General features: G+C 46.6%; 1 protein-coding gene across 1 annotated transcript; it reads right to left on the reverse strand.

The window, feature by feature from the left end:
* Window positions 1–3,036: 3,036 nt before the first annotated feature.
* On the reverse strand, window positions 3,037–46,683 carry PTP4A3 (protein tyrosine phosphatase 4A3). The gene is made up of 6 exons (XM_052704291.1): window positions 46,543–46,683; window positions 12,734–13,474; window positions 11,083–11,175; window positions 7,745–7,875; window positions 7,136–7,210; window positions 3,037–6,749 (listed from the first exon to the last, which is right to left on the reverse strand). The coding sequence occupies exons 2-6, from the start codon at window positions 12,836–12,838 to the stop codon at window positions 6,632–6,634; spliced, it is 522 nt and encodes a 173-aa protein (XP_052560251.1). The 5' UTR covers window positions 12,839–13,474; window positions 46,543–46,683; the 3' UTR covers window positions 3,037–6,631.
* Between the last annotated feature and the right edge of the window lie 25,406 nt (window positions 46,684–72,089).

A 72,089-nucleotide genomic window follows, 5' to 3' on the forward strand; every position in this document is an offset into this window, starting at 1 on the left:
GCTGCTTAGGTTGTTCCTTTATCTGCTGTTGTCTTCAGCCTTGTAGGAATGTGATGGTGTTGGGAGCTTTTGGGATTATAATCAGTCATCAGATTCAGAGTCTTGGGGTAGAAAGATGGACAAATGGGCTCTGCATCATTAAGTTTAATGTTGAACCATCAGTGTAGCAGGGGAAGTGTAAGGAAAACTGATTACACTCTTAAGTAATCTCTTGGGAACTCTAAGAGTCCAGCGGAGGGCCACAAAGATGGTGAAGGGCCTGGAGCATCTCTCCTATGAAGAAAGGCTGAGTGAACTGGGTCTGTTCAGCCTTGAGAAAAGAAGACTGAGAGGGGACCTGATCCAGGTCTATAATATCAAAGGTGTGGGGGGCGGAATGGCGAGGCCAGACTCTTTTCAGTGGTGAGTGGAGACAGGACAAGGGGAAATGGCCGGAAACTGCAGCATAGGAAGTTCCGCACAAATATGCGCAAGAACTTCTTTACAGTGAGGTGACGGAGCACTGGAACAGGCTGCCCAGGGAGGTGGTGGAGTCTCCTTCTCTGGAGATGTTCAAGACCTGCCTGGATGCCGACCTGTGCGACCTGCTGTAGGGAACCTGCTTTGGCAGGGGGGTTGGACTCGATGATCTCTGGAGGTCCCTTCCAACCCCTACAATTCTGTGATTCTGTGTAATCCAAATACCTACCCTGCAGAAATCTTGTAGCATCTTCCCATGCACCAGTCTGTTGGCCTGTGCTCTCTGCCCTAACCCAGCATCTAGTCAGTTGAATATTTTCCCTTCAAAGACCTTTGCAGAACACAACATTTATTGAAAAGGGTCAAAACTATTCCCAGATGTGTTGGCTCTGATGAGCTGTGATGATTCCCCAAATCCCACCTATCAGGCAGCTCAGCTGATACATTACAGTGATTGGTTCTTCAGAGAATTCTGGCTATATGGGCCAATCCTGCAGAAAACATTATGAGTTCTGGCCATTTCAGCCTTACCCCTCTCCCACGCAAGGGAAGATATTTTCCCATAGAAAACACATTCCAGTTCCTGCAGAAAGGCTAGGGTATCCATCATGTCTCAGAGTGCCCTATATCTCGCCTGGCTCAGCTGTCTCAGCAGTTTACGTTTGTTATGTTGGTCCTAAGCTTGGAGAGGAGTTGGGCTGAACCACAGCTGACCCCAGAGCATTGATGTGGTTTGGGATAAAATTCACACTGCAGAGGTCATACTCCCATCCTGAACTTGGATGGGACAAAACAGTCCTGTTCTTGAAGTTCTCCAAAAGCTGGGAGACCACATCCTCCCTGCAGAAATCCACCTCTTGCCAACAGACAAGACTTCCTGTCCAAAAATCCAGCCTGTCTCCTTGCTGGTGTGCTGACCAGTCCACCCAGTAGGTACACCAGTCCACTTCGTAGGTAGACTGAGGTCAACTTGCTGCCCCAAGACCTCAGTTGCAATGGCTGCTCTCCACCCAGTAGCCTTAGCTGTCCTTCTATTCTATAATAGGAGAAACAGCAAGGGAGGGTAAAGCAACTCCAGCCACAGACCCCACCCAGGTTCCTAACCCAGGCATCCCAGGTGTATTCATACTGGTGGATAATAGTTATTTAGGAGCTGGTTCCTCCCACTGATGCTTCATGCCAGAGCTCAGAGAGGCCAGTCACACTTGATCCAGGTATTTCTGCTACAAGGGCTGCCCACTGCACAGATGAACTCAAGAGCAAGTAGGATTTTGATTTAGTAGCCATGGTCCTTTGGGGTCTCAGCCAGTGTGCTCAGCTCATCAGACTGACCAACAGCAGCCCACAGCCTTGTCATAAGGCCAACTCTTTCCACATGGGCTAGAGGCATCTCTGAACCTTACAACATATGTAGCAGAATCACCTGTCCAACTCCATCAGTCGAAATATGCTAGACACAGAATAAGGGTGTGCATGTGGGCTTTGATGACAGTGGATATCTAAAAGCTGTGACACACTTTAGCAACTGGAGGAGATGGGATAGCTGGACTCTCTGGTAAGGCTGCCACCTCCTAATTGTGCTGTGGTGGGACACTGAGATCACAACTTCTATGTGAGGCTTCCTGGCTTGGTTGTCAACACAGAAGAACTGCGTAACATCTTCCAAAGTGAGGCTTGATGATGGACCATGCAGTGACAGTGCTGGATGGGACAGAGATTAGTCCAGGGGACTGCAGTGTGCCCTCCCTGGGCACCTCTCCATTAACCCTTGCCTTTGCCTCCTCCCATTTTGCTGCCTTCCCCATTAGCAGCACTGCAGCACACAGGGATGTACAAAAGAGTGAACACTTTTTATTTCGCTGCTGCCGGAGTGAAACCACTGTAATTTCATAAAACTCAAAAAAAAAGGGGAAAAAAAAGAAAAAAAAAAAAGAAAAAAAAAAGAAAAAAAAAAGGGAAAAAAAAGTGATTACTAAAAGGCATACATTTTTTTTTCCTTTTTACATGAGACATAAGTAAACAGACAAGTTTCTTTTTAAAAAGGTTATAAAGTGTCAAGATCCTATACCTCATCTGCGTATTCAAAGTGATACTGTCTGATACAAAAAGCAACGGGCATAATAACTTAAGCAATGGCTCAGACCAAAAAAAAAAAAAAAAAAAAGTCATCTGGGCTTAATCTACATTCTGCTATGATTGCCCACAGAGTTAAAAAGGAAAATATGCAGCTCTTTGTTGCACAGAACGAAACAGCTGGGAAGTCGAGAGTTCATCTGGAGATCATCATCTGAAGAGAAGCTGAGCGTGGAGAAATGTCCCCCTCCCCACCAATGTCTGATACAGTCTGCGAAGGGGACTGCAGCCCCCCTATGACCCGCATTATGCAAAGAAATTGGCTGCGTTTCTCTCCCACCAGACAGCATCCCATCCAAACCCATCCACCAAACCCTGCCTACCCAGCCTGATGGAAGCAAATGAGATATAAGACCCTGCAAACTGCGTGGAAGTCACGAATCTCCCTGTGCACTTCCCCACTGGGACTAATAACAAAAAGAAACGAACTCAAGAAAAACAAAATAAATCCACTCATTCTATTGTAGACAATCACTATGCATCCTTGGAAAATCTGTTGCTCATAAACATCCTCATCTGAAGCTCTCAGCTCAAGCACCGCAGTGTCAGCCTTACTACAAGACCCATGACAGATATTTGCAAATGCAAAGTCTGCCACCAGACCTTTCTTAAATAAAGAATTTGCAATGGCTGTGGTATTCTCCTTTCAACCACTGCTTCCACCGTGCATTCCATCATCAGACTGGCAAACATGGAGAACGCAAGGGGCATGCAAAGCCAAAATGCAAAGAGAGGCACACCTGTAACACCACAAGAGGACACGATCACAAATTGCTGCTCAGATTTATCTCCCATGTGATGCTCAGCCATGACTTACTGATGGAATGATGGAAGTTTTCCATGGAGGAGGGGAAGGAGATGGATAGGGATAGGAGGGATGAAACCCAGTTTGTGCCTTTGCTTCTGCAGGTAAGGGTGGGATTAGGTGGTTTGTTCACAGCCAAAGTGATGGAGGTGTCCATTCTCTATGACTTCTGCAAGACCCAAGTCTCTATGACTGCTGAAGACAACTGGAGCCATGACAAAATTGGCAAATGTAGGTTTTTTTACATCTCTTTCAACATGTTGTGGCATCTGAGATGAAACAGGAATTAGAATAAAGAAGAGACTGCACAATCAGCCAAGCTACAAGCCTTTGGTCACTCAGGACTTGCTCAGGTGCTCTGTTTCTACTGAGCTCCAGACTTCCCTATTACCATCCCAAGATTTACATTTAGGAATTGGCTTGAGATTTCTAACCCAGTTGGGATACCCTCAATTTCCCCAACCTGTTGTATTTCAGTAACTGACCCATAGGCTTAAACGTTGAGGGACTGATACCCTGGAGAAAGGAGCCCAAGTCTCTGATAAAAAAATTCCAAATATTTGGCAGTCCAACACAAAGAAACCTCAAATTGAGTTAAAACCTTCTGTGCAAGGTTGGCAGCTCCTGAGCTGCTGAGGTGACCTGTCCAGAGCAGCAACTGGGAGGTGACAGAAAGTTCTATGATAGGAGGAAACATCCATCAGAGAAAAAAAAAAAAAAGAAAAAAAAAGAAGGAAAAGAAATAGGGCAATTGAAGCAGCATGGTTTCTTCTGCAGTGACTCACAAAACTGAAAGACACCAAGACACTGCTCCGCCAGCCAGAGGTGCTCAAGATTTGGCCACATGGATTTTTTCAGGTCAAGGACTGCTTTTACATGAGTTCTCTATTTTTAAGGTGGTTGGGTTGATGCTACATGAAGTGCACTGCAAAGCCCGTCCCAAAGTGATCCCCAAACAAGCTTAGACTTACAACATTTCTCCTCTGTTTGTCAGGGCAGAAATAGCCCTATGGTGGTTCCCATCACTTCATCCTAAACCCTCCATAGGTCTCTAAGAGGAATTGGGGCTGCCTCAGTCACAGTTCCAAGCCACTTCCTAAAACCTCTGGGGACAAAGCAGCAGCTACAGCACCTATTTTAGCAGCAGGACATGATGGGGCAGGAAGGGGAGGATGACCCACCCAGAGAGCTTGCTTTAATACAGGATCAGGCCTTTTAATCAGCCCATTTTATCACCCTTCCCAACAGAGCAGACCCTGCAGCCACCACTGCTTTCCCCATGAAACATGGGAATCAACAGCCTAAAATGGGGCACCAGAAACTCAAGGGATCTTGAGCAGCCCCACTATGTGGGGCTTGGTATAATAGGTCCACCTGGCTTGGTACCATAAATTTCCCCTGAGGTGGTCATCTCTAATATACAATGGGTCTAGCTCTTTCAAAGGGTTCCAAGCTCATCCTCAGTCTAACTTCCTCAACATTTACCCCAAGAAATGAGCCCTCCGAACTGTTTCTGGATAGTCAGAAGGCACACAAAGCTCTGGAGATACCCAACACAGGGCACTGAAGGCACCTCAAGTTGGGCGGCCCCAAACCACAGATGCTGGGTGACTAGCTCACCTTGCCCAAACATCTGTGACTCTGCAGCTGAGGGATATGTGACAGTGAGCCCAGAGGATATGAGTGACCCTGCACATAGCAGGGGGGTTGAAACTAGATGATCATTGTGGTGCTTTTCAACCCAGGCCATTCTATGATTCTATGATATATGGGACATTACTTGGGCCACATGAATGTCCTGGTGATAGTGCTGGGGATTAGACAGGAGGGCTGAAAGTCACCTCCTGGGCTCTACAGGGCAGCAATGGGAGAAATAAAGGCCAGAGGACGTGCAGAAGACAAACAGTTTTGTTTTTTTTTTCCTTTAATTAGCAAATTTCTTCTTACCCTCATCAAAAGAAAAAACACACCTGTGCCCCCTACGTGCCCACTGCTCCAAGCATTCAAAGGCAGAAAGTTGAGAGATGTTTGCTGTCCTGGCTCAGGGGCTGCTCTGTATCCACCCCATGGCACATACTGGTGAGGATCTGGGGTGCCAGGTGTCACGTACATTGCAGATGCCAACAGAAAGGGAGGAAAGGCAGGTGCAAAATTTGGTGATATGCTCTTGTCAGGAGCACCCAAAATCCTCTACAAAAGCTCCCAGCCCCATGGACAGCAAACAGTGGTGGAGGACGTGGACATGCCCCAAAATGCACTTTGTGTTCACTGGGCATCACAGTCAGAACTTGGATTTGTGCCGTGGCTTGGGGATGCAATGACAAAGATGCTGAGCATGAGCTCAGTCCCACTGCATCACTGCAAGCTCAGCAGAGGGGACACGGTGGGAAAGAAACCATCACTCCATGAATTGAGTTTGGAAGCCATAAATAAGAGCATCCAGCACTTGGTGGGACCCAGTGTTGACCCTGCACCCCTGAAAGCTGGGTACCTAAAGCCCTGCCATCATCCCCAAATTTTCTGATGCCTTTGCTGTATACCTGCAGGGCCTGGAGGGGCAGTGAGCCCTCTGCAAACCCCATGGGGGATGATGGAGAGGGGGCAGGAGAAAGGGGACAGCACTGGGGCTCAGCCGTTCCCATGACCACCATGCTATGAGCCCCTTTCCTCTCCCTGCCATCACCATCTTTCCTCCCCAAGTCACTGAGCCATCCTCACTTCCAAACCCACTGCTGCAGCCATTTTTTGGGGGGAAAGGGTGGGAAAGGTGGGTACCCCAGCTTTCCTGCTCTCTACCCCTCCATGGCTGGCACAGCTCTACTTGTATCACTCCCAAAAAAACAAGTGCCCCTGTGCGCACTCTCCTTGTGCTGGACTTGATCTCAGTGCAACAGGAAAGGAAGGGGAAGAGGAAGAAGAGAAGAAAGGCGACAAAAGAACCGGCACATGAACTCCTTGCCTGCTAATGTCAATAGTCAAAGGGCAGCACTGCCTTCCCTCTCTGGGGCTGCAGCTAGGCTGAGCATCCTTTCTTGGGGATTCAGCAAGGCAAGTGCGCTCCAGGTGCTGGGACACGCTGGCTGTGCTCCGTGTCCCCCCCCTCTCCAGCCCCCAGCAGTGGGGTCCACGAATGGGGCAGTGCGTGGGGGTGCACGGGGCTGGGAAGAGACAGGGGAGATGTGTGCGAGTGCCCGGGTGTCTGTGTGCACAAATTTTGGCAAGAGGTCATTGAGGTTACATGATGCAGCATTTGTTCTTGTGGTTATGAGGGTCCTTAAACCGGAGTCTCTGCTTTGGTCGGTATTTTTCCAAGTAGGTCAGCTGCTTGCTGTTGATGGCTCCTCTGCGCTTTCTGCAAGGAATGATAACAGAGGGGTTGGTGCAGTCAGCAACACAGCAGGAGAACACCAATCCAAACCTAGCCATTGTGGTGGAAAATCCCCCGCCTGCAGCAAATAACGGATTTTGGAGGCTGAAGCAGTGTGCATCCTCCAAGGACTGTGATGGGCATTGAGCCTTTTACAGCTCTGATTCTCAGGGTTGCTTCCTCCCCACCTTACAGTGTCTTTCCCTGGACATCTTCAGGAGCTGCTGTGATAGGGCTTTGGGCAACCTGCTCTGGGTGTCCCTGCTTGAACAGCGGCTGGACCAGATGGAACCAGAGGTCCCTTCCAACCCCAACCAAACCACTCTGTGATTCTGCCCCTGTGCTGAAACGCTGCTTGCCAGGGCACTTACTGTCGGATGAACTGGATGGCATCTTCATACTTCATCCCACTCTCAATCAAAGCCAGGGCAACGAGGACGGGAGCGCTGAAAGGCAACAACAGCAATATTCAACTCCAAACTATGCCTCCAATTTGGGCACTCACATTCCATCTCAGGTTGGGGACCACAGGGCGGTTGGGCAGACACCAGCACTAGGATTTAATTTTGTTATTTCTTGAGATTAGGCTGTGAGTGTGCCCCAAAGAGTGGCTGATCCCACAGGTAAAACCTACAGGACAGGGCTGGTAGCTGAGCTTTAATGAACAGAAGGATTTTGGAGGCAAATTGTACAAGCAGATACAAATACCCATGCAAAACACAGCCCTCACGTGCTGCAAGGCTAAGCAGCAGCTCCTGATTTCAGTGAGAGGACTGCAATAAGATTACAGAAGTAAATGCACTGCTAGGCACTGAGCATTGCTGGTATACCCCCTGGTACCCAGAATTTAGCAAGTATGTGCTCAGAGAGCAGTACATCAATGCCTATTCCCACTAACACCCTCACTACTGCAAAACCCTGTTAAAAGGGGGAGGGGAAACAAGTGGCTGTTTCCCACTTTGTGCCAGACTGCGACTCACCGCCCCAAGCCAGCCACACAGTGCACGGCCACGCAGCAGCCGGGGTCTTCGCAGAACTTTGTCTTCAGTAAGTTGAGCCAATCTTCCACTATCTTGCTGGGAGGAGGTGCTCCATCATCAAACGGCCAATCCTGCAGGGATGGGAGAGGGATGAGAAGAGAGAGAAACACTCAGCAGATCCCATGCTGAAAACTATAAAGGACAGCTTTTATCCTGAGGTGATGGCTTTTGGTGGGTGCTTATTCTTGGAACTGAGCTCAAAGTGCAGCAAGGTGAGAACAAATCCTTTGGCTCAGGGTTTGGGTTGGGTGATGCCAAGTCCATGATCCTCCTGATCCCTAGAAAGAGGCTCATCTTTTGTAAGTACCTCCATGACCTCCAACATGGTCCTGTGCCCACGTCCTCTTGCCTTTAGAGGCCGTTGTCTACCTCCTCCAGACTCATCTGGAATTTCATTCCAACACACTCAGGTTTGGCAGTGGCCGTTTGGCTGTGCTGAATTTTGGGTAGCCACAAGCCCTATCCTTCCTCTCATCAGCTCCCATCTAAATCCAGTGCCAGGAGCACAAAGCCACTTTGCTGGGGAGAAAAGCATTTCCCTCCTCCTCCGCAGTATTTTGGGGGAGGGACAGTCCCTCCCCTCCCTATGGGCACCACCAGACAGCTGACATTGCACATTTCTCCCAGTATAGGGATTTCTTTTCCAAAATGGGGGATTTGGCAGGAGGAATGTGGCATGTGTGACAACAATGAGCAGGAGAGCATAGCTGGGATGAGATGCAGTGAAATCTGACAGGTGAGAAGCACAGGGCCAGAATCTTTGCGGCTACAGGGTGAGTCACTGAGCTGCTGTGTTTGAGTCCCTGGTGTAAGATGGCAAAAAAGCACTAAGCTTCACTTCACTTTGGGATTTGAACCAGAGATGCAATGTCCATCAGGCTTTGAGAGGAAATGAACACGTTGGGCTTCAAGGCATTCTAATGCTTGAGCCAAGGAGGATGTCCAGGACAGGACCAGTTTGAACCTATTCCTCAAATAAGGTCAGGATACCTAGTCAATATGTGATGGAATGACAGTTGGGTAGGTTTATCTTAGTGGCCTTTTCCAATCTTAATGATTCTATATATATGGATATATTTAGTATATAAATGGATATATTTAGTATATAATGTAGAGATGTCTCTGTATATCTGCACATATCTATCCACAGAAAAATACGATATAGATCTCTATCTGCTGAAAATATACAGAGATATTCACATGCTATAGGTTATCATAGATCTAAGATGTAGGCATCTTTCTATATAGGATATATCTTATAAAGACAGGTAACTATATCCCACACATTGGATGTATAGGTAGGACACAGTTTCTGTGTAGATTGAATTCTGCCTTTTACCCTATTTCTGTCTGGAATCCTCCAGGCTGAGTTTCTGTATCTAAGATACGTATCATAGAATCATAGAATTGTTAAGACTGGAAAGGACCACTAATGTCCTCTAGTTCAACCATCAATCCATCATCATCATGCCCACTAAACCATGCCCCTCAGTGCCACATCTACCCTTTTCTGAAAACCTCTTGGGATGGTAGCTCCACCACCTGCCTATTCAAATGCCTCACTACTCTTTCTGAGAATTTTTTCCTAATATCCAACCTGATCTTGCTCTCTATAAGATATGTCTTTCATCTAGGACTTGTCTATACTAATGGTTAGACTAGATGATCTTAGAAGTTCTTTCCAACTTGAATGATTCTATGATATCTATGATATTCATTACATCCAGGATACATCTCATACAAAGAGAACTCTCAACCATCCCACACCAGGCAGCTCCCCATGTGCTCTCAGCACTGCCAGACTTCCCAGACTCCTCCTTAGAAACTCCCTGTTCCAGCAGTGGAAAGGCTGGAGCCCACCAGAAGCATGCCTGCCCCATACAAGGACTTTTCCAAAAGCTCGCTGCCTTTATCCAATTACTCACTGTCTGCCCCGCGGGGCTCTCAGCTCACCTAGCACCAGTTGTGCCAATTCCCCAGCATGGCAATCACACCTGACATCATCTCCAATTATTTATCACCTGAGATAAAGACCAAGCTGTGCCAGCTCAGCATCCTCGCTTTTTTTTTTTCTTCTCCTCACTGCTCTCTCCCTTTGATTCCCCAGTAAAAGAGCAAAAAAAAAGCCACTCTGCTTTTTTAATACCCCTTAGATAAGATAAAGCTGAAGGTAACGGGAACGATGGATATCTTCCATGTGGGATCAAGGGCTCTCATTCCCTGGGTGCTTCCAAGCCCCAGCGCAGAGCAGCACAGGCAGCTGCGGGCTCAGCTGCATGAGTCACAGTTTCGAGTGCGTGGGCAATGCTTTCTTTTTTTAAAGCACCAGCCCAATTTCAGCCTGACGCCGGGAAGCAGGGAGTTTGCCTGCCTCTGCCTGAGGCCAAAGCTGGCTTTCAAACCCTGCCTTCAAGCTCCCGGGCAAGCATGAGCGATGCTGAACAAGGGATGCTAAGCGGACCCTAGGGATGGTGTTTGCTGCTCAGTTTTGCCCCAGCTTTGGGAAGCATGTGCTGCATGCTGGTTTAAAGCAAGCTGAATTTCTCCTTCTATTTGTAGCTTCTTCCCTCTGTCGACCAAGGAAAGCCTGTGTTATTTCGTTTATTTTGGAAAGAATTCCCCACTTGTTAAAACACTCCCTTTGCTGGCTGCGTGGGAAGGTTTGCTGCAGGAATCCTATTTGAGCAACAGTAGCTAAGTGGGAAGCTCTGGCTGCACGGCAGGGAGCCTGCAGCTCAGACAACACAAAAATCTTCCAAAGGCTTCTGCAGTGCCGTGGAAAGACCGCAACTGCCCCAAACCCACATACATCTCCTCCATCATCTCCTATCTGTCCTGGACAGAGACCAGCCACTTCCAGCTTTCCCAGCAGGAGCCTCGTTATCTTTAAGTCCCTCTGATTGAATCACGTGGGTGCCTGGACATGAAGCAGAGATGCTGCTCACACCACGACAAGAATTTGCTGACTGAGCAGCCTTATGTCTCACAAGGGATTGGGTAGCAGAGAGGTGTCAGGACCTTGGTGCCATCCCCAGTTTTTCCTCTCTGTGCCCTAACACCCATTTGAGCCAAATTGTCCACAGAACATCCATTTTGGGATGTGCAAAAAAGCTGAGTGCTCACCTGGAGCAATACATGTCTGCATAAAACATCATATCCCAGTGCTGCCCTCCAAGAATGTGGGGACCCCAGGCTTGTCTGTGTCCCATCATGGAGCAGCATTTCTTTTTGCATCCATGGGATGGGTAGGAGGCATGGATGGGGTGCCCTCCACTTACCATGACGGTGATGCCATCCTTCTCTAGAGGGGTCTTGTCATAGGTCACTTCACACACTCGCACAACTGTGGTGGCACCATACTTCTTCAGATCCTGGAGAGGGAAGGAGAGGTTTTATGATGAGCAGATATGGGAAAATCCCGCTGGGTTGTACCTTGGTTATCCTCAAAATGGCCCAGCCCTATGTTGACAGGTTGCTTGTGGAGGTGGGCCTTCCCTGGAGGTGTCAAAGAAAAGGAGAGATATGGCACGGAGGGATATGGTTTAGTGGGGCATGGTGGTAATGAGTTGATGGTTGGACTAGATGATCTTAGTGGTCTTTTCCAACCTTAATGATTCTATGATCACATGGACCATACACTCCCAAAAACTGCATCATGCCCAAACCTGGATGCCCAAGCAAAAATCCCCCATAGTCGGTATGGGCTAGGAAGGAAAAATTTCAACTAATTCCCAATGAAATATTAAATCCTAGAGCACCAAACCTCCACATAGGCATGAGCTTTTTTCATCCAGAGCATCATTTCATTTTAAAGCCTTGGAGGTATTCAAAAGCACATCATATTCCCCAGACAAGCAACTAAAGCTTAGAACCATAGAATATCCTGAGTTTGAAGGGACCCATAAAGATTACTGAGCCCATCTCCAGGCTGAAAAAAACCAGCGCCCAGGTGCCCAGTGCCAAGAGCAAAACCAACAGCATGGGGCATGATGCTGAGCTGCAATGGATGTCCCAGAGAAAAATCCCCAAAAAGGAGACAATTCCTCCAAAGCAACAGATTCTCTAAAGGAGAAATTATTGGGTGTACAGTGAGGATTCAACTCCCCTGCAGAAGTGCATGGAGATGAGTGAGTGCTTGGCGCATTCCCCATGAATTCATTGAGCATTTGCTTGAGGCTTTTCTTTGACTGATGAAGGTGTTTTGCTGCTGTACCCCATGAGTTAATTACTTGAACGTGCTGCAGGCACGCCGGGACTTGGGCTTTTTCCAGCTGGGCTTATCACCCGAGGCATGGATTGCCCCTGGATTACGTGCCGGTGTATCAGCCCCGGCCGGGCGCCGAATGAGATCATCCCTGTGCCTGCTTGTGGCAGGCTGGGGGCTTGGATGATCCTGCTGATCCCCTCCCTGCACGAGGCTTCCAAATCACTAAAAATCCCTGTATGCTCAGCCAAAAAAACCTGCAGATCTGGAGGGAAGGTGAATTTTGCCACCAGTGTGGTGTACAGGAACACGGGGTGGTTTTGCCCACCGTCTCTCTGCTGCAACACCATGGTGATTGTGCTTTTTTCTTTATGTCTATAAAGTTTCTTTGCACTCAGAGGTAGCTCTGGGACTATTTGGGGTGAGAAGTCCTTTACTGACATACTGGAAAATGCAGAGGAGGTTGCATTTGTGCAGCGTTTCTAGGGAGCTGGTAGGGGATGCAATGGCGTTGACAAGCCCTATACTCAGAGTCCTCCAAATGTCCTGCCCCAAGAAGCATATACGGAGATATGGACCATGGATGGGATGCCAGCAGGGCTGGGTACCAACAGGATGCTCCATTGCACTGTCCAATGGAACAGGGTCTTCCCATTCCATTCCAATGAACCATTTGCAGCTTAGCTTTTAGCCCCCAAATGTAATCCACGATCCCTGCTTCTTACCTCCAAGAAGGTGCTCAGAGTGGCATTTGTGGGATTGTGGGTGATGAGGAACCTCATGTTTTTGTAGCAGACCTCCACTGGTGCAGGGCGATTCATCCGGGCCATGGTGGGACAAGAGAAGGATGATGCAGAGGTGATGCTGATGATGGAAAAATCCAAGAAAAGAGTGGTGCGGAGGGGAAAAGAAAAACCAACACCCCTCTCTGCACTTAAAAAAAACCGAACAAACAGAAGAGAATGGAGAACTCAATGTACAACTGTTGTGCAAATAACCCCAGCTGCTGGGAGCGCGCTGGCTTCCTCGACACACCGCAAGCCCCCGGGGTGAAAGCCAAACAGTAATAATAATATTAATGATAATAATAATAATAATAATTACGAAAAAAAAAAAAAATCCCTTTGTTGTAGTGTCGGTGTCCTTGGTGTGTGCAATGGCGAGCGGCTGTCGCCTCCGGTGCTGCGCTCTAGAAAGGCCTCTGCATATGGGGATGATGGTGGCACAGTGGTGGCCCCGTCACGTTACCCCATCGGGGTATGTGGAGTACTTGGGGGTGGCAAGGGGGACCGGGAGCCTACGGGGCGGCGGCGGCCGGCAGCGGTGCCTGGCTCGGGCAATCCATGCACGGGAGCCTTGAATGGTTAAATCCAAAGGTCGGGATGCCGGGAGAGGCGAGGCGTCCGGGGACTGCAGAGCTCAAAGCTGCTTCTCAGCACCTCCATAAATCCCGGTGGAGAGCGAGGCTGTAAAGGAAGGAAAAGCAAAACATAGTGGTCAGGGCAGTTCTGATGAGAATACCTCCGAAGAAAGCCCTGGGATGGTGCCTTGGAACTGCCTTGCACATCCCAGTTGATGGGATGCTGAGATGGGGGCTCCTCCTGAAATAAGAACAGGGGTAGAGAGACAAAACTCCACTTCCATCCAAGGGATGACCTACAGCCCTTCACCGCATCCCCATTGAGCATCCCAAGCCTCAGCACTGACATTTGGATGACACACAGGGTGCAAGGAGGAGAATGGGGGGGCTGAGATGGTGAAGCACTGGTGGTCCTGATGTTCCTCTGCCTGGCTGGCACGTGTTCACCCTAATCCTTCTGCATCCATCTGCATTTTTCTAATGCAATTCAGCCCAGCATTTTCGTAATCACCCAGCAGCACCCAAGAGAAGCTCGCAGACACCCCATGGGGATGACTTGTTGGGGCAGCAACCCAATTCTCACCCATCCTGTCTCTCCAGACCTTACCGGAGCGTTCCAGCAATATTTCCACCGTGCGCAACGAGCTGAGCCTGCCCCTAATCAGCCACATGCTCCCGGAGTTACTCGAGCAGCTAATGTCAACCAAATGCATCTCTAATGCTCTTAGGCCACCTAAGCCGCCTGCAAATGAGCTTTTTTCAGGGGAACTGGTGGAGGAGGGGGGTGGCATGCATGTGGTTTTGTAGCTCTTGGGAGTGGATGCTCCCTTGCTCACTCTGACTGCTCATCTGCATCCCCACTGTTGCCAGCATACTGCTCCCCATAAAGTACCCCACAGCAGGGACACATCTTTGCGTTCATCATCATACAATGGCTTAGGTTGGAAAGGATCTGAAAGATCATCTAGTTCCAAACTCCTGACACAGGCACGGCTGCCAACCACCAAATCAGACTGCCCAGGGCCTCATCCAAGCTGGCCCTGAACGTCTCCAAGGATGGAGCACACACAGCTTCTCTGCACTGCTTATTCCTGCGCCTCACCACTTATAAGTAAAGAATTTCTTCCTAACATCTAACATGAATTACCACTCTTCTAGTTTTTAAAGCCATTTCCCCTTTCCTTATCACTGTCAGGCGGCATAACAATGACAGTGATGGGAAGAAGGAAGCCAATGGTTTTGCCCAGGATGCAAGTTCTGGAACATGCTGACCTCCCATTGTGCACAGGTACATCCAAAGGTGGGTATGAACCACATATTCAGAAATGTTCAGCATTAAATTTCATTCTGGCCATGAAGATTAAGACAGAGGGAACAGAGAAAATAAGATTTCCCCCATGGACACGCCTCCAGTCAACACTGAAGAGACACTGGTGAACGTGATAATGCTTTGAGCCCTGCTTTCTGTTGAGGGAAACCTATCATTTCCCATCAGACTCTTGTTTTGAAGCTCGTCCCTTCCCTGGGTCAGTGGCTGCTTAGCACCGCGTGGCCGGAGCCTCAAAATAGAACATAAGTACATAAGTAACCTGAGCTGGGAGAATATGCATCCCCTCTCCTCTCCTCCCATCCATTGCCTGGAAAATTCCCTCGACATTGCTTTATACTTAAAAGCCTCTGATGTAAAGAGAGAAAAAGGGGCTAGGAATGGGGCCACACACCGAGCAGCTCATCACACTTCCCAAGCATCATTTCTAGCCACTCCACTTGCTCTGCACTCTCTCTCTGCTCCCTCTCCACTTTGTTTTGCAAGTGGTACCCAAGGAATGAACAGAAACAGAAAAAGTGGAAAAAAACCGAACAAACCACCAAAAACCAAAACCAGGGAGCAGCTGAAGTGGCATGGGGAAGCTTTCCAATGGAAACGTGCCCAAGTTGACTGTGAAAATTATGGACTTTCCCAATGTTCGTGCGCTCATTATTTATTATTCACAGCACATGCCAGACCTGGCGCTGCCCTGGTGTGCAGCACAGAGCCCAGCCCGATGTGGATGGGTTTATGGAAAGGAGTTTAGAGGGAGATGGGAGCTGGAAAAGAGCACAAACCAAAGGGATTCTGGCACCATGGTCCAATCAAACCCTGTTTTTCTTGGTAAGGGATCATGAAGAAAGTGGAAGCGGGACACGAGGTGGGAATGATGGCATCCACACCACACCGTACACAGGGTTTGAAGAATGACTACTACTTCTTACATGGTTTAGTGGGCATGGTGACAATGGGTTGATGGTTGGACTAGATCATCTTAGCAGTCTTTTCCAACCTCAATGATTCTATGATTCTACGATTTTTTCAGAGCCAATTCATTTTTCCAGCCATTCTTCTTAGCTGGGAATTGGCAGCATTGTCGGCATCACTTCTATCAGTGTCAATCCCATCGTTTCACTCCTAACTTTTTTCTTCCCATAAAAAAAAAAAAACGAGATGGGATGTAGCCAGCTCTGCTGTTCCTCAAGGTGATCTTTGCCTGAGTGATGCTAAGCCCTGATCCTTTGTGGAATTCAAAGCCAGACTGCATTCAGAATGATACAGGCTGCAGTGATCGGTGCAGAGCAGCTGGTGCTTCCTGCAAAGCTTTGCTAAAATTGTGTTTGATGACATACTGCAGCCATAGGGGTGAATGGGATGTCTCGAGTGGGTTTTGCAAATCCCCCCTATGCAGCTCACCACCTACTGCCCAGATCACAGAAGCTGGGATTTTTGCTCAGAATTGACTTCAGAAAAACCAGCAACCCATCAAGTAAATGCTTTCCAAGACAAACTGGCTGGCATTTATCTTCTGCAGCAAGATTTTTCCCTTCTTCTCCGTATGCCTTAAGTTGAAAGAGATGAAATCCCTTTCAGGAATGGGAGACAGTCACAGGTGCCTGCTTAAAGAGATTCAGAAAGTGAAAATTGCCTTAGACTGTATCCTTGCAAGACACATCTGTGGCTTTTCTCCCATTGTATCTGCATGGTATTATAGAATCATAGAATCATTTAAGTTGGAAAAGACCAATTGAGATAATTTAGTCCAACCATCAACACATCACTTGTGCCCACTAAACCATCTCCCTCAATTATGCAGCATTTCTCTTGCTTGCAGATGTCCCCTCCTATCTGTGGGTAACATGGGGAAGATTTTCAGACCAGCAATAACCCAAACCACCCTTGTCTATCTCTCCATGCTTGATCCTCCATGTGGGGTTTTCCAAGCTGGCAGGGAGATTTCACCCTTCTCCAACAAGATGTGTTTGAAGGAATTATAAATCATTAAAGTTGGAAAAGACCACAAAGATCATTTAGTCCAACCATCAATTTGCAATGCAGAGCAAAAAGCAGCAAGTGCCTCATGCACAGATTAAAGCCAGCCATTGAAACAATGCTGTGGGATGCTGAGCTGCTGTGAGCACTGTGTGTCAGGAGCTGAAGTCTGTTATCCATCATCATCTGACACAAGGTTAGTGCTCCATTGGTGCCCTGAGTATTACATGTATTTTTATTGCCTTGGGTGTACTAGCTGCCAGCAATGGAGATTCAATGGGAACTGACTGTGTATGAGAAAAGCAAGTACTCATTTCCCACAAGGTCTCATTTCCAGTGGAAGCATTTCAAGTATTTTGGCAACTGCACATCCTGGCAATTCAGCCCAAAGCCCATAAATTCCTAATGGATTTTCAATCACAAATCATCCCTAGCTATACAGGCTGCAATGCTGATTACCATATTAAGTATGGCAGAACAATGCAGACAAGGGTATTTCGGCTAATATTAATAACCTGCCAAGTGAATAAATATTCTTCAGACTGCAGTGCCACAGGGAAGCAGGATGAAGCACAGAGATATAGCAGCACCTAGCTCCAGATGTCCCTCCTCACTGCTGGGGTGTTGGAACTAGACAGCCTTTAAGGGTCCCCTCCAACTCAAATGATTCTATGATTCTATATGCAATAAGCAAGTCCAGGACAAAGATCTGTAGTGATACAGTGCTGGTCTTTCTGGCCCAAACTCGTTGAGATGAAGCCCAATGAAAGAAATCTAGTGTGGGCAAATGGAGGAGCTGGATACTCTGTTCTATCCCCAGTGCCACCACAAGCCTGCCACACCAGAGCACAGGGAGGGATGGGGACTATCTCCCCACAGTGCACACAATGCTGTGACTCTAATATCTGCAGTTTGGCTGTGATATAGGAAGAGATTTTGCTGGGTTGAAAGAGGACAACAAAGGAATGAGAACAGCCCATCACTGCCATGGTGGCACTTGATGGGGCCATTCTTTCCTAGCGCCCAGCCACTGCACAGCAAGGGACAAACACTGGAGATATGCCACGTGGCCCCAAGTGCCTTCATCCTGCAGCTCAGCTTGGCTGACAGCACAACAGAATTTCATTTTGCCCCAGTTTGTGCTGAAAACCTTACCTCTGCATGCACACATGGACTTCAGCTTGTCTGGATGGGTGTCTTCCCCCCTTCCCCCACCACCCCCCAATCTCCATGCATTCTGGAGGTTTTGTGTTCTTAAGCCATTGCAATTTGCTGTTTGGGTTACATACCATGATATGCTGCTGGGTGTGAGAGTCCTGCAAGCATAGGATGACCATGACTGGATCCTGGTGCACACCAAGGTGCAGGAAAGAGCCTTGTGCTGTCTTCTGTGCTAAAAAACCTAGGGACAGGAGGCCTGGAGAGCTCAGACACAAAGAAGTGCCTTGGTTTAGGGGCAGCATAAGCCTGGAGCAAGTCCTCCAGTGAAGCCATGATCTGGAAGTCATCCTACAGCTCCAATTTACCATGGGGATAGATTTTTGTAGAAATCTAAGCATGTACGCTTTGTAACCAAGAGCCCGGTGAGGATACAGAGTGAGCATACTCTGGCATGGTGAGGTTGCAGTAAGAGAATCATCTTGGTTGGAAAAGATCTTCAAGATCATTGAGTCCAGCCATCAACCTGACCTACTGCGCCCCATCGCTGAACAATGACCCTTCGTGCCATGTCCACATGTCTTCTGAATATCTCCAGAGATGATGACTCCACCTGGGCATCCTGTTTCAGTAACTGATTACTCTCTTTTTGAATAAATCATTGCTTATACCCAATCTAAACACCTCCTGGTGCAACTTGGGGCCATCTTGGAGCAGAGGGGAGCACTAGGCTCTCTTCCTAATTATTTATTTGCAGTGTGATTGCTCCGTTTAGCATGTGTTGGCCTTATTAAAGCCATATGGGGATGGACCAGCAATGGCAGGGATGAAGCTACTTGTCCTTCTAGTACTGTGGTGAAAAATAGAGATCAGGTCTTCCTTGATGCAGTTAATAACAGGGACTGGACAGATGAGCAGATGCCAGACTGCTAGACTGGCTGGTGTTAAGCTTTACATTGCTGTTAGTGGGATGCAGCTGCTAAGTCAGGTTTTCCTAAACACAGCAACTCCCCAAGCAAAGGAAGAGGAAGCTCTGTGGAGCCAAATTGTTGCTCCACATGGGTTTTAGCAGCAGCACTTGAAACAAAGGGCCTTACTCACCCAGACGATACGTATCTTACCCGTATATAAATATAACTCCTGAGTGAGCACATCTCACGTTCAAAGTTCACCTTCAGAAAAACTTAACAAAACACCCATCTGTGCTACATTTGCTCAGCTACTCTCCTGGCTTCATCCCAAGTAGCAAGATGATGCCAGTCCATTTCCCTTACGACGGAGTCTTTCTTTTTCTGCTCCCAACTCCAGCTGCACCAAGAGCATTTCCATCCTGACACCCTGAAAACTGAATGCAAGTTTCTGAGTCACTCTCTTGTAGAAGTTTTGCACCAGTCCATCACTGCCATGTACACTCTTGATCACACTGAGGTCTACAAGGGACGCACCACCACCCCTGTGCCCCAAGACATGGAGAAGAAGTGGGGCCTGCTGGAGGAAAGCGATCGCACTGAGATTTCCTCCAGCCACATCTGTGCGGAAGGAAGCAGGAATCTGACAGGAAAGGTCCAGGAGGAGAGATACAAAAACAAGAAACACTGCAGGAGCAGTGCTGGGGGGCAGAGCTAAAGGCAGCAGTCTGTACATCCTGCTCTGGGTGCTGGGATGGAGAGAGGGGCTGAGGAGTTTCTGCATCTCCTCCACCTCCTTTACAGCACATGGCAAACAGCAGCTCACACCCAGACTCAGAGAAAAGAACTGTATGGCTCCTCATATTACAGCCCTAATCAGACTTGAAGGAGTTTGGTGGTATTTAGGAAAGGAGCAAGGATGTTGGCACGGTGTCAGGGTGGAGACTGGCAAGCATGGGAGGAGGGGAAAGAGGGAGGAATGGGGAAGATCAGATAGTTAGGCAGACAGACAGACAGATAACAAGAAAAGCACAGTCCTCCCAGCATTGTGCAAGCAGGGAATGCACCCGAGGCCTGGGTAACATGATCAACTCCTTTTTATCTTTTATTTGCAGCTCTATTCTTTGAAGAGAGGCACCTACAGCCTTGGAGATGAGACGAGATGCTCCAGACAGCCCTTTACTGTGTTTTCATGTTTCTCCCCAACCCCCGAGCAATCCCAATTTGGGGTGTGTGCTAACAATTTTTGCTTGCACCCGAAGAGATTCAGCAAGTGGGTGAAGCTCATGAAAAAAGCAAAACAGGCACCAAACATTCAGTATTTGGGGGAAAACAGCCCCCACCCCATGCCCAGCAGTGGGTTAACTTATGGGCGGTGTGGACTTTGTTTTATGATCTGGGATATCCCCTCTGCTGCCTTCCCCCACCAGCTTGTGGCTGTGGAGCCAACGTCAGAGGCTTTTCCTGGCTTGGATGTGAAGGAGAAGAAGGAAAAAAAAGAGGTGGTGTGAGGGGGAAGAGGCCAGCTCTGCAGGGAATGGTAATTGCATGCCGAAGGCTGGCTGCCTCCCAAATATGCAGAGTGTTTTTTGGGGAGTGTAAACGGTTGACTATTTGGAGATGGCGGATCCCCAAGTTCCAAAGCGAGTTAGAAATATTGGGTGCTGGGTCCCCTCACTTCCTTCAGGGATTGTTTTTGGTGACAGGAGTCAGAAAAATTCAAATGAGGGGTCATTTCCAAGCTTCCTGCCTCACCCAAAAAAATCTGTGGAAAGATAAAATCTGAAGCATCATTCCTGCCCCCGGTACATGTAGAGGCACAAGCCCACTCTGGTGCAAGTCATCTCCCTTGAGCACCTCAACCCTGGTGCCTCTCCAACCCCAAATACCCAGCGCAGCTAAACATCTGACCTCTGCTCTTCTGGTTTCTTGCAGTGTTTTGTACAAGTTTAATACTTGTGGCAGGTGTCTGAAGGGCAAGACGAGGGGAGTAATGCTTCTTATTGGGGAAGCATAAGAAACATGGGCAGCTACTGTCCCTATGGGGAAAGGGCAGGAATCAGAGAACAATCAGAGATAATAGCCTTAAGATTTTCCAGATGAAGTTCAGGTTGGATACTAGGAAAACAACTTCTCAGAAAGAGTGGTTGCAACAGGCTGCCCAGGGAGGTGGTGGTGTCACTGTCCATGGAAGTGTTCAAGAAATGTGGAGATACTATACTCAGGGACATGGTTTAATGGCCATGGTGGTGATAGGTCAACAGTTAGACTAGATGATATCACTGGTCTTTCCAACCTCAATGATTTTATGATTCACATGGCTCTGCTTGGTGGTGGGACCTGCTGTGTAAGCACCTCTCACCACTTGGTCCTACTGTTTTGGGAAGCCAGTGACAGCAGAGCAGCCCTGAACAAAAGGGCACCGGTCATCTTTTTTGCATCAGCAGCAAGTCTTGCACAACCTCATCGCCAAACAGCTGTCGGTGGCTTTGATGGACGTTTGTTGACGAAAACGGGAACTCAACCTACTCAACAGGTGGATTTCGATCTGTGGGCAGTGTTCAAAGTACACACTGTCCTGTGATATGTTGAGGATGGCAATATGGAAAACATGGGAAAACACGCTCTGCCGGAGTGTTTCGTGATAAGTTCTACAGAGAGATATTTTCCGGTGGCACCAAGCCAGACTGCTCAGAGAAGTCAGACACTAAAGAAAAGCAGCCCCTATTGGCACCGAGTTGAGAGAGTTCATAGTTCCTACCCCATCTTTAAGTTACTTCCATCATCCAGAGCATGTGCTCTTGGTGGTTGTCCTTCCAAATGTTTGTAATCAGGGTTGGATCTATGTGTTTCTCCCCATGAACACAGAACCGTGTGTGCTGGAAGGGACTGTTAAAGGTCATCTTGTCCAACTCCCCTGCAATGAACAGGGACATCCACAGCTCCACCACATTGTTCAGACTCCTGTACAACCTGACCATGAATGTCTTGAAAGACGGGACATCCACCACCTCTCTGGGCAACCTGTTCCAGTGCCTCACCACCCTTATTGTACAATTATTTATTATCTACAATTCAAATCTTCCTTTAGTTTCAGCCCATTTCCCCTTGTTTTATCACAACAGACCCTCCTGAAGAATCTGTCCCCTTCTTTCTTATAGCACCCATTTAGATGCTGAAAGGCTGCCAGGCAGGCTGACATGCACTTCTGGTTGCTGGCAATGCAACAAGTCCTCTCCCTCTTGCTAGGCACCAAAGCAATCTTCAAAACAACCACCAGCCCATGAGGATGGTGCTGTGTGGAAAACTCTGGGATAGCTCCTCCTCATCCTCACCACACTTGACTGTTGTCACCACTCAGCAGAAACTGCTCCTCTTGGCAGCCTTTCCACTGATGATGTGTGGTTTATGCTTTGGGACCCTAAGCCCACATCATGTAGAGAACAAATAACAGAGTTTTCCTCTGAAAAGCTCATCCAGAAGCCTTAGCTCTAGCAAAAAGCCACAGCAAGAGCTTCTCGGTTATCCTGGGACATTGCTCTGCAAACACAGCATGAAGACAAAGCTCTGGGGATAAAAGTGGGCTTGTGAGTGCCTCTGACCTGCCGCTTTCTGATGAGCAGGGACAAAACCCAGCAGGGCTTTGTTCTGACCCGCAGCTACTCTTGCGCAAAAGCCCGGCATTGAGAGATGCTGTGCCGGCCTCCTCTACCCATCAGAGCTTGCAGAGCAAATAAAGGTGGTTTTCTTTCAAATAAAAGATCAGAGGGAACAAAATGATGAAAGTCACAGCTGTCCTTGATGTCCTATCCACCAGGGAGATGATGAACGAAACTGGAAGGAGGTAGCAGGATCAAGGATTGCTTTGGAAGAAATAGCCTGAGCAAGAAAGGAGATGGTGCTCCAGAAGGAAGATGTTTTGCTGAACTACGTGTAATCATTACCAAACACATGGAGACGTAAGCACTCATGGACAGGGCACCCAACCTCTCAGATCATCAACCAGCCATGTGCATTGGGACTGCATGGTATTGAAAGCCTCCAAGACCAGTGCCCAGCTTGAGCAGTGCCCTCATCATTGAATCACAGAATGCCTTGGGTTGGACGGGACCACAAACATCATCCAGATCTAACCCTCCTGCTGTGGGCAGAGTTGCCAACTGCTAGATCAAGCACTAGATCAGGCTGCCCAAGGCCCCATCCAGCCTGGCCTTCATAAAAGCCAGTGAATTATTCATATGAATAAAAAAAGCCTGCTCTGAATAGGAGACACCAGAAACTCTACAGGATGCTGCTGCCCACCAACTTCCCATTCAGGCAAAGAAAGCAAGGAGGATGTTGTGTAGCACTGCACAGCTGGCCACAATGGACTGTGTCCAGGTGATTTTGGAGAGCACTAAAGAAGTATGACGTCTTCGAGGGAATGGCAGGAAGAGGAGGAAAGAAGAGATTAAAGGTTTACAGCTGAGAAACTCTTTGCCTACAGCAACAAAGCGGATGCTACAGGGCATCATGTGAACACCGCAAAAAGTGGGGATGTCACACTGTCACAGTTTCACTTGGGATGGAATTTTCTTCAGATTGTCTGGGATGACGCTATGTTTTGATTCTAGGGGAAAAACAATGCTGATAACACACTGATGTTTATGGTTGCTGCTAAGCAGCGTTGCACTGAGCCAAAGCCTTTACAATGATGGGCCCAAGGAGCTGGGAGGTAACAGAATTAGGATAGCTGACTGAGGGCCAAAGGGGTATTCCATACCATATGACGTCATGTGGAAGGAGTTTTGAAGGGGGTGGGATTCATCACCCTGTCTTCTGCTGCTGGGGTTGCTAGATGAGCATTGGATGGGGGGTGGTGAGCAATTGCTTGTGCATCACTTGTTACATACATTCATATATATATGCAATTGTTACTACTATCCTTTTCCTTTTCTCTATCTTAGTAATTAATTTTATCTCAACCCATGAGTTTTACTTCTCTTTTCTCCGATTCTTTCCCCCATCTCACTGGGAAGAGGGGAAGGGAGAAAACAACTGCGTTGTTGAGTTAAACCACAACACACATCCCATAGGAATGGTGCACCAAGGGAAAGCAAACCAGCAGCAGGACAATGCACCTTTCCAGACTTTTAGGATTACACGGAGGTGGTCATCACACAGTGATTTTAAGGCTGCAGGAGCCCATGGATGGCAGTATGTGGTTTATAAGAGAGCACCTGATTTCTACAGAATTGCCCAAGAATCATGAGCATGCTTTGGCTTTCTTTCATTAGGATATTTGCATAAAACCAGTGCTGTTTACAGGGAAATGCAAATTCCCTAAAGAAAGGGAAGTGTTTGGACGTGCTGGCTGCTCAGACGTGCCGGGCAGGGAAGCAAACACTTCTATCACCTGAAAATTAAATCAAGGCTGAGATGCAAAGCTTCCCCACCCTGCTCAGCAGGAAAACTTCCTCAGCTCCTACAGCCAGATCTGTCAGGGATGGGCCAGGCAGGACTCTGCATTTCACGTGTGCTCTGCATCCTTCCCAGCCCCGCGGGGGAAGTTTTGATGGACTGGAGACACGCAAGCTGCTCTGCTCCCCATCGTTTCAGTGACATCTTGACACCTTGGCGTGGGTGGCATTTCCTGGCCACCCTTGCTGTGCTGGAGCAGGCTCTAACCAGGCTGAAAATGAATGAGCTTCCCCAGCTTGCATCAATTAAGCTGTGAGTGTAAATTCATCAGTCGTGATGATGAAAATAGCAAATATTTATTTTCAGGTTCACCTCAGTGCATTTTGGCACACACCCTGTTGTAGGCTGGGCTGGGCATCCCCATCACCCCTTTCTCCTTAGGAAAGCAGAAGTCATTGGGAGTGGTTTCTCTGCTTTGGGGTTAGAGGGACACGACATGGTTTCGGGCTGGTGGACACACAGCTGTTCCCAATTCTCCCTCCTGCACCTGCATTTCTCTCCACCTCTGTTTCCTTCTGCTTCCTAAAGAGCCCAGCTATTGCAAACAGAAAATATAACGCTGGGAGAATTGCTGGGGACCATGCAGAAATACCCAGCGCTTAATGCTGTTCAGTTCCTCCCTTACAAACTCAGTGCAATTTAATGAGGGCATGCCTATTAATATACCTGGCTCTGTACTGAAATCCATACAATTTTAACTATCTCAGCAAAAAAAAGCCCTCCTAAAGGAGTTGTGCATAGAATACTTAGAGCAGCCAGCAGAAAGGACGTTTTACTACTTGGCAAACGTATCCTGCAGATTTGGCACATGAGAACTAAGAATAAAACCAGCCCAGGGATGGGTTGTACCTGCAGTCCAGCCTGGGCAGGGGGAGATGAGGGCTACCAAAGATGTCCTCTTAGTTACAGCAATGGGGTTCATCTGCTTCAGCAAAAAGTCAGCTGAAATCCTAGCTTTGTTCAGCCCCATCAGCAAGAGAACACTGAAAAGCTGACAGCAAAACTGTGGGTTTCCTCCATCCCTGCAGAACCCAGAACTTCTTATGAGCTCTTGTTGGTTGCTCCCTCCTGGGCAACTGCACTCAGAAGCTTGATCCTACCTTGGGGGCAGAAAATGAAAAAGCATTATTTTCAGTTGAAGCCAATCCCAGCCCATCTGCAATCACCCTGGCACAGCACAGTGGGCAGCATGAGGTAGGGACAAGCAGCCAAGGGATGCTAAATGAGCGCTAATTGAAGACACCAGCATGACATGAAACTCAGCTGCTTGCTCCCCAGCAACATTATCAGCTGCTTGAAAAGAACTCTCCCCGTTCCATTTCCAAATCTACTGCAAATGGCACTCTCAGTAAGATGGAACACATCCTCTCTACAGACATTAGTAAGGCCTGAGCAGGATAGAAACTAGATTACTAGAAATTCAGTAAAATGAGTTTCCCCAAGCATTACCCATGGGCTGCATTTGCTCTGCCCAGCAATGACACGAACAAGATTTTGGGAACTTTGGATATCCAGCTCTTGTCAATGCAGGCTGTGTTCTGCACCTGGGCTCAATCCAAAGCAAGTCAAGGTTTTTGCATATTGATTTTCCTAAAGTCCCCAAAAGCTATTTCAAATGACCATCCTGCTGCAAAGCATACCCCTCAGCACTGGAAACACAGAGAAGGGACAGACACTAGGGCCACCAGCAGTAGCATGGTGACACCATCTCCTCACCTACAGCACACCCTGGCAATCCTCCCAGCTCACAGCCATAGCCCCAAGGATGAAGGCAATTCCCAGCAGATGGTTAGGAGAGGTGCAGCCCTTTGATGCCTAGGAACCAATAAAACCCATCCTTTACCTGCCCACTTGACTAAAACAAACAGAACTCAAAAAAAATTCTCTGGTAGCACTTCCAGCATCTCATGGGAAGAACTGCTGCCAAGTTGTGTGCACAATGCCCCTCTTTGAAAGCTAAGATGGTCAAAGAAGAACAGAAGGAGACCATCACCAAGTTTGTCCCTGTACCAATTCCAATTCCATCCCACCAATCTCATTCATGGAGAATAAGTGAGATTGGAAAAGACCACTAAGATCATCCAGTTCCAACTGTCAACCCATCCCATCATGCCCACCAAACCATGTCCTTCAGTGCCACATCTACTCTTTTCTTGGAAACCTCCCTGGGTGGTGACTGCACCACCTCCCTGACACTCTGTTCCAATGCCTCACCACTGCTGGGAAGAAATTTTTCCAAGTAACCAACCTACTGAAGACAGCATTTTCTATGTGTTTTATTGTTTCCATATGTTTTAGCAAGGACTAAGGATGCTCAAGAGGAGCTCAGGAACCCATAGCAAGCTAACTGCATGTAGGATTAACCCGGTCTTTAAAACACCAGATTTTAAAGCATAACTTGTCTCCAAATCACGCCTTTTTGAATGAGTTCACTTTCATGCAGCCACCCCATATGTTCGCCTCGAAAAATGTTTTTCTCTGGCTTGCCTCCAGTTAATTGGATAATTGGGAGTTTATAAGTTCATAACTTCAGCTGAAGTCAGAAAGTTTCATCTTTCATTCTACCAAAGCTGATTCACGGCCAGCCTGGCCCAAAACACAGGCTTGCTTCAAGTTTGCTATTATTTCAGAGTTCATTCACAGTTTAAAACCATGCTCTGGTCGCACCCGGTATCTCCCATGCTTTCATCCAAACTCAGCGCTGGCACACAGGAGCTCAGAAACGCCTGCGTGTTCCCAACTCGACCTTTATTGAGAGAAACGCCTCCAGATTCATTGCTTTGCTACACATACAGAGAGATTTCAAGCCAGGATTTCAAGGTCGGGGCTGCCTCACGCCTGAACCATCCGCACTGATGTTGAATGCAGGCAGGGAGCAGAGACAGGGCAGCAGACTGAGGCATGACATCTTGGACTGATTGTATGGACTTTGAAACAGACATCTGAGCTTTTCCAGTTGCCCCCTCTGCTACAAGAACTTGAGCTTCCTAATTTCACTGAACCCAGCTGTCTTGCTGGTCTGCAAAGCAAACAAGAAGAGAAGTGAGCTTTTTGGCTCCCTTGGAAACTTTGCAATCCAAGAAAATCAGATGAAACATTTGAATATGCTTAAGTTTGTCCATCAACAGTCTCGACTTCTTGGGGACTTGACCCTGCGTTTGAACCGACCAGTGCTACCCTGACGACAGTATTTTTGGGTCCTGTGTGAAATAATCCCACAACAGCCCCACTGCCAAGTCTTGCAAAAATTCCCAGGCCACAGGGCTGCTGCTGGCAGCAGGGAGCCATCATGGAGGTGCACCCCATACAGGTTTACATGGGTTGCCAAAACGTCTTGTGTCTCCAAGGGTCCAGAAGCAGGGAAAGGCATGCAGCATGTTAAATAAATCCTAATAAAAGTATGGAAATACATATAGGTGAGTGCCTGATGTTTCACAATTCATGTCACAGTATGGTTGAGGTTGGCAGGGACCTCTGGGTCATTCTGGTCCAATTCTTGCTCTAGCAGAGACACATACACAGAGCGCCCAGGACAATATCCAGGCGGCTTTTGGAGATCTTCAAAGAGGAGAGCCAACAGCCTCTCTGGGTACAGTAACCTCTCTGGGCAACCTGTGCCAGTGCTCTGTTACCTGCACAGCACAGGAGAGCTTCCTGATGTTCAGGGGAAATCTCCTGGGCTCCAGTTTGTGCCTCTTGGCCTAGCACTGGGCACCAATGAAAAAAGCCATCCTCTGTCTTCTTCGTATCTCTCCCTCTTTGGGCATTGTTAAGATCCCCCTGAGCCTCTTCTCCAGGCTGAACAGTCCCAGCTCTCTTTCTTGGAAGCTGATGTGTTCCAGTTCCACCATTTTCATGGCCACTTGTTGGACTCGCTCCAGTAGGTCCATGATGGATGGACAAGATTGCTGGTCCCAGCTACTCGGAAATATCTCAACAGTGCTCCTCTTGGGAAATTAGCATCTAAACTACACGTCTAGCATTAAAGGATATAATTTCCTGCCTTGCTGCCCTGCCCACAGTCATTTGAGGACGCAGACCACATGCAGGGCATCCCAGCCCATCCTGGAGACACAGACCTTCCCGCCCAGCTTCTGCCTTCCAGCTCCAAGCACTCGGATGGCAGCACCAAACTCCTCCTTTGGGCGAAGGAAAAAGCACCCCACAGCATGGTGGTCTCCCCAGATCCCAAAAGCAAAGCCCATCTGAAATGCACAGGAGCCTTACTTGTAGCAAGGGATGAGGCTGAGCCCACAAGGTGGAAAGTTCAAGTGGCCTCTGTTTATTTGGCTTTGCAGAGAGCAGTCACCCAGCCTGAACATAGGCCAAACACCTTCCCATCGCAGGAAGTCTTTAAATAACCACCAGTGGTCAGGGCTTTGGTTTTACAGCTCTGCTGGATCAAAAAAAAAAAGTCCTTCATTCTATGTCTGCTTTAGCTATTTCCTTGGGTATAAATAAATGGTGGCTGCTCGCGTTCCTACCTCCTAGGTTTTCATCTTCATAACCATTATGATCATGTGCTTCATGGAAGCTTGCTAGAGGCAAAAAAAATCTCAGCGTAGGCATATGAACATTTACAGGCTTCTCCTCCCTTGTATAAGATGAGATTTACGTGCTTCAGTTTGCTTTCGTGTGAATTAATGGTTGATTTTATTCCTTGGGCTCTCCTTGCCTGTTCTGTCCAGTCATTAAAGTCCATACTTAATACCTCACCATACTTACATGCATCTGAAACTTTTATGCATCAAAGTAAGGTGCTTTCCACCTTCCTGTCAATACAAATGGTTAAGACAACAAAGAATAAAATCCTCCCTTGGTCATGGGCATCCTCTTCCTCCTCCTCACTTGGATCTACCCTGTTCTTGGTAGAAAAGCTCCTTGGATGCAGACAGCAAGGGTTTTACCCAGCAGGACTAACAGGAAAATAACATCCATCACCCCAAAAAGGCTTTCTGATGAATCTACCTTGGGGATTTGGAGCTAGAAAGCCTGCCAAGACCTCAACTGAATGGGTCACCCAGCGGATCCAGCTCTACAAATGGAAAATACCCAAGTGCATTATTCTGGGAAGCTGTGATGGTTTGGGATTTGAGCAGTGCAGGCGTGCCAAGACTCTAGAGGATGGAAATGAGTTTTTTTTACCTATAGCTGTCATTAACAGATTGCCCTAAAATGATGGCTGGCAAGAAGATGCTCTGTAAACAAGCAGAAGGGTTTTTCACAGTCAGAAAACAAGACCTTGCCCTGACCTCCTCTTGGGCAGATTCACTGGGGTGCAACAAAACAGTATTTTATTTTAAACTATGCTTGTAAAAAGTAAAAAAAAAAAAAGCTGCTTCCTTGACACTCCAGTCAGGTAAGGACACAGCAAGCTATTCTGCCTTATAAATAAGCCTGCTCTTGTATATATGTGTTTTAAAATAAGCTTATGAAACATAAACACATACACTTAAAAAAAATAAAAATCAGCCTCATTGAAACCATTTAACTGGGGCTGAGCCAGGCTTTCTTCTCTGTTTCATGGATCTGCACATGCTAACTCAGACCTAGGAAACCACTCACAAGCAAAAATAACACTCCCCAAAAACACCCAGTTCCATTTGCAATTGTTCACCCCTTGAAAGAAAAGTGCAGAATGGAGCAAAATCATGCATTTTTACTAAGGACTATTATTTCTACCTCAATTTGAAACGTGGTTATAAGGAGAGGAAAGGCTCCCTCCAATCCGCATAAGCACTTTCCACGCTGCCTATCCTCTTTGTGCCACTGAGACGTGTGATTTTTTTTATTCTTCCCTGTTCCTATGCCTCATCTGTCAGTGGAAACAATCACCAGGAAATCTGAGCTGTAAAAATAAAACTCAGATTTGGCTTTGGAGGAGCAGGTGCAAGGGGAGAAATTATTTTTAACTCTTATCCTGCAAGCAGGGAATGCTAGGACCTCTCTGAGCAAGCCTTGTCTGTGTTCTGGAGATTTATTTGGAGGTGGTGGAGGGGTCTGACTGGTGGTTAATCCTGGTCCGGGGTGCTTGGGGCTGGAAGAGAAAACATCAAAGCATTCCTGCAGCTGCTGGGGAAAAGGGAGCGGCAGCAGACGTCTGCCTCCTCCCTGCACAGCTCTCCACCCAGCAATCCACAAACAGAGAAAGCTGCTGAGATGTCTCAGCAAACTCTCGGAGTGTGCAGAGAGAAGCATGAGGAGAGAAGCCGGGGATGCCCAAAGGGAAATAATACAGCCCAAAAAGAGATCCATCACTATTGCTAGCCAGAAAATGTGTGTGTGACTTGATTCCACAGGAGCTAGACCTGGACAAACACTATTTTTGCATTTTATTCCTTCTCTAAGTAATATACAGAGAAAGGTCATTTCCCATCTGTGGAGCAAAACAAATTCTGGAAGCCTCTCTCCATCCCTCATACTAACTTCAGAAGGAATGTAGGACACATCCCTAACGTTAACCAAAGTACTCTCCATGAGCATAGAGAGAATGGCAACTGGGAAAAAGCAGAGCTTTGATAGGAGCCTTACTGTGGCATCCATGCATTTATAGACATGCCTAAGACAAATGCCATTTTGAGGATATAGGTACCTAGGAGTCAAAGGATTTGTCCATCAGACTCAGGGATGACTCAGGAGGAACCAGCTTCCTCGATGGACAAGTCTGATCTAGCTGGTGGCAACCCTGTCCACAGCAGGGAGTTCGAACTGGATGATCTTTAGGGTTCCTTCCAACCCAATCCATTCTGTGATTCTTTGAATGAGGAAAAGAATAAATTAATCTCACTAGGGTGGCTAAAGCATCTTTGTCAAAGGCTGGTGCTCAAGACTTCTTCATCCAGGGAATCAAAGGCCCCAAGCAGGCTGTCCCATGAGACTTCTGCAGACATCTCCATCCTCATTACGACTCCAAAGACCACAGAATCCAGCTCATGACCTTCTCCAGAGCAGAGATGACAAAGTGTTTCCTGTTATTTATAGCCGTTGGAGAGTCTGATGGGAAAACCCCACTTGTGCAATGTGGGCTGTTTGCCATCATTGCTCTGCGGAGAACTGCTGGGCTGCTCTGCATTCCTGCAGTGGTCTCACCGTGGGCAAGACCATGCCAGGAGGCTGCACAAGAGAAATGATCAGGCATCTTGCTCCCACTTGCTCGTTAGCACAGCATAACTTGAATTAAGAAACAAAAACAAAAAAACTGCATATTCCAAGCAAGGGGGTTTCAGTTGTGAGACTCCAGGGACCTTGAAAAGCACACTTCATCCATATGGGGCACAATCTAAATGTGCCTCACCTTACCTTGGAGATGATCTCAGCCTTTCAAGGAGATTGAGGGGAGTGCACAGCCCCTCTGTCAGGTACTACCCACCTCTTCAAAGCATGGTAGCATGTGCATGAGCACATTTGTTAACTGGCAGCCCTATTTCCACCACCCTGGCATGTACCAAAGGTGCTTTCCAGCACACTTAGTCACTTAGGTGCAGGAATTCTGGCAGCCCAAGGCAAGTTCTTCCTGAAACAGGATGGGCTTTGCTGCTGGCTCAGCAGGCGAGAGCCTCCCAGCACTAGCCCTGTGTGAGACAAGCATTTGCTGTCACGCTGTTGAGGAGGAATCCCATAGCTTCTGTTCTGGGCCAGCGCCAGCACTGCTTTCTGCTTGCTTTTCGAGCCGAGGGAAGCAAGCAGATGGGATGTTCGCTGCCGTGAGATCCTGTGAATCAACTTGCCAGGCACTACAGGAACAGACGGCTCCTGCTCTACAGATGAAATGCTGTGAATGCACCCAAAAGAGCCACAATTGCTTTGCTGTGATACAAAATTAATCATCTAGCTGGTGGAAAAGGATGGTGAGCATCTCCAAAACCATGCAGTTCTAATTGGGGTGAGGTTTAGGACCATGTGCTTCACTTCATAGTGAAGCTCTTGCTCCTGCCCAGGTGATGATGCTATGGGTAGGACTAAATTTGAGAAAAGAAATCTGGATTTAGGTTTCCTCCTGTTGTAACTCCACTATTCATGAACCTCCATGCTCCCAAGGCCATTGTGGGAAGCTGAGACCCCTCCACACATTATCCTTAGCAATAAAACCCAAACCCAGAGCATTGGCCAAGGCCCTAGCTACATGCCCAAAGGCATTATGTTCTTGAAAAATGAAGTTTGTGGCTGGAAGAAGACCAGAGAGAGAGCAAGAAAGCATGGTTTGCTGCAGCATCCTCTCCATCTGAGCACTGCACAGTAGCCTTGGCTTTCAAGGCAGCTTGGCAAGCAAACACATCCTGAAGAGATTTCATTCAGCTTTCTGCAGAGCTCTCCAAAGAGCATGATCTGCTCTCATGACGCTGCCCAGGGAGGTCTCAGCCACTGAGATGGGCAAACTTCTGCTAAATATTCTCAGGCTATTTGCCTGCAACTCCAATTAGTAACACCATATTTTGTCAACAAGATTGGGTCAGCAGCAAGTCAGCAGTAAGTCCAAGGCTTCAATCTGGTTAACTTTTTTCCACCAAACATGCCCAGGGATATTTTGACTCCCTGCCCTTGAGAAGTTTATTTGTGTAGGTCCCTTTCACTTCCCAGATTCCAGCAACGGAAGACACTTTCTAATAGTTGGGGAAAGACTTGACGGCTGTGGCCGGAGCTCCCCAGTGCTGGAGCTAGAAAAGCAGAGCACCTGCCAAAGCCGCCTGAAAGAGTCCAAGAGGCTTGTAATTAGCCTGGGAGTGCAACCAAGGCAAGTGCTCTGCAAAGACACCATCCCTCGTATGTCAAATGCAGTGAGATCTTCTGCAGAGAATTTGTAGGAGCTCTTCTTGCTAGAGGTAAAACATGACTGGGGTCATGGTGCCCCCAAAAAAGAGCAGCAAAGAACATCAGTTATTCCCACTTTCAGCATTCCTAGTGTCACCTCAATCAAGAAGAAATAATTCAATAGCAAACCAACCACCATCCCCACCACCCAGGACCATATCTCTTTAAGTGATGCTCTCACTTCATGGCATCACTGGAAACAAAGAATGGATCCAAATGGCTTAAGTTAACCTTGCCTCACAAGGATTTCATACTTTCTAGGAGCAGGAGGAGCAAGGAGGGAGATTTCCCAACCTTCCTGCCCAGCACCCAACTGAGGGACATGGTTAGTGGACATGGTGGGGATGTGTTGAGAGTTGAACTAGATTATATTAGTGGTCTTTTCCAACCTTAATGATGCAATGATTTTATTTATCAAGATGTGTAGGGTGATTCCTTCATCTGAGGTTTCATCTCCAAGCACTGAGAAATAAATTCAGGGACTCAAAGGGTTGGGTGAAATAGATTTGATTGAGACTCCCATGCTACCTGGACCCTCCTGGAAAACAACTTACAGATACTACAGCTGGCTGGCACACTCTTCACCCAGACAGAAAAAGAATCTGGCAGGCTCATTATTTAAGAGGCATTACTGCCTTGTGCAAAGGGTGTGTCCTGGACAGCCATGAGATTTATTGTTCAGATATCAAGTGGCTGAGTTCTGTCCCAGGAGCACGGTGAGGAAAAGCAACAAGCTCTTTCATAGGAAAGCCATACAGCTCCTGCTTATCACATCTGCAATTATTTGCACATGAAGGGGAGGCCAGGAGGGCAAAGGCACCCCAGGGTGACATAGGGAGGGAAGGAGTAGAGAAAGTCATGCCTTTTAACAGCAGTTGGGATATTTTCTCTGGCACATTCCTCTCCCTCCAGTAATCTTGTGGGAGCCTGGAAAGGTTGTGAAACCCAATTACTCCTTGCTGGCAGCAGTATGGGGATGCTGGCAGTCAGAACGGGGGGAGTGAGGGGGAGAGAGGAGGGGCGCAGGATGGATGCCTGTCACATTACAAATGCTGACACCCATCCCTGGAGGCATTAAGAAAAGATGTCACACAGAGTGAAATGGTCTACAATGGTCACAGGCATGGGTTGATAGTTGGATCTTATTGGTCTTTCCAACCCTAATGGCTCTATGATTCTGTAATCATTAAACTGTGTGACACCGGCAAAGCTTTTCCCACCATTTATCTCCTCCCTACCTTCCCCAAACCTTCTGCTTGGAACAGAGCTTGGAACAGAGCTGGGTTTGAGCTGCAACATTTCAGATTGTTGCAAAGCAGTGATAATTTGCACCAGCATAAAGTAAGAGCAGCAGTGCCTCTCCATCTGGGTGACAACAAACACCACTGGTTAGTAAAGCTGTAAAGCTGAGCCCAACTGCTGGTTGGGCTATTGACAGTTGGATTAGATGATCTCAGTGGTCTTTTCCAACCTTGATGATTCTGTAGTACATTCTTCTCTGTCAAAAGCAACTGGGGAGCGTGACAAAAAAGCAAAGTTTCTCAGAGTGGGGCAAAGGAGGCAGCCAGCTCTGTGTGATGCAATACTTACCTGTTCCTGAGATTTGGGTCAGGTCATGCATTTGCATCACTTCAAGCTGTGTTAGCTCAGGGCTAGAAAGTTAAATCGTTTGGATTTCACTGTAAATCTCAGCTGAAACCAAGAGCTGGAGGAGAAGCACAGCGGGATCACAGAATCAGTCATAGGGGTTGGAAGGGACCTCTGGGACCACATCTAATCCTATCCCCTTGCTAAAGCAGGTTCCATAGAGTAGGCTGCAGTTCCCCTTGTTCATATGGTACTTCCTGTGTTTCACTTTGTGCCTACTACCACTTGTCCTGTCATACCTGACATGAATCTGGCCCGCTCCAATTGACTCTTGCCCATTACATACTGATAAGCATCCGTCTTCTCCAGGTGAACAGTCCCAGGTGTCTCAGCCTTTCCTTGTAAAGGAAATGCTCCAGGCTCTTCATTATCTTATTGGCCCTTGAGATCCTCCAGGATGGCTCCTCCAGGCTCCTTGTATGATGCCTGGTGTCCCCATCCTTCCATCCGTCGGTCGAAGCATTGGACAAAGTCACATGCCAGCCAGCACAACATGCCTTTGCCCACCCCTGGTTTCAATTAAAGCCAGGAATAATTTTAGCAATAAAGCCCTGAATGGAGCACAATCTGCAGGAGGCTCGCTAACAGCAGCCACATGTTTTGCTGTTGGCAGCTGCAGGTGCACCTCGAGATGCAGCCAGTGCCAATGGGCAGGTGGCTTAGCAAAGAAACCAAGAAAAAAAACCCACAAATGTATCAGCCAACACCATCAAAACAAGACTTCTGGGTTTGAGAAAAATGGCATTAAGTTGATCCTGGATGCTTTGCAAACTGCTTGGGGGCTGTAATCAGTTTATTTGGGGCATGCAATAGCCTTTGGCTCCTACTGTGTTTGCATTTGCCAGAAAGACAGTTGGTCATGCTGGATTACAGCTGGTGGTAATTATATGCCCATGCGTCCTCGGTAGCAAGGAGGGGAAAAAAGAAAAGAGAAAACTGCATGCTCATTGCTTTGTGCAAAGACAGTTCCTGTGAGCAGAAATACAGCTTCTGCTCTGTATCAGCACCTGAGAAAATTATCAATGATGCACACTGAAACAGAGACAAGATGTGGAAATCACTCCTGTTGAAGCCATTTCATAAGCACTGTTGTATTCCCTGAAGGACGCTGCTCTGCCTTGCCCAGCTATAAACATGGCGAGCAACATTCCCTGCTGCCCCAGACGTGACTGCAAAATGCAGAACAGATGCTCCAAGTTGTCTAGATGCCTGCTTGAAGACATTTTCTTTCATCTGGTAAATTGCCATGTCCAAGGGAAAAGATCCTAAGCAGCCCTCAAGATGCTTTAATAAAACCTATTTCTATCCTTTCTGGACCTCAGAATATCTTGTGGTTCAACATCTTATTCCCTCTCCCAAGCATCTTGCAGCTGGCCTGAGTTTCCTTGCCAGCATTGGCATCCCAGGGACTGGTTTATGGCCAACCACAAGCAAACCCACTGCAGGTGATGCCGCAGTGCCACCAAGATGGAAACACTGTGCAAATGGGGCCAATCAGGGGGTTGCAAAAATAGGGTGCAAAACAAGATGCAATGGTAACACCTCCATGAAAACCATATCAGGAGGAAACATGTCCAAAGACAGGCAACAAAGATGGGTCTGGAGCACAAGTCTTATGGGGATTGGCTGAGGGAATAGGGATTGTTTAGTCTGGAGAAGGCTTAGGGGAGACCTCAATGCTCTCTCTAGCTCCCTGAAAGGAGGTTGTGGCAAGGTGGGGGTCAGGCTCTTCTCCCAGGTAACAGTGACAGGATGAGAGGGAATGGCCTCAAGTTGTTTCAGGGGAGGTTCAGATTGGATATTAGGAAAAATTTCTTCTCAGAAAGAGTGGTGAAGAATTGGAACAGACCGCCCAGGAATGTGATAGACTCAAAGAGTCTGTGATTCGATTAAGTCCTCCCATTCCAGCTACTGTGGCCATGCTCCATTCGTCCTTTGCCACTTCACTAGTCCTTTATACTCCCCTTAATTCTGATGTGCCCAAGCCTGAATGTAATTGAGGTACATTTTTGCTGAGAATTTCCTCTCATCTACAGCATTTCTAGTTTTGACAAACAAACAGCCAGTCCCCAGACCTCGGGCTCTCTGCTGCTTGTGGTTCCTTCCTCTTCGTTTCTCAGAAATGAACAACAGGAGCGGAAGGTTGCAAAACATGCACCCCTGCCTTCAAATCAAGGAAATGGGGAGAGAAGAGGAAGAGCAACTGGAGGGAGAAAATGCTCACCTGCACCCACGACAAGTGCTGGAAGCAGTGGAGAGTGATTTAGGTGGCCAGAAAACACAATGCCACAAAACAAAGGAAAACCAGTGTGGAGGACACAATGCACAAAGGGAGACCTGGGCTGCAAAGGAGCCTGCGGGCTGCTTATAAAGGATTTGGGTTGGAGATTTAATGCCCGATGTAACATACAAAACCACATGGCACGGAGAAGAGAAGCTTGGGGTGGAAAACCACTTGATGTGGAGCGAAGCAATGGGTTCTGCTGGTTTGCTCCCAGGAATTTGCTGCTGATCCTCAGCGTCAGGTTGGCACCCGACAGCGGAGAGGAGCGGGAATTGTGTTATTACAGCAGAGCAGCTTGGCTGGTAAATGGAGAGCCAAGAATAATCCTGCTAATAACCGCAGAGCCCAGCTCCTCCTCAATGATGCCAATTTACACGTGGTTTAACGACAACACGGCATTAGGGAAGAACGCTGCAGTGGAATATAAAACTATTGCAAATGGGCACACACTGATGTAGTTCAGCGTAAGGATGAAAATCCCACAGAAATCAGCTTCTAACTAAAGGAAAACAAGATGATCTCTAATGGTTCCTTCTAACCTAAGCCATTCTATGATTCTATTCTATGGAAACTTGGAGAAAGTGTAAGATCTCGCTGGTGATGTCCAACAGACTGGGTCAGTTGGACACCTGGAGCATCTTTCCCTGCATCAAAGGTACCAAGATTCACCCGCCAAAGAGAGCATCCAGACCATGACGAGCATTTCAGCATCTCCAGGAAGGAGCACAGAGTCTCCTAGGAAAGAGCAAAAAGGAAACCAAGAAAACTCATGACAAAGATAGTCAAAAGAAAGAGCGGGGGAAATGAGACACCAAAGTGAGAATTTATCACCCCTAAGGTGAAAGCAGATTTCTCACAGCAGTTCTTACATTTGAGCAGGCACACAACCATCACCTGAGTTTTACAAGGTTTTATGCACAGAGTCTCAAGCTCACTCAGTGGGGTTTCAACCAAATCATTTCGAGTCCCATGCACCTGGAAGGGACCAGTACTACAAAGACACACGTGCACTTTGTTCTGATGAACTTAAATGTCATAAATAAACATCAACTTTGAGCAAAGCAGCTGGCTCAGCCACATACAGGAAACTTCTGCTTCACACAACCAGGGCAGAGATTAGCACGAGATCAGCATGGCCAGCAGCAAGCTGTGGTGTTGCTACCCAAGGTTGCAAGCTGGAGGGAAAGGGAACGGTGTTAGTAAGGCTGCATTAAGAAAAATCTCCTCTGCCAAAAAGCCTTTTTGCACTGCAAAAATGGTAATGAAATCAGCTGATGGCATAGTGTTCTTCTGCAGGTCTAGATCGTGCAGTACTGGGGAGGCTTTGAGGAAGGAGCAGCTCAGCATGAGCTCTGCGTGGTTCATACTGGGATGAACATCTCAACGTCCCTATAAATGAGCACAGAGCCCCCCAGAAAAGCAAAACCTTTCCCAGCCACACTTGGACCACAAACATTGGCATTATTCAGGCTGGCAGATCCAGGAAACAGTAAATACTGGAGCATGGTGGTTGGAACTAGATGATCTTTGAGGTCCATTCAAGCCAAGCCATTCTGTGATTCTAAAAGCCAATGCAGGCACATGAACAAATGGGTCCAAGACATCCACAACTGAATTCAAGTGAAAAGCAAGAACACTTCACAAGCAGCATGTGTTCAGATGATTTGCTGTGGTCAAACGGATTCATAGTTTGAAGAAAGAAGCTATCAGGGGGCTTGTGCCCAAATACCTGCCCATAGGGATGCAAAGCAGATTCTAGCTGTACATGCCCCTGATCACTGCAGGGGAGTTGGACTAAATAATCTTTCAGGGTCCCTTCCAACTCAAACGACTGTTTGATTCTATGATTCTATAAATCCACTGCAATGCGCTTGCCTATGCATCCTCTTGGGGAAACTGCATGGGGATTGAGAAGGGATAAAAAAAAAATAAAATAAAGGCATGGCTCTGTTTTTCCAGCTGACAAGAGGAGGAGGGGAGCTTAACTGCTGACTGGATTTGGACTCCGTGAAATTCGACTTGGCTTCTCTTAAGACAGCAGCCCTGCTCCTCCAAGCACCCTACCAACATTTCAGTACTAGCAGGGGGGAATGGGGCTGACTTCAGTTGCTATTCGTGTGAATGTTCTGTACCAGAGGGGAGCCTGAAGAACAAGTCCCCTTTTTATAGCGTGTTGTATGCTGGCAGCGAGCCTGTAAATGAGAAGGAATTCAGAGAGGAGCAACAACAACAACAACAACAAAGCCTAAGGGGCTGGAGGGATTAGTTTGGGAGGGAGAAAGGAGAGAGCTCAGTGTGTGGTCTGATGGATATGAATTGGGGATGGGAGTCCGGACCTGGCCAAGAGCAAGGACTGCACCCACTGAGCTCTTATCCCATGCAATCTGAAGCTTTCTCCCATTTCCCTGTTCTGTCTTTAAGGAGATGCATTTCTCCCACCTTGATGCGCAATAATAATAAGCTGTAAACACAATCATTAATTTAAAAGCTGCCGAGTGAAGAACAGTTAGGTGAAAGAATGAAAAAGGAATCCACTAAGAATTGAACAAAATTGGTTTGAACTGGGTGAAAGGTGGAAAAATACCACTGCAATTGGGTTTCCAGCATGGTTTGAACCCATACAGGCTCAGCGCATCCCCAGACAGCTCTGAGCACACATGCACAAGGCAAAGATTATGGGCACGTAGAAGTGCGAGCGTGGATAGAGCCCTGCTACCAGCATCCCAGTTATTTGGGGGATGTCGGGTATCCATCTGCATGAGGACAAGATGAATTTTTTCATTTGTTGACCAAAACCCCCATTTTTCTGCCTTCTGCACAAGGTGCAATCCAGCACTGATGGGGTGCAAAAGGGGAATGTGGAAGCTGGATAAACCTCCCCTCAAATGCCCCCAAACTCCACCTTAAAAAATAATGAAATCGGGGCAGCAGAGGTTACAGCTTTGGTATGAGAATTTTCATGAGCATGAGAAAAAAAAAAAAGAAAAAAAAAAAAGAAAAAAAAAAGACCGCATTGCTCCAAAGTGTTTTTTTTTTTTTTTGTTAAGCAAGCTTCAGGGGCTCTGGGAGAGCAAAGCTCACTGCAGAGTTTGTTTTCTGTTGTGCCCACGTTACCAAGCAGTGCTGGCTGAGGAATGCACAGCAGAGGGGCACCCAGCCCACGGGGACGAGTGGGGACAGGTAGGGTGGCACGGTGAGGGCCATCGAGCCCCAAGGGCAACACCTGCAATTCTCAGTGAGTACCCAAGTTTAATGCAAACCATGCTTCCAGCAGCGCTTTGTTGCATTGCACATGCAACTGCTAAACAAAAATCACTATGTATACATGTAAACGACAAGTATATACATTATAAATAATGGCACATACATTAAAAAGCATTTTCTAGAGGCTGAGATGATCAAACCAATTCCCCTGACTCCCTTCCCTGCAGTGCCAGGGTGCAGCACAGCAGCTCCCAAAGTCCTCTCCGGAAAAGTTCAAAACCTCAAATACTTGGAATTGCTCTCAGAGGGAATTTATTTTAAAGCCGCTTTAATGGCAGCTGGGAATTACCATGGAGGCACTTTGCTCTGCAATTTCCCAGCTGCTGACCCCGTTCACATAAAGGGGCCCCTGGTGGCTGCCCAGATTGGGGACATGTGCTGAGTCGGGATCGCCCGGACTCTCATCTGAATTTTTCCTTGTTCCTGCATGGGAAGGGCTGCTTTGCATGGCAGAAGCAAGAAAAACTAACTCCTGTACCCAGCAATTAAAGGTGAGCTTGCATAGCTTGGATGCAAAAGTTTCTTTAAGTCCAAGTGAGCTGAAAACTGCATTCACGTTGCTTTCTTGGATTGAAAGCAGAGCTTTGAGACTGCAACCTGTCAAAAACCAAGCCAGATGAGACCTGCTCTTCATGCACCCTCAACCCCAAAACTCATCACATGGTCCTCCTCCAGCTATTTGCCAGGAAACGTCTTGTTCTTCCTAAGAAATAATAATAAAATAGATTTCTGTGCAAAATCACTGGTATGAAGCCTGAGCTAGTGCTAGGTCCTGCTTCAACACTGGAAGCCCTAGGAGATGCTGCCACTGGAGCTGAGGTTGTTCTTGCCAAATCTTACTGCCCCATAATTTGCCCTATTCCTCATTCCGGGCTATGGGAACCTTCTCAACTCAATACCTGCACTGGGACATCTCAATTAACCCATTAGGGTGACCAGAAGGAATTCTGAAGAGGTCAGAGACTCTGTGTCCAGGAGGAGGCCGGTGATGAGCAGCATCCCACAGGGATCTGTCTTGGGACCAGTACTCTTTACCATCTTTATCAATGACATAGATTATGGCAACAAATGCACCCTCAGCAAATTTTCTGATGACACAAAGCTGAGCAGTACAGTTGACACCACAGAAGGATGCCCGTTCAGAGGGATCTGGATAGGCTTGAAAATGGGCATACATGAACATAAAGAGGATTAACAAAGCCAAGTGCAAGGTGCAGTACTTTGGTTGTGGAATCCCAGATACGCATACAGACTGGGAGAAGAACTCGCTGAGAGCAGTCCTGTGGAGGAATTAAGCTTTTATTTGTCAAAACCCCTAACTAGAGCTAGAAGTTGTGGATGCCCCATCCCTGGATGCACTCGAGGCCATGTTGGATGGGGTCCTTCCAACCTAAGCCAGTCTATGATAAGCAGTGCAGGCATTTGGGGTGGGTCTTCAGATGTGTGAAGCACCCTCAAACCCCAAACTGGCAGGGCTGAGCTATGTGCAAGCAATGCTGAGCACAAATCCATTTGCAGCTGCCACATCCCAAAAAGCCAAAGGCAATGGAAGCTGATTGCATCAGCACCATGGCCCCGTGCTGGCTTTCCTCTTACTGCTGTCATGCTCGAAAGAGTTATGGAAAAACACAGCAGAAAGAAGAGGGTTTGAGCAGCAGGTCAGAGCAGGAAAGGAAATGGCGTGGCAAGGAGAGAAGGGCTGAAGGACGCCAGTGTTTCCATTTTGGTGTAGAAGTCCCAAGGGTGCCACTGGAAGCACTTATTGACCAACTCACCCGCTCCCAACACAAGCTGGCCCTGCAAACCACAGCCAGGAGGGAAGTTATTTCTGTCCAGACACATCTACAGAGACGCTTTAACTCTATCATCCAACACCAACATGCAAAGTACTCCCAAATCCAAGCTGGGAGCTGGGGATGGCTCTGGCCCCTCCTCTGGAAGGGTTTATATTCAGGCAAGTAGATACAAACCACTTAAAAACTGTAGAAGTATCAAGGTTGGAAAAGACCACTAAGATCACTTAGTCCAGTGGTCAACCCAGCATCACTGTGCATCATGAAATAGGCTGCCTGGGGAAGTGGTGGAATCACCATTCCTGGTGGTGCTCAAGGGTGGATGTGGCACCAAGGGGCATAGTTTAGTGGGTATAGTGGGGATGGGTTGATGGTTGGACGAGATGATCTTTGTGGTCTTCCCAACTGTAATGGGTGTATGATTCCGTGCCCAATGAACCACATCCTTCATGAGGGAGATGAATGCACTCAAGTTCTTGACTCCAGCAATGCAGCAGGTGTAGGGATTGAATTGCTTCCCTGAGTACTTAAAGGAAAAATAGCAATAATTAAAAATATGAGATGTAGGGAAGGTAAAGAGCTCCACACCCAGCTCTCCCTCACCCCAAAGGTTGCCTCGATTTGTTCTTCCCCACCACCGAGCTGCCTGGGCACTTGATCCCCTCCCCTCTGCAACATGATAACGCGGCAGTGCTGCCAGTTCCCAAGTTAAACATCTTATTAACAGCAGTGACGTAAAGAGGAAATCGCCAGGAACTATTGCAGAGATGAGAGGGGACACATTTGCCATTGATTGGGCGTGATAACACAGCAGGGAGATCCACGCATGAAAGGCATTTGACCCTTCCTTCCCCCCACCCATGTCATGGGAAACGAAACCTGACATTCAAACAGCAAGGAGACAAGAGGGGAAAAATTATTTTTTAAGATAAAATAACTCTCGCCTTCCAGGAAACCATTTGGATGCAGAACTGTGTGCAGCTGCAGCCAGCCTCCGTCACAGCCGTCCGTCCCTCCTGTTTGGAAATCAGGCATTTGGGGTGGATGAAGGGGGAAGGGAGGGGAAGGAAGAAAGAAGCTCTCTTGCAGCCGATGAGCTGCAGGAGGCTGCTGGCAAAGTGGTCCAGTGATCATCTGAAATGCAGACGGTCACGTGAGGAACTGTCTGCAGCTCCCGAGCAGCCCCGAGAAGTGCACATGCAGCACTTCCCCACCCGGCTGGCGGTCCCCGGCTTTTACTCTGCAAGGTGACCCTGTGCACCAGAGACACAGGGACAACACCCAGCTCCTGCTTGGAGAGATGGATATCCCTGCATTATTATTATTATTATTATTTTTAGTTTTCACCCAATGCATCATTCCGCACCCAAAGGGCTCCGAATGCATCACCACCCACCAGTGCTGCACCTCCACCAGCACCAAACTATCAGCAAAAGTCCCTCTGCAAAAGCTGCCCCCTGCCTCCCACCCCGCTGACAAATCCCAGTCTTTCACTCCGCAATGATGACTTTTTGTCCATATAAATCAGTGCTCCGCTCTGGAGACGCACTGCATTGCATTGCACTCAAGTCAGGCAGATGCAGTTGGACTAAAAAAAGAGCATGAGTTGTGCATATACGTATTTTTTTTTTTTTAAGGCAGATTGCCTTTCACGCTGAATATATTTATAGATTTATAGGTAGGGCTGTTGAAATTTTAAGGGCTCCTTGCCATAGGAATCCAGGCCCTTCTCATGTTCGCAAAGTGGTGTAACCACATAAAAATGGGACTGCAGTGGAGCGACGGGTGCTGCTCGCCTCCATCCACTGGGGATAAAATTAGAAAAAAAATAAGCATTTAAGCAGTGAACTTATTGTTCCCATTCAGGATGCAGATGAGGATGTCCCAAAGGTAGTACGGCCTCATGCAGTGCACAGAAACCCCGTGCTTCCAGCCCCAGAATTGGTTGCTTTCTTCCACAACAGCAGAATGTAGGAAAAAATAGGGGCAGAAATCCTATTTTTTTCACTTAGGCTATAAAAACACATCCATCCCGATTCTAACCTTGGATTTCCCTATAGTGTGACAGCGTGCAGCTATTTAAGACAAAACCCAAACTGTAATTAAAGTTATTGATAGCAGCCAATGTTTACTGCTGGCTATTTTGATATCAAGTGTTGCTAGACCTCAAGGTACTGATTCCCATCATCTGCAGGGGATGTTTAAGCTGGAAATGGGGCTAAATGTGTAGTGGTTTTTTTTCCCCCCTCAATGCTTTTATAAGCACTTGTACTTTCAAATCAGAGAAATGTACTTTGCTGACTGATCCTAGAGGATGCTGCTCATCAGACAGATGTGGCACTGAGGAATCTGGGCTGGTGGGCACGATGGTGATAGGTTGAGTTGCATTGTATGATCTCAGTTATATTAATGATTCTGTGAGTGAGCACGATGGTGAAGGGCAGAGAGCTGTATATGATCTTAATGGTCCTGACCAATCTTACTGGTTCTATGATCAGGAACTGCCTGGAAACCAGCGTGTAATTTCCAGTTATCAAGATACACATAAAAATGAAACTAAAAGAGCATTAATGAAAGAAGGGGGTTACACCAGATAACCTCTTAAGGTCCCTTCCAAACTCAACCACTCTGTGGTCCTACAGAAGGTTTCAGCTTTTGCAAGCAGAGCCAACAGGGCTCTGGTGACACAACTATTTTCAGCCTCGTGCAAACACAAGTACCACCTTCCAGAGGGACCAGATTCCAGTGCAAAGAATTCACCAAAGGGTAAAAGTCACTTCCTTCACCTGCCCAAGTGCCAAATCTGATGGTGGCTGCTAGGACCTGACATCCCCAAAATGCAGGTTTGCTGATGTTGCAACACCCTTTGCATGCACCTGGATGGTTAACTCTGAAGCCTACTGATAACACGAGATTAACCTCCCGGCTGTACACAAGTATGAGTGCTGAATGCTGGTGGGTGTATGGCTCCCCCAGCTTTAAATCCACTTGCAACCTTTCATCGCACACTGTTAGCAACGATCAGACCCCCAACATTACGAAATATTGTAACTGCAGAATACAAACACTGGGTAGGGAGATCCGTATCTACCATCCACTACACCTTTAACCAAAATACTCCTTCCCCATTGCTATCAATAAATAACAGGACTTCTTTAAGGCACTGCTTGGTTGCTGATCCTCCTTCAGCATAAAGGATACTGGGCTTGCACAAAGAGCCAACCTGACAGCTCCAGATGCCCCATTTATGTTTCAGCTCCCGTGAGCAGGAAGATGAAGCAGCAACCGAATTAACTAGAAACTGGCAGCAGCACGAACGTGCCAGATTCCAGCTCATTGCTGCTATTAGCAATCCCAGTCACTTATCCACCTTATGTAGGGTGGAGAAAGGTACTGCAACCCCACGCATCCAATCCAATGGATGCTGTTTTACGCAAAGAGCCAAAATCAGGACTTGCAAGGGAGTGTATACTTGTCCCTTGCAACATCGAGTTCTGTGTGGAGCTGCCTTGCTGGTACACAGCACCACGCACAGCCTCATTATGACGGCTATAGTCTGCAACCTTGCACGTGGCCTCCTTGGGGCTGCTGCACTGATATAGCATCGTACATGAAACCCCAGCTGCTTTTATGATCACTACTCAGTGCATGATCCTCTCTATCCCCCAGCAGCGCCACTGCACCCTGTAATATCATACACGACCCCCACTGCAGCCCCCATAGCTAATGCAAAGCCACACATGACCCCCTTGTACTCGTCATCACTGCTACACCGTGCACTGCAGCACATCACCCACTTTACCCCCTAGGGTTACCGCACCCTGAAATGCTGTGCTCGATCCCTTGCACCCCTCCGGTGATTACTGCACTGTGCAAGGCTGTGCTATTCTCCCTTAGGATTACTGCACCGTGAAATGCACGCACGACCCCCCCTCCCGCACCACACCCACGGTTACTGCACTGTGCAACTACCTCCCCTCACGGTCAAAAACCGTGCATGACCCCCCAGTGCTTACTGCACAACGCAAGACTCCCCTTTAACTCCCCGCGAAACACCACGCAGGGCTCCCCTTACACCCTCCACGGTTACTCCCCAACGCAACGCTGTCCCCGACCTCCCTCTGCCCCCCTTTCCCGAAGTAACCGCACCGTGGCACTCCATGCTCGATCCAGCCCCCCCCCACCTCGTGCCGCAAAGCACCACGCAAACCCCCCGGCACCATTTCCGGACGCACCGCAGAACGCAGCGCCCACCCCCCGTCGTGACAGCGGAGCGCTGCGTCCGTGCGTGGCCGCCCCCGCTCGTCGCGATCGCCCCGCGGGCGGCCTCCCCCTGCCACGACTGCGCCGTGCGGGCGACATCGCCCCGCTCAGCGCTTCCCCTGCCACGATCGCGCCGAGCACGGCCCCGCTCCGCGTGGAGCGACCGCAACACGCGGTCCGTTCCCCCCCACCCTCCACCCTCCGGCATTGTTGCGCGGGCGGCCCCACGTGCCCGGCCACCTCCATCCCCCCCTCCCCAATTCCCGTCGTTTCTCGGTGCGTACCGACCTACTGCTCGCCCGGTTCCAGCTCCGGCCGCGCCGCCCCGCTCGGCCCCGCGCCGCCCACTCCGCTCCGCACCCGCACATGCAGCCGCCGCCGGTATCGCTTCGCCGCCGCTCCTTCTCCCGCTGGTCCTGAGCCGCGCGCGCGCGCCGCAGGCTCCGCCCACAAAGAGCCTCGCCCCCACTTGGAGTCACGTGGCAGAGGGAGAGCCAATGGGGAGCAAGCGGAGGAGGAGAGCTTTAGAGGGGCTTTTACGAAAGGGGCGTGGCTAAGAAAGGGGCGTGGCTAAGAAAGGGGCGTGGCTATGCTGTTGGGGGCGGGGATAGCTAAGGGGAAGAAGGTTCGAGTGGAGGAGGCTTGGTGTCATGGGAGGCCATACACCTGGTATGGTAGGCCTCTTTGGGAGGGCCGACAGACAGGCAGTTAGTTCTCAGAAGTTGTACTCAGATACCCAGAAAGCAGAACTGTCCAGCAGCTTTCCATTCCTAAAAGCACGTTGCGTTAAAAGGATCAGCAGGGCCAACCTGCAAGTTCTCCAAGCAAAACCTGAAAATGTCTCATCTGGCATTCTGAGTGTTTCCGGAAGAAAAAGTGAAAAGAGATGGTTCAGGATTTCTTAATGCATCACACACAAAAGAATCAGTAATAAAAGTTAGTTTTCCCAAGCTTGCTTGCTGCAGTGAGTCTTACGTGACTGCAGTGTATATGGATAAGTATACAGAATGGTTCCTTTGCTGAAACTTTGGAACCTGTTGATGAATTTCAGAGGATGTTAGGTTTTGGCAAGTAGGCAGCTGGATAAAAGGAATATCCATCAGCACACCCAGCTCTTTCCTTCCCCTCGCATGGGAGAGGCATAGTATGAGCTTAACCTTGATGAGACACCAGCAAATTCACACCTTATAATACAACCTCGCTGAAAACAGAAACAAAACTGTTATTTCCTTTGCTATCGACATTTGGGTTTTATTTTCTAAGTGAGAAAATCATCTGTTATTCACATCAACTTTTTTAGCAAAAGACTCGAAGCGTGTCTTTTGGCAATGCTGGGATCACAGCACTCCTGCTAATGCTGATGACCGAGAAACCCACTTGTGAATGCTTTCTTTTTAAAACAAAACAAAACAGAACAAAAACTGAAACAAACAAACAAAAAATCCAGCACAAAGAAAAACAACTTTGCAGCTGCTTTACTTGGGTATTTTTGGTGAAATCCTTTCTTGCTGAAACAGCATGACCCTTTTTCCTTCCATGGGGTTTCCCAGGCATGATGGGGGAACTGCATTTGGCTCCAAGGGAATGTGTTTGTTTTAGTGTTTGTGAATATGATCTGCCTGCTTGCCTTCCTTTCAAATGCAGCAAATGCCAGTAATCTGTTTTTATTTAGTTGAGAACCTGAGAGCGCTGTTTGGCAGGCTGTTCTTTACTTACCATTTGAAATGTCACATGGCAGATTCAAGCACTCAAGTGCAATCTCAGCTTGAGAGTGCTGGCAGAAGAAGAAGGGGCAGCAGCATGAGCCTCCCGCACATCTCAGAAGTGCCCTCAAATGTCAAAGTTTGATCCTTCTTTCATGGAAGAGGCTGAAGTGTTGCTGGGCATGAGCTTCTTCGCCAAGGGTAAAAATTCATACCAGTTTTCATACAATCATAAAATCATAGAATGGCCTGGGTTGAAAAGGACCACAATGATCTTCTAGTTTGAACCCTTCTGCTATGTGCAGGGTTACCAATCACCAGACCAGGCTGCCCAGAGCCAATTCCAGCCTGGACTTGAATGCTTCCAGGGCATCCACAACCTCCTTGGGCAAAGGATTGGGTTTTGCTTCTGCTCCTTAGTGGGTGAGCATTTGTCCTCTCTAAGCTGAAGGGGAAATGGAGGTATTAAAAATTGATATGAGGAACACCTTTAGCTCTCTTGGCAAGTCTGTATTCATCTTCAGCCCACTTACTTCTCCATATTTTAGAAAAACAGTCTGAGAAATGTTTCTGCAATCAGGTCATTGCCTTAAGAGGATCAAATAGGCTTCACGTTAGCTGTAATTTCCTGAATTTGAATGGATTTGCAGCAGAAATATTGACAATCTCCTGTGAACGTTAGCATCCTTGAACACAGTTTCCAGCATAATGCACTGAAAAGCAATGTGGGAGGATTGTAACCTCTGTGTGGATGTTAATCCCAGAGGACTGTATTTGCCTTAGAGTTAGTGGAAAGCCTGGCTGTGTTTTAATGTGTGCTTGTGGCAGTGCTTGTATTACAGCTTGAACACCTGCTCATATCAAGTCTGTGCAACCACCATGTTTACCAAAAGGATGGTAACAGCACCCATGCACCTGCTTTGTCTGAGTTTCTGTAATCATTTTTTCCATGGTCCTTCTGTCATTTCCATTTCAGCTGAATGCAAAAGCTTTCTTTGAATCAGGGCACTGTAACATACAGAAATGATGGAAAAAATTGCTCTCTTTTGCCACTTGCAGAGAATGCTTCTCATAGCTGCTGCGTTGGAGGAAAGCAGCAGAAAAATGATAATTCCAGTTAGAAAAGGCTACAGGAGAAACAACTCCTCCAGGATAGGATGTGAAACATGGATTACTGATATGTCAGTCTGAATGTTTCAACACCGATTGCTCCTTCTCATCTACTAATTGTTTGAAGTGAACAAGTTCTCCACCAAGTACACAAGGTCCTTTTCTACTCCTTTGGTGGAGCAGTTAAGACATGGTGTTCCACTGGGATTTGCTCATCTGGATGAGGCTTCCAGTTAGTAGACAGACGTCATATTCACCTGTGTTATGTACAACCTGGGTTTCTCTATCTTGCTGTGCAGTGTCTGCTGAGTACTTCTTTCTAGGAGAGCTGAAGAAGCTGGAATATATATATTTTATATATATGTATACATGTATACATATGCAAAAGTTCTGATTAAAATTTAGGTGTTATTGTATTAGTTTGTTTTCATTTAAATTAAATGAGCTTTTCCTTCAGGAGATGCTGAAAGTTGAGCATTTACCTGTTCATGAAGAGTCATTTAATAGCTGGACCAACATTTGGAATTCACTTGAAGGAACTGACTAATTGAATTGCATTCAGCACATAAGTGAAACTGAAGTTCACTCATATGTGTTAGTGCCTTTCTTTTTCCCACACTCATCAAAACCTTGTTTGCATACATCATAGATTCTGTAGGTATTAATAGCTGATGAAGGCTTCAGAACAGAAGGAGATAGGGCCAGGCACTGTGAAGTTGCATTTGCACGTGGCAGAGATGGGAGAGGCTATGCAGGGATCATTGCTGATGGCTACATAGCCTCCTTGCTGCCATCCAATGCAGTTGAGGCTCAGTCCTGCTTGCTGATGCACATGGTATAGTCCGGGGTTTTTCATTTGGTCTGAGAACTTGGTTAAATCTTTGCAGACACTGTAATGTGGAATGGTATTTTAATCACATGAGGGAAGACAGGATGGGTCTTCCAGAGCAGGGCTTCTAGCCACGTGGTCCCTGCTGTACTGGTGGTCTCCAGCATGTCTGAAGGTGGTCTGCAAGTTGATTGCCACTAAGAAACTAAGACATACACATGCATTCCCACGCCAGCAAGCCAGCAATCAGAAAGGAGGTAGGGAAGGACTATTGGGAATAGATGAAAATCGGAGTTCTGCAGCTTGGTGGCAGTCCCTCTAGTGATGCTACATGCAATAGTCCTCAAGTTTTGTCATTTTTTTTTATTCTAGATGATGAAGCAATCCTTTGATTTAAGGAAGTTGTTGAGGGGCAGCTGGTTGCCACTTAATCTGGCAATTGGAAAACTTGGTACATGCTGCAAGAGCCCTTCTCACTGCCCAAAGTTACCAACCTATCAAAATAGCTTTTTCCTTATGAAAGGACAAGCTTGCATAATTTTCCTTGTACGATAAGCAGCAGCACCTACTTTCTATCTCACACCCAAGCATCCAGTCTTAGCCACCCCTACGGAAGGGACTATTCTGTGTAACAGGCTCTACCTGGGAGAGCAGACACGTCCTAAGGGCACGATACTATCGGTATGGAAGGGACAGGGTGTGCCCCAGGCTGATGGAGACAGCAACTGGAAAAGGGTGAGAAAAATGGAGCTCAGAAATGTCTCTGTGCCTTGGAGGAGTTTCTTGCTTGGTCTCATGTGAAAAAAACAACAACAACAACACAACAAAAAAGAGTGCTTCATTTATTTTGGTCAGGGTAAGTGGGAAAGGTTTGCAAAATGTGCTGCTGAATGCTGACTGGGGGAAAGGAATTTGTCCATCTTCATTTTATGGTCTGGGTTTTTATTTATTTATTATATTTATTATTATCCCATTTATTGGGTGGACCTGTGTAGAGGAGTTGGACTCAATTTTCTTTGTGGATCCCTTCCAGCTTGGGATATTCTGTCATTCTTAACATTCATGGTGAAGTGTCTGGGTTACCAGATGAATGCCAAATAACTTGACCTGGAACCATTCAAAGCCAACAGAGTCCTGGAGCTGTACCTGACATAGAAACCTCGCCCTGGCTCTTAATTCTCCTACAGGATCTATGGAATCTCACTTGGTGAGGCACGTGCTCATCCCGCTGTGGATGCTCTTGATACAGACAAAAGCATTTTACTGTATTTCTCTTGCAGAAGCGCCACTGTGGCAATCCACCACTGTTCCAGGAGAAGACAGTGACTTTTTAAAGCTTAAACTGGAGAAATTCCTGGTGGGTCCTGCTTTGATGCTGGTGCTGGCAGCAGGGAAGCCAAGCCTCCCACTGGTTTCCTTTCCATTTTACAGAGCAGAGGTTAAATGACTTTCCCAAGGTCACATAGGAAATCAATAGGGCAGCAAGCTGGTCATGAGGACATCCTTTCTCCAGAATTCAAGAAGACCTGGATAAGAGGTACAGAGAAAGAAGGGAACTTGGTCATGTTTATAGGACCATCCCACATCCTCAGGCAGAAAGATTATCACATATTTCCCGCACCTCCACTGCAAAAAGTGAATGGAAAGGGGTGTGTGGGGGAAATGAGCCGGTTGCTATTAATTCAGTTGAGCTTGACTGGACATGCACAAGCAATCTGGAGAAGGAAATAATTCTAGTTCTGTCTGGTTCAGCAGAAACTCCACCCACTGAAGCTTTCCGGCAGGAAATCAAGTTACAAACATTACATGATCTGAGCAAATTCTCATACACTGATCCTACCCTGGGGACAGGACACTTTTGCTAGCTGCTTATTGAGGCTGAAGTTTTAGATATCTTAACCCTTTCTGGAGTGTCTAGTGCTGTCCAGAAATCGCAAGCAAGAAAAGAAATGGATTAATGATCTTTGGGGTCATGCTTCATCAATCAAGAGATCTTGAAAGCTATCTTTATGTGGAGGGAAGATGGCAAGGGCTGGGGAGTCTTTCTTCTACTTGCTTTTCCTACTGAAAAATTGAGCTCCATTGACAATATGTTTCCTGGAACACCCTAAAGATGACCAAAAAACGTGCAGTTTCTGGCACCAGCCTGATGCAAGTGAAACCTCTCAATGGAGAGTGTTTCAAACTCATTGTTTTGTATTAACAGAAATGCCTGAGAAACAATAGGAGAAAAGCTGCCATGGTAAAAATTCAGACACCTACTGCTTTAGCTAAGGGTTAAGATAAATTGCAATCTGCACGTTGAAATAATATAATGAGCCTTAAGGAAGTAAGCCCTGACACTTGATAATAGCCTTGAGATTTAAGATGAAAAAGCAATGAGAAGAAGGCAGCCTTTCTTTCTCACAGGAAGCAAAAAGGAGCACGGCTCTTCTTTTTATCCACTTACCAGCAGAGCAGACGCATGTCTGACATTGAGGATGGATGAAAGGTGGAAGCTGCCTGCAGTGATAGCATGGCTGCTTTTCACACGATGCTTTTCTGGAGACTCACGGCCCTTTGTGGAAGGTGAGGATGGCCCCTTCCAGCCACTCTTCACCGTGTGCCACGTCTCAGGTTTTCTTTGTGTTCATCTGAGATGCAGAACGTCTCTTGATGAAGGTCACAGCTTTGATCCTCATGGCTTGCTCTTGTGTTTATAGCCATTATTAGTAACATCGGCTCGTGCACGCACTTCTCCCTGCCTGCTCTTGTCTGGCTGCAAGGAGCAGGGGCAGGATAACAAAAGAAAGTATAAATAGTCTTTTTAAAAGCCTGTTAAATAGAAGTAGACTTTTTAGGGAGGAGGGAGAAAGAATGAGGCGTGTTACCATAGTAACTGCCAGTGGTTTATTTAAGAAGGGCAAAGAAACAAACACCACGAAAAGGCGAACTTGAGAGGAGCTGGAGATCGCTGGAAGAATCTGTCAGGGCACAGACAACATGGGGCCAGGTGAGAGCAGGGAGGTTCTGCCAAAGCTGCGCTGACAAAGTTTGTCCCACTTTACCTTTTGCAACGTGGTCTGGAAAATGTTACTTGGAAATGTGTGTTTCTAGTTAGGGGGGAGATGGAATGGAGTGTGGGGAAGTACATTAGAACAAATATCAGGCTGGTGAGATCATCAGAAGCAAAAGGTCATGTTACCTCTGAACCCTCTGGGGTGCAAAGTCCAACTCACACTTTTGGTCATCTCAGTATTATGGAAATAATAGCAGTTTGAGGTAGAAAGAATATTGTATTTGTATTATTATTATTATTATTATTATTATTATTATTATTATTATCCCTGGAAGCATTCAAGGTCAGGTTGGATGAGATCCTGGGCAGCCTGATTTAGTGGCTGGCAACCCTGTCCATGGTAGGGGGATGGAACTGGATGGTCTTTCAGGTCCCCTCCCATGTAAGCCATTCTATGATTATTTCTGCAGATCCAGAACCAAAGTCAGCCTGGATGTAGGCTGATCTTCCAAGTAGGCAAAACCTTGATTTTGAACCTGCTCCTCCATCTGGAGCAAAGATTTTGAAGGTTTTGCTTTTCTCACTAGCGTTTCCACTCTTGCATTCCTGTCTCTAAGGTCAGGCCATTGCAGCTTCCTCACTTGTTCCTCTAAGTTCCCACTCCTTGAAGAAAGATCAAAGTAAGCTTTAATCATAGGATCATGGGCATTTTGAACTGGAAGAGTCTCTGCAGCAGAAACAAAACCAAAACCATGCACTTTGTCAGGCACTTTCACAGCATTCCTGGAAACAAGTAGAATCAATTGGTCAAACAGAGCAGGGCTTGTGTCCTCTTTGCAGGGATTATAGGTGCAGGGCTGAAAACTGCAGCTCGGAGCAACCTGAGCTTGCAAGGGACCAAGAGAAGAGATATTCTGGGGCTGGACAGAGCAGGTCTGACTGGCCTTAGTGGTTGAACATGGTGCTGCACTGCTCTGACCCTTGGGAGTAAGAGGTGGTCTGGGTGTGGACAGAGCATGCCATGTTTGAGTCAGCCGTGCAGCTCTGATGCTCCAGCTCTGTTGTTCTGACCATCCCACAATCCAGTGCTGGTGGACCTCAGCTTATTCCATCCATATAGATCTGCTTTTTCCATCTGTAGAGGTGAGGGCCATGTTTTTCCTTTTGTGCTCTGCCTCACAGATGTAAACTTTCTGGGACTTCCCATTTGCTCTAGCAGTGCTAATCACACTGGGAATCTGATCAGAGAGGTTTTTCAGGGACCTCCACAATGTCTGCTATTAGAAACGGGACCTGAATGTCTTTTTCTATATGCAGGCTGTGCTTTGACATCAGCGACACTGAAACCATCTTCACTGGTCTTTCCTTTTTCGTGCAGGAAAGCTCTCACTGAGTCAGGAGCAAATACCAAGGGCTGAAAATGTAGAATAGAAACTGCATCTGGAATTGCAGGTGTGATGGTGCCCAGAAACACCACAATGGGACTGTTCCACTCTCAACATTAAAGGCTCAAAGACCATAAGCAACTTGAAAGTTCCCATCTTTGGTTTTTCTTTTGATGTCTTGTTTTTAATCTTGTTGTTTCTAAATCAGTGTAAGGATTTCCCCGTGCCTGACTCATAATTTTGGAAACCTCAGGGCTGCTACTACTGAAAGGGTTCAAATGGCAGACTAGAAACCAAGCTGCCCTGTGAGGAGAGCTAAGAATTGCAGAAAATGCTGATTTAATCTCAAAACCACACCAGCGACTCTATCAGGGAAAGGGAAACAATTGCAAAAAGCCTCTGGCCTCTCTGCTGTGGAAGGCAGGCACCATGGGCTTTCCTATCCTATTTTGGCTTCATGATACAGTTTAAAACAATACTGTCTATGTTCGTATAACAGAGGAGGAGACTGTCGCTTCAGTTACTATCAGGAAGCTCCTTCCTTGGAGCTAAAAGTTTACAGTTCCTTTTAAATCACTGCTTGTGAGCTGAAAGGCCTATTTCTCCTTAGAGCAATTCAAAAAATTGTCCTTGGTTTCCTTTTCCAGCACCTTTCTGTTTGATATGTGCATTGCAATGGTACGATAGCTCCTGAGTGTTACTGATCTCCAGGATGAAATCTGATGCGTGGTTTAAAAGTCTTGTGAGCCCAACAGCACAGACGTGTTAGCCAAGGCACGGAAATGACTTCATCCAAAAAGAGCTCTCAGTTACCTAACCTGAGCTGGCTTCTATGCAAAATCAAACCTACGGGTGGCATATTTAATTTCAGCTATTGAACTTGCTCCCCTAGAGCAAGAGGTGAATCAGAACCCAACAGCTCTTACTTTCTCCATTTCCCTAACCCTAAGGAGAGTTATCCCACATGCCCAACCAAGCATGAGAAATTCAGGGTGAGCATTTTCAGAAGGTTTCACACAGCCTTTGATGTCTCCTAGCCTGGGAAATTGGTTCCCCTCCTGCTTCCCAGCTTGGAAGGTCTCACTCTGGTATCTGCAAGAGATAACGTTCCCTTTTGCTGTCTGCACTCTGGGCCAGGCTGACTGCCTCTCTTCTCCAGGGCAGCAAAAGGGATATTTCCCTCCAGATACTGCAGAAGGGACCTGTCAGAGAGGCTTGCAGAGCTGGGCAGTCTGAGCCACTCCTCTATTCTCACAGAGATTGAGTTATGCCAGGCTTTGACCTAAGCGTAACTGCTGACAGTCACAGGGATTTGACTAATCTCCTTAGTTCGCTGTGAAATCTGTGATTCCTTTTAGGGAATAGTTTTTTTTTAATGATTTTTTTTCCCCTTTGGGCTAACTTGCAATGTAAAAATAAACTGGAACCAACGGTGGGAGATTAATTTCCTCCCAAACTCAGGAAGGGCAGTCAGTCGACACAAGATCCTTCTGACCCATCCCAGGAGGATGCTGCTCCTGGATTCATTTCTGCATACAGCTGCTATGCAACCTTGCCATAAGACTTCCTTCTCCAGTGCTCTATTGTAGTCCCATGGGGTCTGAGTGCAGCCTGTGGGCACAACACAAGCCTTCTCCTTTTCTTCTTGCTCTGCAAGCAACACTTCTCAGCGCAGGAAGCTGAAAGGATTATGCCCTAATTTCTAGTCATATGTGATCTATAGAATTATAGAATCTTTAAAATTGGGAAAAACTTCTAAGAACATCAAGTCCAGCCATCAAACATGACTACCATACCACTAAAGCATAGGTGCCACATTTCCAAATTTCTTGAACACCTCTAGGAATGGTGACTGTACTGCTTCCCTGGGCAGGCTGTCCCAGTGCCTCACCACTCTTTCTGAGAAGAAATTTTTCCTAATATCCAACCAGAACCTCCCCTGATCTATCTCCTAAGGAAGTGGGAAACCTCATCTCCCCAGGGATCCAATCTCTGTGGACTGATGAATAATTTTACCCACTCGTGGTTTTCCTATCACTCTCACTTCCTCCTATCCTCTCCTCTCAAGAATTTGCACCTTACTCACAGAATCACAGAATCATAGAATCATAAGTCATAGAATATCTTGAATTGGAACGGACCCACAAGGAACATTGAGTCCAACTCCTGACTCCACACAGGACCACCCCAAATTCAAACTCTGTATCTGAGAGCATTGCCTAAATACTTCTTGAACTCTGACAGCTTGGTGCCACGACCACTGCTGATTTCTTACACATTCTAAACTATGAAAAGGCCCCAAACTCATTGCTGGCTATTGTGCCCTTGCACCTGGAATGCTACAGATATGCTACTCCATCTTCCACATGGAGGTTTGCATGTGGGTCTTTCTTTGTAGTCCCTTTGGTGCATGTATTTGCTGCACAATGCTAGAATTGCTCAAATAATAAAGAACTAGTTGCTCACACAGATGCCTGAGCTGGGCTCGTTTTTGCTGTGCTCCAGGGGTTCCTGTTTCTAGACATTCCCATGAATTAAGCTGAGCAAGCTGGCAGGGGAGGAACAATCTCTGAATGTTGGCATGAAAAACCCAACCGCAAATCCAACTGTCATTGTCCTCCTACTTTGAAAGTTTTAAGCCCTTCAGTTAGGGAGAAATGACAATGCCCAGAGTGGGATTCCTTTGCTTTTATTTCGGCATCTGACAGAGAACTGTGTGACTTTAGATGAACCAGTCACTGTTGGCTCTGTTTCTGATGCAGAGAAATAAGAAGAGTGTGATTCAGTCTACAACAGTATCTGAGAGAGATCAGATGAATCACAGGCTATAAAATAAGATGAAGTTGCATGGCCAGGCATACAAGTCTGCATTTTAGGTGTATAAATTTAAGTGAGATGAATTCCACTGGTATGACTCAAGTGGTCAATCGCACAATGCGATGACACACTGACCACGCTGAGTGATGCAGCTCTGACGTCGTGACTTACCCTCATCCCTGACTCTTTTTTCTTTCAGTGTAAAGGTGAAGCACTGTCGTGTTGATTCATTTCTAAATCAATTACTGGCAGGACTGTGCAAAATATGATCAAGGTGGCCACCGAGCATGTGCTTGTCTTCTGGAAAAGCAGATGTAGCCTTACCTTGTGTTTCCATCTTGCTCTTTCCTGTCCTCCAAGACAAGGCATCTCTGAATTAACAAAAGTACAGAGGGGTAAAGTATCAGTAATGTAAGGAAACCCTTGAATCATGGAAAAATTAGGCTGAAAAGTAGACATGAAAACATTATATAATCCACTCCAGCACAGGAGACTGTGACCAGGTTTCTAATGCCAATCTGTGAAAGAGAGAGATGATTTTGCTAGAAGGGCATAGAGACTTTCCTGTGTGTTTCTTCATATTTTGAATCTGTGTCCAGTGGCACATGTGCTTTATTGTGCAATGAGCAGCACTGCCTCCCTGTGAGCTGCGGGGCTGGGGATTTAATTCTCACAGTGCATTGCTAAATTTTTTTCTGAACTTTTCCCTAGAATTCCCTGGTTAGGTTATCCCTAGAAATCACCAGCTGCGAGGTAGCGTTAATAAGCAGCTGAGTCCTTCTCCTCTGAACTTCAAGGACATGCCATTGACACCACACTGCTTTGGGACCCACCTGCCCCAGTGGGAATCTGTTTCTCATTCCCTAAGATAAGTGAAAATCCTCTGAATTTTAGATATGAAATAGATGTGCCAGACTGTGACGGGGAAAAATGCCTTAGGCAGGGCAGATCGGAGGGAACTGGCAAAGATCAGAGTCATAGGATGGCTCATGGCCACGTCTCTACCTCTCTTGCTTCTTCTAACAGGCAGAGAAATAGGACCATTGGACTTCGTGTGAGTTAAGAACACAGAGAAACAAGCACATGCCTCTGGGGATGCAGCTCCAGCTGTGCAGCTAATATCAGTGTACAGAGCAGGCAAATGGTGCTTGCTGTAGAGGAAGGACTACAGAACCTGGTCAGGTGATAAGCAGAATAGTTCAGGAGGAGAATATATCTTTGCAATCAGTACTAATCCTGAATACCAGGCTCAAAATCAGATGTGACAAATTGAACAAAAAGCATTTGATAGGATCACAGAATCACGGGATTGCAGAATTGAAGGGGTTGGTAGGGATGTCCAGAGCTTGTTGAGACCACCTGCAGTGCCAAAGTAGGCTCCCTACATCAGGTTGTACAGGTAATTGTCCAGGTGGGTCTTGAATATCTCCAGAGGAGACTCCACAAACTCTCATGGCAGCCCGTTCCTCTGTCATCCTCACCATGAAGTTCTTTTGCATATTGGTGCAGAACTCACAGCTCTCCATTTTATGGCCATTTCCCCTTGTCCTGTCCCCACTGAAAAGAGGATCACCATGTCCCTTTGTCTCCCAAATGAATGGAGATCCCTTGGTGCTGATCAGCATGTAAGGGCAGCCAGGTTTTCAGATGAAATTAAAGGTGACATCTTGAATGATGGAATCATTGAATCACAGAATGGTTTGGGTTGGATGGGACCTTTAAGATCACCTAGTTCCAACCCCCTGCTAAAGGCAGGGACACCTCCCCCTAGACCAGGCTGCTCAAAGTACCATCCAGCCTGGCCTTCAATGCTTCCAGGGAGGGGGCATCCACAACCCCACTGGGCAACCTATTTCAGTGTCTCACCACCTTCACAGTAAAGAATTTCTCCCAAATATCTAGTCTAAATCCACCCTCTTACAGTTTAAAGCCATTCCCATTTGTCCTGTTCCTACCTGCCCTTCTAAAAACTCCCTCTCCAGCTTTCCTGTAGGCCCCCTTTGGATAATGGAAAGTTGCTATAAGGTCAGCCCCCAGCCTTCTTTCCTCCAGGCTGAAGAGCCCCATCTCTCTTAGCCTGTCTACACAGGTTAGCTGCTCCAGCCCTCTGATCATCTTTGTGGCCCTCTTCTGGACCTGTCCCAACAGCTCCATGTCCTTCTTGTGTTTGGGGTCCCAGAACTGGACACAGTTCTCCAGGTGGGGCCTCACGAGAGCAGAGCAGCGGGGCAGAATGACCTCCCTCAACCTGCTGGTCACATTTTCTTGATGCAACCCAGGGTAGTTGGCGTTCTAGGCTGCAAGCACGCATTGCCAGCTCATGTTGAGTATTTCCTCAACCAGCACCTCTAAATCCTTCTTCTCAGAGTTGCTCTCAGTAACTGGCTAGCATTGAAATTGTTCTGGCTAGCACTGAAATTGTCTCAGAATCTCTGTAAACAGTAAGCAGGTCCTTGAGATACACCCGAACTGCTTTGCCCATGGTCTGAGCCCGATCTCACCAAGAAATCATGAAGTCCTATGGCCTTGAGTGCTCAGTGCTGAGACAGGGCCTGTGGGGCTAGAAAGCTGCTACACCCATCTCCTATTTAGAAGTCCTCAAATAAAGCAGAGACTTGCTTCTTTTGAAAAACTTAAGAGATCTCAAATACCTTAAATCATATTAGCTATTAATAAAGCAGTAAGTAAATATTGGTGAATGCCCCAGAGAGTTGTGCTCAGGAACTCCATGACCTTCATACTAGAAGTTCATAGAATCACAGAATCATTAAGGTTGGAAAAGAACACTAAAATCATCTAGTCCAACCTGTCACTGCCATGTCCACTAAACCATATCCCTCAGTGCCACATCTACCCTCTTCTTGAACACCTCCAGGAATGGTATCTCCACCACTTACCTGGGCAGCCTGTTCCAATGCATTACTACTCTTTCTAGAAGAAAAGTTTCCTAATGGCCAACCTGAACCTTCCCTGGCACAACTTAAGGCCATTACTTCTTGTCCTTCTGACAAGTTGTCCCTGTCTTTCTGCTTGTAACTCTGGTGTTGCTCCAATTCACCTTTGAGCTACTGAACAGATCTTCCTAATCCTAAGGAGATTTTCATGCCAATCTGGTGGCAGCTTGTGGGAAAGAGCAATGCCTTAAATTGCAAGTCGGTTGGGTTGGGAACAGCTCCTTGCCATTTCCTCATTCTTTGCAGCTTTGAGATACTGTGTGTTTGGTCTAAACCTACATTATGTGGTAGCCCGTGGTGATGGCTGAACTTTATCCTGACATACATACAGGGTGAGAGGAGCATTATTCATCCCTACATACCATACGTGCTGCTGTGAGCACACCTTGTTTGGTTTGTGGGTGCTGAAGACAAATGATAGTGAAACAATCTGGATTCTGGAAGATAAGGTCAACGCCATCCTGAACTGCCAATGGTTTGTGGTTCTCTAACTAGAAGCTTAGCTTCAGTCACCTGAAATACTCCCTGGTTTTGGGGTTCAGAGATACTAAGTCAAGAAATCAAGCCCTTTTATTGTTTCATGGTAGACAGTGAGAAGACTGAGGTTCTCTGGAAGTTTGCTCTTCATGCCCAAGTGCTCTGTAGTCCATGGGCTGATGTGTCTTTGAAATGCATCAGAATTCTGGATGTGAGTATGAACAAAGCATGTGACACTGGTACAATTTGAGAAGCTATTTCTGGGAGTGATTTGTTGTCTGAATGCAATTTGGCCTACAGGGAAGCCTGACAAAGCCATGTCCATTGGAAGGTACCATCCAGATGGAGGAATTACTTTGGCAGAACTGCCCTGATGGAAGCAATGAGTCGTGTACAGAGATTTGGAGCAGCTCAGCCCATGCTCTCATATGTTTGTGTCTCCCTTCAGTTCCCACGCCTCTGCACTTCCTTGTTTAGCCCAGGCCCGGAAGCAAAACTGCTGAAATGTGAGGAGGAAAGCAATTCTCATGGTGTTTCCAGCTCAAACAGAATCAGGAGGGAGAGGGGAAATCTCATGAGAAAGCTTCTTAGATTTCCAGTCCAGGCCCACTGAGGGCCATGGAGCTCTTCTAGTATCTCATCTAAGCCTCTGAGTCCACATTTCTGGGTGCATGGCAGTCCCATAGCACCGGAATGACAGAGATTCTGGTGTGCAGAAGCTTCCAGCAATCCCATGGAGCTATACTGTGCTCCAGCCTGGAGATAGTGAGAAATGTATTTACTGCTTGTTCCCATCATGGATGAGGATGATGAGGGTAAATTCTGCAAACCTGAAGATTTTCTGTTGATGATTTATGATCGTAGAATCATAGAGTCATTTGAACTTGAAGGGACATTTAAAGGCCATCTAGTTCAACTTCCCTGCAATTAAAAGGAACACCTATGGCTAGATCAGGGTGCTCAGAGCCCCATCCAGTCTGACCTTGAATGTCTGCAGGGATTGAGCATCCACCACATCTCTGGGTAATGTTTTTCAGTGCCTCACTACCCTTACTATAAAACACTCTTTTTTTATATCCAATCTAAATCTCCCATTTCAATTTGAAACTATTTCCCCTTGCCCTATCAGGGAGAATGATGAATCTATGATGATTCTGTTGAGCTCCTTTCTGGCATCATCAATGCCTTCACATTTCATGTGGAACATGCATTACATTGGAGAAGGAGGTTGAATGTGGGGATTGTCCTCCTTCAAGTGTAGAATCCCATAAGCTGGCAACACTGTAGCCTCTCTCATCTTGATGATGCCCCATTAGCTATACATTACAGACCATCTGACTGCATGGGACAGGAAGGTATCAGGGTTAGGATGGATGCTGCAGCCAGGCACTGTCAGACATCATGCTAGGATGCGGTAAAAGCAAGAAGTATATGGATGATGCCCTAGGCATTGCTGTCCTATCCAATGCAACTCAACCCTTCTTCCTGTGGGTCTTTTGAGTGGCTGGTCCTGTTTGTCTTGATGTCCTTCCCAGCAGTGCTCCATGCTGGTTAATTGCAGATTTGTAGACTTTTGAAAGAAAAAATGTTTCTTCACATATTTGGCTTTAAATTTATCACCTCTTGCTACCACTGAATGATGGTGGTAATTAGGAATTTGCTGTGTCCCAAGCTTTTATTCTGCAGTGCAGTCAATGCAACAGCAATTAATCCCCCCAGCAAACACAGAGGAGGCGAACACAGCAGCGCTGGGGACAGAGATAGTCTTGGGATAATTTATAATTGCAAAGACATGCTCAGAGCAGGAGAGACCTCTGGGAGTTGCTTACTTTTCATTTTGCAGGGAAGGAGGATGGACAGAGAGAGCTGGTGCTGGCTGGCTTATTTGTCCTGCTGTTTGCATTGGATCCCTTCCATTTTCTGGCACCGAGGGACTGGCTTTGGGGTGAATTTTATCTCTCTGCAGAAGAGTTGAGCAGTGGGTGGAATGCAAGCTCTGGTTCCTCCTTGTCGTGACTGAGAGCAATTTGCCCCAAAGCAGTGGAGGAAAAAAAAAAAGAAACAATACCAGAGGAGCTGGCATTCGTGCTTGCTATCTTACAGATCCCTGAAGAAGCTCCAGGAGTGATGTTCTGCCTCTTCTTTGGTTATATAAGGGCCCTAAGGAGCCAGCTTTTAAATGCCAGTGCTTCAGTCAAGCGTGTTTGAAATCCCCTTGAGGCCAGCTCAGCACAGGTCTCCCAGGAGAACAGGGGTATGAGCCTGGCTAGGAAGCATGAGGCCAGGGTTTCATAGAATCATAGAATTGTTTGAGTTGGGAGGGACCTTTAAAGGCCATCTAGTCCAACTCCCCTGCAATGAACAGGAACATCTACAGCTAGATCAGGTTAATCAGAGCCCCATCCAGCCTGACCTTGAATGTCTCCAGGGTTGGGGCATCCACCACCTCTCCGGGCAATGTGTTCCAGTGCTTCATTATCGTTATTGTAAAACACTTCTTTCTTATATCTAATCTGAATCTCTCCTATTTTAGTTTGAAACCATTCCCCCTTGTTTGGCTCATGTATTTTTCTTTTGAGACTTGGGAAATGTTTGTCATCTGTGAATCCATTTCATGGGTGTGAAACGAGTTATCAGTTCTATTTCCCTGGAAGAGATAAGCATCAACAGGTATTTTTTAACCCATGAGTGAAAACATTTAGATTTGACAATGTTATGGACCAGAGCCAAAAACTATGTAGCCAGTAGTGAAGTTGGTGTTACTTGTGTGTCTAAGGTTTTCTTAGGGTCTGATGGACTGAGACCCCAATACTCAATGAAGACAGTGGTAAAATTTAACATAGGTTCGTACAGGATTTTGAATGATCTTTGTTTCCTAGTAGCAGGGTTGTTTCATGCTGAGGATCAGAGATCAAGATACAGAATGCCATTAAGACAAAGTATACAACCACAGTAAAATGGGATTAACAGAACCAAGAGGTGAAATACAGAAGACATAGGATTATAGAACCATCACATTATTAAGGTTGGAAAAGACCTTTAAGATCACCTACTCCAGTTGTTGATCCATCCTCACCATGCCCACTAAATCATGTCCTTCAATGTGATATCTCCCCATTTCCTGAACACCTCCAGGAATGGTGACTCCAACACGTCCTTGGGCAACCTATGGCAATATGTCATGACACATGCAGTCTTACAAAGAAGAAGCAAGGGCTGGGACAGGCAGTAAAATGTCCTCTTTGCAAATATACATTAAGTACCACAAAAATGTGTCTTGTCAGAAGAAACTTTCGGAGCCATTGAATTCTTTTTGTGAGAGCCTTTCTGGAAAGGAGGGAGCAGATGCCATGTGTCTTGGCTCCAGCAAGGCTTTCATCACTGATATTCTCCTCAAATATCTAAAGCACATGACTCATGCTTGTTAAAGTGGCCTCCAAGAGAGGAAGGTGGAGATTTAGCATGCTTCTGCAGGGTGGATGAATGACTACAGAGGAGGCTTTTTGAACTGCGAAGAGTCAGGAAGAACTGAAGATGGCACTGGAGGATTATAAAGTCAGAAACTTGAGGGATGATAAAGACCTCTAAGATCATTAGGAGTTAGACTTGATCCTTGTGAGTCCCTTTCAACTCTGGATGTTCTATGATTCCACAATTTAGTCCAACTGTCAACCCATCATCACCGTGCCTGTGAAACTGGGATGTAGGGTGGCTTCAGATCAGTGGAGAACTAGGCTAGGAAAAGCAGAGTGAACTGTAGTCAGGAGACATGCAGGGTGGAATGAGGCAAAGTAATCCAACTGCACAGAATCAGAACAACCTGTTTGGGAAATGGGTTCCAGGGAAGCCACTCTCTTCTGGAGGGAGTAAAAAGCATACTGGGAAGCATAAACAAGCATGTAGCCTAGTCTGGCAGTCAATGTTTAGTGCTTGGATACAATGCAATATATTTCTTGTACCATGCTTTAAGTCCAGAAGAGAATGATAGCAAGACCTGGAAAATCTCACCTCAAAAAGTGTTAAAGAATAGGAGTTTTTAACTTAAACAGGAGAAGCCCAATCTCTCTGGGTTATCACAGTGGTCATCGTGATGTAGAAGTCTGCAAAAAAGAAATGAGATTAAATATAGCTCAGCTAATAGGAGAGGCCATTCTTCTAGGAACCAGTATCACATGCAGATAATTAATGATCAAGAACACCACAGGATATGAGAGCCTGTATAGTTTTTGACTGTGAGGTGTTCCAGCAACTTTTAAGTCACTATGGACATTTGGGATTTGCTAAAGCCACTGCCAAAAAGAAGTGCAGAGAATTACTAATTGTATAGACTTCAGCACAGCAGCAATGTCAGTGTAACTCTTATTCTTGCCTATATTCAGTAGGATGTTCATTGTCAGCTGAAATCTCTTGGGGACTTTGCTTTTTTATTGAGTCTGTCTGTTTAATGGCTATTAAAACAGAGCTGTATTATTCATTCTGAAATAGCATGTCCAGCAAAATGGTGTTATATTTTTCTTTAGCTCTTAAATTCAGTCTGTTACAGATTAATTTGCAATTCCTAATGGCTTTGAGAAGTATGAGGCAATATTTCAGTAGGTGGGTTGTTTTTCTGCCTGTCTGTGCCCCTGCAGATGTGAGCAGATAAATCAGGGCGTGGAGTATCTGTCCTCACTGAGTAAGTCAATTATGAGAACAGGGAGAAACCATTCAGAGTACTACTCTGGTGAACGTAGAGAAGTGCTTCTCTTTAGATGTTATGAGCACACAGTCTTTGCCAACAATTCAACAAGGCCACCCAGGGCTGCAAGCACAAGTCCCTGTACTGCGAGGAGGAATAGGAAAAGCTCCTTGTGCCATGAGTCTACTGCCCAAATTCTGCTCAAGAGCTGTTAGTAGAGGAGAGCCCCATGGTGCCTGGCCCCAAGAGCCCTTTGACACTCCATAATACTTCATAGGGATGTTCAGCGCCCTCTGATCAGCTTTCTGGACTGTGAGCTCTCATGTCTTACTGCAAAAGGTCTGCCCTCGGCTGCCAGATTCAGAAGCTCTGGTGTCCAAGCAAAGCCACCTTCTTATGGGTGGAAGAGCAATGTATTTCCCAGAAGCTTTCATCTCCCTTTGCTGGCAGACTTCATTCTCTGAGCTACTGTGAGATAAAACATCAAGGAGAGAAGGATTTAGCCATTCCTCTATCTCTCATATCTCTGCATAACAGCAGTGCTGTGCTCTGGGTTTTGTTTGCCAGCAGTGGTGGAGAGGATTTGACAGAGCCTTGGCCTCTTCCTCTTCCTTCTCTTCCTGCTCTTCATCCCCAGGAGCTGGGACTTCCTGTGGTTTGGCAGAAGCTCTGTAAACACATTCCCCAAAGTGCCTCCCTCCTCCTGCCACCAACGCATGCCCTTGTGAGAGAGGAAACACCACTGCTGGGAATGTGGAAGGGGATTTCCATGGGCTTTCATGAGGTTGCCCTCCTTTGCTCCTCTGCAGTGTCAGGAGGATGCCCATCCCATTCCACCCAGCACCCCAACAGCACTGAGGTTTTCAGCCCAAGGCTGCTCAGTCCTTGTTTTGCAGAGCAGCCTGCTTGCCTTGCAATGGGTGATCCCTTTGTAATTGCTGGCCACAGTCCCATCCAATGACCTATTCCCTAGCACAGCACATCTGATACCATAAACATGCATTAGGTACATGATTCGTACTGATTTAGGTGTACCTCCCACTTGGGACCAGTCTGAAAACCCTTCAGTTCCCTCCAGAGGATCATAGATATGTAGAACTATTTGAGTAGGAAGGTCACCTAGTTCAACCCCCTGCTATGAAAAGGGACACCTACAGATCGATCAGGTTGCTCAGAGTACCATCCAGCCTGCCTTTGAATATCTCCAGGGATGGGGAATCCACCTCTTAGGGCAACCTGTTCTGTGACCCTATTACCCTTATTGTAAAAAGCATTTTCCTTATATCCAATCTAAATCTCCTCTATTTTAGTTTGAAGCCATTTCCCTTTCCTTAAGCATGAGCAGAGCTAGATGACGTGGACTGTGGGCTAATATCTGTGCTGTGGATCATCCTGTGAGCCCAATTCCTTGCTCTGTATGGTTACCTCCTGCTGTATCCCAGGACATGGGGGCATGAGATACCCCTCTCCCATCCCACTGCTTCCAGGTTGAGTTTTCAGATCTTGGGTTATTAGCACATCTCTGTTAGGGCCATTCTAGGTGCATAGACATGGTGACCTCTTGAGGTCCACCCCAATCTGATTCACTTGAAGTCAGTCTTCCAATGTGAGTTGGGGATAGTTTAGATGCAGCTTTCCAATGTGGGGACCAAGACAGTGAGACATTCAGGGAATACAGTGCGTGGGTGACATCTAATGTCACTTTGGGGTAACACAGGCTCGTTTCTTCAAGCTTAGTCCTGTTAATTGTAGGGGCCTTGGTGTAAGCAGAAGGATCAAGTCCATGTAGCCTTTACAGGCACATTCTTTACAGGAGAAAGAAGAATATTTTGCTTACAAGCAGCAGGAGATGGATCACAATTCACTTCCAGCTTTACTGTGGAGCTGAAACATTGCACTGAACAGCTGCCATCCTGCTGGGATCTTCCCCTGCTCCCTTAATAGGGGACAGAGCATGAGAGGTGACCATCACCCTCCCTTGGTGGGTACCTCACAGGATCAGGTTGCCTCTTCTCCCCTCTTGCCCATTGGACCACCACGACACATCCATGATTATAGCATCAAAGAGTCATTAAGTTTGACGGGACCCTTAAAAGCCATGGAGTACAACTCCCCTGCAGTGAACAGGGATGCCTACAGCTACATCAGGGTGCTCAGAACCTCATCCAAACTGACCTTGATGTCTACAAGGACGGAGCATCCACCACCTCTCTGGGCAACCTCTTCCAGTGCCTCACTACCCTTATTATTAAAAACTTCTTCCTTATTTCCTTATCACAAACAGATTCACAGGATTGTAAGGTTTGGAAGAGACCTCCAAACATCACTGAGTTTAGAGATCAGCAGCCTACTAAAGCAGATTCCCTACAGCAGGCAAAGTTATCTGTATGGTTATCCGTACTGGGTATTAGTAACTAGCAAAATCGTAACAGATGAAAATGTTGTTTTTCCATTAAACAAACAAACAAGCAAAAGAATTACTTTACAGAGAAAGAGAACAAAAGGTTGTACTGAAAGTGTGATCTGTTAAGATTCTTTTCCTTAAGAAAGGCTTGGTGTTAGCAGTCAACATAAATACTTGGATTATATGCAATCACAGGGAGATACATATGAAGGACACGAGGAAGTTAGATCTGTACACCTGGCAGCTTCTCCTACTGTAAAACCAAAGAATGACAGAGTAGCTGATATTTTCCTGGTCAGATAAATATGAGGGCTGCTCCAAAAGTAATGCCTCCTATTTCATGATGTGACCCACAACTCTGCAGGCAGATGGTGGTGGTATGGCAGTAGAAGTTAAATCTTCCCACCAGTATTCTATTACATTTTGTTGCCATGCAACAGATGGCAGAAGAGGGGCAGTCTGATAAACTGACATCTGACATGGAAGTGCATCTGAAGCAAAGATGTGGAGTTGAATTCCTCCTTGTGGCAAAAATGGCACTCACTGACATTCATCAACACTTGATGAATGTTTATGGAGACTAAACAGTGGATCTGAGTACAGTGAGGTGGTGGCTGGTGTATTTCATCAGTTGCACTGTCATAACAGCTGTGAAATAGTGGGTCACCTCCACTGGTGCAGATTTTATGAGGTCAACATTCAGACTCTTGTTCTTTACTGGTGAAAATGTACAGATAGTGGTGGCAGCAATGTTGAAAAATAGTGCTTTGTGGCTTTGTTTTCTCTATCAAATATTGTTATTGTGTTCTTTGTAGCTGTTGTATTTCCACGGAAACAAATGGGAGGCATTACTTTTGGAGCAACCTACATACATTTGAAAGAAAGGCTCAGACAAATCAGATGGTGAAAGGAAACGGGCAGCTCAGCCTGGGCTCTTTATCAGCCCCAGATAATGGGAATAACAGTATTTTGCTCTTCCTCAGTGTGGAGGCCTGAACCATTGCTGTCCTGGAGGCTGCTGGAGTGCTGAATGAAGTTGTTGGTGTTTGTACAGCCAGGATGTGTTGCAGCACCTTGGGGAGTCACTTACAGCCCCATCAGTGGCTCACTGATGCAGTGGATCATTGAGCCTGGGAAAATAAGCACCATTGGAACCAAAGCAAACCCCAACTGTTCCTCTCCAGAGTAATGATAGTAATTAGTGATTGCTGACACTCTGCAAACATTAGTTAATTATTCCACAGAGCTTCCTGTGGGAGGAGAGATGCTATTTTTAGTGTCTTGTACATATGGGGAAACTGAGGCGGGGGATTTTAGGAAGGGATGGAGATGGGGTTGGAGGCCAGAACTGCTTCTGCAGTCCTGAATATGTTCGATTCTCCATTTGTCCTGAGTGTATTGCAACACGTTCAACTTGCACAATCAAGTCATGTATTTCCTTGTGCCAGAAGGTTAGGATGGGAAATAGCTTTTTTAAATTTTTTTTTATCTTATTTTTTATTTATTTATTTATTTTGTTATTTCAGAAAGGGGCATTTGCCTTAACCCACCAAGCAAAACATTTTTTTTCTTACCCCCCTCACCATTTTTGGAAAATGAAAATCAAGGATATTTTCAGCTTTCCCATCCCACTCTCTCCCTCATTCTGCCTTTTCAGGAAAAAAAAAAAAAAAAAAGAATAAATTGAGTAAAGTATAGAACTGAATGTGTCTAAAAGTCAGTTGCTGCAAAGGACAAATATTCAGTAGATTTTCCTAGGTAAGTGAAAGAACTACATATAAGCCTGCTTCATAAAGACAACACTGCTGTCAAGCCATGCAATTTTTGGGGGTTAGTTTTGCAATATTTGAGGTTTTCCCTGAAACATCCAACTCCTGGGATCCTCTAACATGCAATATTCTCAGGTTACACGATCAAAAAGTGAATGCTGGCTGAGAAATGCAAGCTGGGAATACAGCGGAAAGCCAAGGGCAAGATGCCAAGGTTTTTGCTGCTTCTGCTGCTGTTATTATTATTTATAAATGTCAAATTCTCTTGTGGGTTTTGAAGCTGGGCACTTGAGTTTTAAGGGCCAACTCAGCATTTATCAGTGTCTGGATCTGGCTGGAAGTGCTTCTGAGTGCCAGCACTGCCTGCTCCGACATACAGCATCAGTACATGCTTCTGTTGGTTCATTTCTGGCTGGGGCCATGGGCTGATAAATACGACATTGCTGATCATTAATAAAGTATCTAAACCCTAGGTTTCATATTGACATCTGCAAAATTTCAACTGGCCTAGGATTGTTTTCAAAACACATAAATAAGGGTGCTATTTATTAAAAAAAAATTGTAATGGATTTTCTGTAGAATTAGTTTTTCAGATAATTAGCGTGCCTTGTCATTTTGTTGAATTGTAGATGTATCACCCCAGTCAGGAAGATGCATTTAGGATGCAGAGTAGATCTGTGTCTACCTGTCCTCTCCTTTCTGTGATTTCCAGCTCTCTACTGCATAAGCAACAGCCAAAACCCTTGAATCAAAAATCTGCTTGCACTAAAAAAATCAAGGCCAAGCAGGGAGCCAACTTTTTAACTTTCTTTCCAAATGACCCATCTCTTTTCTACGTGCTATGAAAATCCCTCAGAACTGAATGTCTTTATGGGCCTGTCTTTATGTCTTTATGTCACCTGCTGCACTGTGATGGTCTTTACCTCTGCTCTATGATACTTGGGAAGCTATCAGACTGGATCAGTCTTCCCAAGGACAAAGCTGTGGTCCAAGAAACTGCTTTTCTCATAGGAAATCATAGAATGGTTTAGGTTGGAAAGGACCTTGAAACCCACCAATTTCCAACCCCCTGCCTTTGTCTGGTTGCCTCCCACCAGTTTGTGTTGCCCAGGGCCCCATCCAACCTGACCTTGGACACCTTCAGTGATGCGACATCCATACCTTCTTTGGGCAACATGTTCTGGTGTAGGGAGGGACACAACACAGCATGGCAGCTGCTCCAGCCCTTTTCTTGGCCTGCTGTCCTTAGAACAGATCTGGGATTAGACATCTCACTGAGAAGAGGATTTGAATTGTTATCCGAGGGATGATATCCGCTTCTCCAACTCTCTTCTGTGCTCAAGGATCCCATTAAGGAACTGTGTTGGAGGGAGGAATGAATTGGTATAATACAGTTATCTGCTTTTCAGGGCTCTTTAAGCTCATTTCCTTCCAGCTTCTGACTAGAAAGAGGCCAAACTGCTATTTGAAATGCTATTTTGTGAAGTTATTCTGCAGTTCAGTGGGTTTTTTTCTTCCTTCACTATCCTAATTGCATTTCTGTTTTGACTGCTTCATGTTTGTATATTACTTTAATCATGTTGACTTGCTAGTCTATGAGTTTGAACTTTTCTTTCTCATCTTTTTGAAGAATAAAAATGACAATAACCGCTTTTCTTACAGCAAAAGCAGCTTTTCTGTACCTCTGTTTAGATGCAATGGCTTTTATTGCTTTTATTTATTTGTAACACCTATTTGGTTTAGAGATAATCCTCATACAGAGTCTGTCCAGTTCTTCCTACAATATTTCCTATTTTTATCAATAGCTTTCTCATCAGTGGCTGAGTGTAGATCAGAATTTCCTGGGGCATGTTTTATTAATTCTAAGAAATAAGTGCCAGCCCCTTAATATGGAAATCCAGGCATGTTGTTGAAGATAAGAGCACCTCTCAAAGGAATCATTTCCTTATTTATTTCAGTTGGAAAATGAGCCTTGCAAAAGGAAAAGAAGAGGGAAAAGAATCATAGAATCATTAAGGTTGGAAAAGACCACTAAGATTATCTAGCCCAGAAGTCTGCTTACCACCAATATTGCCCATTATAACACATCCCTCAGTGCCACATTTCCACATTTCTTGAAAACCTCCTGGGACGATGACTCCATCACCTCTCTGGACAGCTGTTTCCAATGGGTTACCACATGTTTTTTGAAGAAATTTTTCCTAATACCCAACCTGAATCTCCTCTGGTGCATCTTAAGACCATTCCCTCCCATTTTATCGAAGAAGATGGAAAAGAAAATAAAATGGAAAAAAGGGAAAAGAAAAAAAAGAGGAGGTAAAAGAAAAAGCAAAAGAAAGAAAGAAGAAAAAAAATACAGCTAACAACACTTTTCTCCAGTCTCTCCATTAAAATGTACAGTTTTCTACACTTGTGAAGGAGGAGGTAGAAGGATGCATAGTGGTAGCATAGTTATGATGACACAGGGCAGCAAAAGAGGGGTTTGACTATAAACTGAGAATGCTACTGACTGATTTTCAGGATGATTTTTGTCTCCATGCTCCTACTTTAAAGGTAGTGGGGGCTGTTTTCAGGTAGTTATTGAGGAGCTGTGCAGATGGAGGCTGTTTGCGTGAAGGTGGACTGCAGCCCAGGGCTGTTCTTTCTGCAGGAGCAGCAGGTTCAGGAACTCAGAGGTTCCAGCTGGGGTGATTTGGAAGGGGGACAAACTT

The sequence above is a fragment of the Tympanuchus pallidicinctus genome, unplaced genomic scaffold, assembly GCF_026119805.1.
Source record: "Tympanuchus pallidicinctus isolate F22 unplaced genomic scaffold, pur_lepc_1.0 scaffold5, whole genome shotgun sequence".
NCBI classification, from domain to species: domain Eukaryota; kingdom Metazoa; phylum Chordata; class Aves; order Galliformes; family Phasianidae; genus Tympanuchus; species Tympanuchus pallidicinctus.

What these genes read in the sequence shown, in the direction of transcription:
- PTP4A3 (XM_052704291.1), bottom strand. Translation starts at nt 12,838, where the DNA reads ATGGCCCGGATGAATCGCCCTGCACCAGTGGAGGTCTGCTACAAAAAC. An exon ending in CTCTGAGCACCTTCTTGGAG is followed by an intron (nt 11,176 to 12,733) that starts GTAAGAAGCAGG and finishes TTCCCTCTCCAG; the next exon opens with GATCTGAAGAAGTATGGTGC. An exon ending in GCCATCCAGTTCATCCGACA is followed by an intron (nt 6,750 to 7,135) that starts GTAAGTGCCCTG and finishes CATTCCTTGCAG; the next exon opens with AAAGCGCAGAGGAGCCATCA.